A 59,059-nucleotide genomic window follows, 5' to 3' on the forward strand; every position below is an offset into this window, starting at 1 on the left:
CTATTTGAAGTCCAAGAAAAAGAGGAGCTGAGTGCAAGGAGGTTAAGGCAATTCTTGCTGCTGTTAGCTGACATGCACTCACCGTGAAGCCTTTTTCCCTACTTTAGCATAAAAGAATTAAAATTTTCCACTCACTACACAAAGTATTATTAATGTGAAAAATTAACCAGGTGCTGTTTATTATTTTAATCAACAAAAGCTCTACAAGTGTTGGATTTACCAGTTTTTGCACAAGAGAACTTTACTAAATAAAGACAAGGTGCCCAAAGGGACCCACTCTACAGCTAAGGGAAAAGAATGTCATACAGAGGGCATGCTGAAGAAAGAATAAGCTAGAGAAACACAACTGGACTCTCCTTTATAATACAAAAAGAATACAGAAGGGAGAAAAAAGGGAACACATTTTTAACTAAAAGAATTGACAATTTTATTTTCACATTTCACAATACAAATGAAAATTGCTTTTTTTGTCCCACCACTCCCCTCCAAAACTACTCTCTCTTTGATAGGAAGGGGGAGCAGGTCTTCCTTGTCATCCTGTTAGAAAACATGCCGAGTCACAGCACCATGATCTCCTGGTGAAGTAATATAAAACTGATATAAAGAGGTTCCCCAATCTCCTTATCTGTCTGGTCTAGTCATTCCTGGCCGGGTGGGCACCATCATGGGACGGGCGGGAGGTCTCATCATTGGTGGCCCAGGCATCATTGGCATGTGGCCTCCCATAGGCGGCCTCATTCCAGGAGCTGCAGGTAAAACAAAGAAAAGGAAAAAAGACAGTCAAAAATACTACTTAGGAGAGCTTGATGGGACTTCAATTAAAGACAAAAAAGTAGCCCCCCCCTGCAAAATGCTGGAAAAAAGACATACTTGACAGAAGAAATGCAACAAATTCATCACATTTGTAAATTACTTAGACATTCTCAAACAAAAAACAAAAAGGTCAACACAAGAACCATATGGGAATCATGATCTAATGATAGTAAGGGGGAAACTATTAATAGACTGCTTTCCAGAAATCACCAGGGACTAGTTCCCTAAACTGACCTTATTTCTCACTCAGGGAAATTCACAACTAAGTCACATGTTAGTCAGCTCTTTTAATCAGTTCTATCCACCATATAACCAGGAGCTATTTCATGAATGTACACAGGCACAGAGGACAATCTTACCACTAAGCGTTTGTTCGGAGTTGTAGGAAAGGTGAGCAGGAGGCCCATGCTGAGAACCTGTTAGTAACCATACTTAGCTCAAGTCAAGAAAAATAATAGGCAATAATGTGATTTATAACAATTAGCACACACACACAAATCTGATTTTTCTAATACATTTCAGAAACTATTAATGAGTTTTTTTTAAGTGTCCCATCAATATACCAGCCAAATAAATGAGTCAGGGAAGGGAGGGCAAGCAGACAGGTGAGGGTTGGGGAGGAATACAGGCAGCTTCACAGAAGTAGTAATGTTCTACTTCCTCAGCTGGGTGGTGGGTTCATGGTATTAATTGTATTACTATGCCTTATAATTTTCATGTTATGTATCTTCTTTTTAAATATCAAATTTTACCTAATTATTTATTTTCAACTAAAACATTTTGATTAAAGGCTTGCAATAAATGCTTCAAGAGAAAACTATATTTAAAGTTGAATATAGCCTTATCACAAAAAGTAAAACACAAGGATATGCAAAAACACAAAATCCAACAGGTACAGAATTAAATTTCAACAGAAACAGAAAATACTAAAACTTCTAAATATCTTATTAAAAAATCCCTCCATAACATAACCTGTATTCAGCATTTCTTAGAAGAAACTGATCTAGACCAAAGACTGAAAATGAGGCCCCTGAAAACTTTTTCTTTGGTCTCCATAATGCCTTAAATCTTAATTAGTTGTCAACATTGGCAGTTAATATGTCTTGTTACTAATAAGTAATTCTAGATATCTTTTTTCATCTTTGTATTGTGCAAATGTTCAAACATACACAAGCATAGAAAAAAGAATATAATGAACATCCATGTACCCATCAACCAACTTAAACAATTATCCACCCGAGGGCAACCTTGTTTTATCTTATCCTCATCCATTCTTATCCTTGCCTACCCCCCAGCTACTCAATTATTTTAATGCAAATCCCATAATTTTATTATTTTATCCTGGCTAAAAACAACAACAACAACAACAAAATACTTGGGCAAATTGGCAACATTAAGCCTGTATTCTCAACGTCAACCACTGAGTTCTAGAAGACTTCTTTGCATGTGACAAGCATTCCCCAATTCACATCCCTAACCCCTCTAGGAATGTGAATCTGTGATCCCAATTTAAGAATGCAAAAGACATCTGAATCACTTAGATTGTGATTGTGAATCACTTAAATTCACAAGTCAGTAAGGCAGGAATTCTCTTTATCTAAACTCTCCCACCCCTAAATGATACCCACAGCAAGCATACTGAATGTTTCTGGCCAGGAAGCTAGCTACTCTAATGCCTTTGCACACTGTCTTACCAGTTGAGTTGTAGGCTTCTTATGTCAGTTGTAGTTACTCTAATTACATAATTTAATTATTCTGCAAACTGATGAAATACGAATGCAGAAAAAGAACTATTTCTATAAAAACTAAGCTGATAATAAGACTCAGGCAAATCATCCCCCAAAAGTACTCACAAATTTGGTAAGCGAAACGATCATAAAAAATAGAAACTAAATTGCCTCACAAGGTCTCTAACCACTTCAAAGAAAATGAAACTGAAGTTGGTAAAGGACGCATTATGAGTATGGCTTTCTGGTTTATGCAAGAAATATATGGTGTTCCTGTCAGTAGACTCATTCTCAAAGCAAAGGCCCTGACCATGTATCAGAAAACTCTGCAAATTAATGTACATTTATGTTTATGTTAAAATAAAATGCTTGAGGCATAAGTTTTTTCCCCTTCCTGAATAAAAGACTAATAACTACCAGGCCTAAGGCCTTTTTCATAAATACTAATTAACCTAGTTAACCTGCAAGATTAAATCAGCAATAGGCGGTAGCTCTGCTCCAAATCAAAACCAAGAAAAGCAGCAGCACAAATATATATCCACCCTTCTCCGCATTATAAATGGCCAAAAGTCAGGAGGGGGTGACAGGAGGGACAGAGAAGGAAAAAAGAGGCAGTCTTATCCTGCTTTCAGTTGCACAAGGTCTTTGGATACCATCCAATTACACTGATAAACCAAGTATTTCTTTTTATCATTATAGATTCACCAAATGTAATTTGTTGCAATACATTTAGACAGCTAATTAAGAATTCTATTTAAACGGAAAGCTAAAACACAATGGAGCATCCAAGAAGGAAAGAGATTCAAACTTACCAGGTCCCACTGGCATCATCCCAGGAGGAGGAGGGCCCATCATTGGCATCATGGGAGGGCCCCCCATGTGGGGTGCTGGCATCATCCCAGGGCGAGGAGGACCCGCTGAAATAAAGAATGGGGCCTGAGGCTGAGATATGCTTGTATATTAACATTTTCTCTTCTCAGTGAAATAGGGCCTCATGATCTGGCCCAAATTCTGTAATAGTTCTGTAACTTCTTATGGTTTCTTTTATAACAGCAGATTCACAAAAATCAGTGGGCTACAAAACTTTAGTTACATTGTGACTAAAAAACAAGAACAAGCCTGCCTAGACAGAAGTGTAAAATAAAGATAAGTTTCCCAGGTTAAAAAGATTCCAGCAGTTTAAATTTTTAAAAGAAGGGTATTATACCCCTGATGAACTTAAGCCACAAGTACCTAATTTCAGATCTTTTTTTCCAATCAAAACTATGTTTAAGAGAGTCTTTGGAAATACGAAAATGTTTCCGCACAGATATTCCTGAACAATAACAATCTGGAACAACTTAGATGTCCAACAATAAGCAAATGGTGAGACTAATTATGTACATTCATACCACTGACTATTCTACCATTAAAAATAATGGAGTTGAGTGCCAGCCAGTCAGGATAGAGTAGGAGAGCAAGCCAGTGAGCCTGATCAGGTCCCAGGGTGGCAGGATTCCAAGAAGGGTTTGGTGGGTCACTAGTGGTCTACCTGCATTAGTGTACAACTATTATAAACAGCCTACTTCTCTGTGTTTATATCCATGATAATTTACAGGACTGAGTTTAGGTCTCTGAGTTCAATTTAATCTGAACCCTTCCAGGAGGGCCAAAGAACTTATGGCCTAGTTGCTCAATGTCCTCCTGTCTGTCATGCAGAAACAACAAACCTTCCGAGAGAGTAGAGTCCTTTGATCCACTCCTCTTTTAACTATGCAGTTTTTGTCTTTCACAGGTATATATATTGGTTTTAGATGAGTTACAAGGTTGGGAGAGAGACTGAGGAGTTTATCAGCTACATCAATCCTCCAGTGTTGTATTCATAGCAGTAAACAACTCAGCAGCAATACCTCTTTATACATCAGCTCATCTAATCACAGGTACATTCTGAGCTTTCCATTGACTCTATCTCAGACCCATTTGAGATGCCACAAATATAATACCCTAATAATAAGGTAATCAGAAGGTAACTCTAAAGATATTTCAGAAATTATACCACTGAAGCTGTTTTCTATTACTGCCTATGTATTCACTTAATGAACATTTGAAAGCCAACTGTGAGATAATCCAACAAAATCAAGGATAATCTGCCTAGTTACACCCCTTAAGATAAAAACTTTATAAACTTACGGAGACTGGGGGGAGGTGGAATCATTGCCCCTGCAGGAGGAGGAGCAGAGAATGGAGTAGGAGGTATCTTTCCTTGTTGGAATGCAGCGGCTTTGGAGAGTGAGGAAAAAAACAACAGAGTGAATGAGAATTCAGCAACCCATTTATTTACTAAAATAACCACTTTCTTTTAAATTTTTAACAGTCCCATTATTTCACTCTAAAAAGTATTCATCTAAGATTACTACATCATGGTCTCCACTGTTTTTAAATCAACTGTAGGTACTCACAAGCTAAAACTGCAATTAATTGGTTTACTGATCTGGGTTTTTTAACCTGTTTTTATTTCATCAGCATTCCTACAGATGAATTAACTATGAGAGACTAGTTAACTCTGAGTGAAAACCTCTCACCTATAAATGTCTTACCAAAGAGCAGCAGTCATCTTTAATCTGTACATGTAGTTTACACTCAATTCAAGCTGCTCATAGTTTTGTTTGAAAAATGTGTGATAACTGCCCAGAGGCCAGGCTTTGTAAAATTTCAATCCTTCCTATATATGCTTTCCTCCATCAAAACAATACACCATTTTGGTTTACCTGTTTTGAAATTAATGCACTGAGGTAAGAGATGTAAAAGAAACAAAGATTTCAAAGCAAGAGCCTGCTCCGAAGGAGATTATGATCTTGAAAAATGCCCAATAAAATTAGCTTTTAATTTTTCTTTCAGAAAATATGAGGCACAAATGAAAACAAAAGAAATTGAAGATTGTTTATATTTGGTTTGGGAAAGGAGTCATACATAAATACTAAAATACACATTCATAAAGTCTACTCCTGAATTTGTTAGCCCTTCCCAATTCAGTGCAGCCTGCAGCCCAGACACTCCCCTGTTCCACTCCAACCCCACAAGTGCAAAGGAGATCAAATTACTCAAGTAGATCACTGGTAATTCATGAGAACCAGATCCAAAAAATGACCCCGAGGAGAGATTTATGAACAGCTATCATATTCCTCCAAACAGAGCCTGTGCTCTCTAAGGGATCACATCCCCCAGCAAAAGCCTTTTCCAATCAAAAGTCACCTCCCACACGTTGTGTAGGACAGCTTGTAAAGGCTGAAGAGGGAGTGGCTAAGTAGCGGACTCAACATCAACATAATCCTGAACATGATGAGGTATGCCCCCAAGGGCTTGCTTCTTATCCTCTAAAAGTCCTCCATCAAAAACATTTACTCATCTTTAATTATTCGGCTGAGCACAAAAAATAACAAACATAATGCTAACCTTTAATGCAAGAAACTTCCAACATCTTTTCAAATAGAGGAGAAAATGATTACATTATATTTTTTCCCAAAGGAAATGAGACAATGTCTGAGATTTGCTCCTTAATAATCCAGGAGGGGAAAGGGAGGAGATTGCCTCAACAAGGGGCAATTCTGTCCCCTTGGGAACACCGGGCAATGTGTGAAGATATTTTTAGTCACAACTGGGCATTGCTATTGGCATCTAGCAGGTATAGGCCAGGGTTGCTGAACAGTCTACAATGCACAGGACGGCCCCCAACAAAGAATTATCAGGCCCCAAATATCAATAGTGCTAAGTTTGAGAACTTTAGTATAAATGAAACAAGACTGCCACAGCAGAGTGATGCGGGTGTGGCAGCCATGGGAGGTTTATTCTCTAAAGTTCTCCTTCTATTGTGCTTAAAATTTTCCATGATAGTTTTGCTTTTTTTTAAAAAAAATAAAATCACACCACAATCAAAGTCCACATTTGCCTGCCAGTTCTGGGTACAATGAACGATCAGGAAAGGCCATGTTTCAAATACACCAGGATGAGCTAACATAAAAATGCAGTATCTCTTTCTGTCAGTGTCTTGGACACAACTATCCTAAACAACAAAAATGTTCTTAATTAAACAAGAAGAGTATGGCATGTATGGCAGGGGTCCAAAACATACCCAAACTATTCTGTCACATCAGTTACTTCCTTTGTGACCAGTTATCTTTGCCAGGACAACGAAGAATAAAAGCGTCTCAAACTCTTCAAAGAGAGCTACAAACTCACCCCCACCTTTTCCTATTACAACCAGAAAACAGATCTAAAAACCATGGCTCACTACAAAGGAGGTTCTGCATAAATGTGCTACAAAATCTGGTCCACATCAATAGTGAAATATTAGGCAACTCATTCTTCTCTGCCCAAATTCCCAGTCTAATCAATACCTGATTGCTCTAACCTTAAAAATTAATATTAATGTTTTCCTATATCCCTGGGAAACCAATGACCTTCCACTTCTTTGATTCAGCACATCAGAATGCTCCTATTTATCATTCAGAATGAGTTGCTTCTGTGAAAAACAACAGAGAGACAGGGACGAGAAAGAATGGGACCATTCTACCACATCAGAACAAGAGACTGAAACGCACTTGTTTTGTCAATCAGGCTCTGAGCCTGCTCTTCCATCCATTTCTGATAGTAGTCTTTCACATTCTCTTTGTGTTTCCTACCACTGCAGTGTGTCTTTCTCACAGATGGCTGTAAAACAAAAGGTTGTATCAGTCAGAGAAACAAATATCCAAAACCAGAAATTTTTTAAAGCCTTACCTTTTAATAGGTAGCCTGGCTACCTCTAGCAGCCTTAGCTGGTGCCAAAGCGTCACTTAAAAACATTATCCAGTAATGTACTGTGGTAATTTACCTACTGTATTTATTATCTAAACCAGGGGTCAGAAAACTATGGCCCATGGGTCAGCCACCTGATTTTGTGGAAAAAAAGTACCGGAACACAGCGGTGTTCATTTGTTTACGTATAGTCTATGTCTTGTCTCTACAACAGCAGAGTTGAGCAGTTGCAACAAAGACTGTTTGGTCCACAAACCCAAAATAATTACAAGCCAGCATTTGAAGAAAAAGTTTACAATCCACTGATCTAGAAAACAATATCATATAATGCCCTTCCTTAGGCTATTCCACAGCAAAATAACATAGCTTATATACATTTAAATAACACTGTTTATGGGAGTATATTCTTTTAAAGGACCATGGGTCTAGAAAACAGACTCCATGTGAATCACACACAGACCTTTGTCTCTAGCCCACTAATCCTTTTGTTCTTTCTTTAACAGTTTTATTGAGGTAAAAATGACATAAGATAAACTCCACGCACTTAACCTTTTGTTTTTTTAAGTTAACATTTATTTAACTCTTACTACATGTCAGACACCATGCTATGTACTTTACAAGGAGTGCCTCAATCTCTATAGACATCACACGTGCATGGTACAGTGGAATACTAATCAGAAAGAACGAATCACTGATACATGCGATACGGACAAATCTCAAAAACGCGCTGAGCAAAAGAAATCAGATACACACAGAGTGTATAAGGATCCATTCATATGAAGTTTAAAACCAGTAATAATGATCTTTAGTCATAAACACCAGATCAGTCAGTGCCAGGGGTGCAGGGGACTGATTGCAAAAAAACACAGGGAACTTTCTGGAGTGATGGAAATGTTCTATATCTTGATGCATACATCAAGTTGTAATCATTTGACAAGTCATCAAACTGTACACTTAAAATGTGTGCATTTAATTGAATATAAATTATAATTCAATACAATTGATTTTAAAAATCACAAGGTTGGACTTCCCTGGTGGTGCAGTGGTTAAGAATCCACCTGCCAATGAAGGGGACATGGGTTCCATCCCTGGCCCAGAAGATCCCACATGCCGCGGAGCAACTAAGCTGGTGCGTTACAACTACTGAGCCTGCATTCTAGAGCCCACGAGCCACAACTACTGAGCCCGCAAGCTGCAACTACTGAAGCCCATGCGCCTAGAGCTCATGCTCTGCAACAAGAGAACCCACTGCAACAAGAAGCCTGTGTACTACAACAAAGAGTAGCCCCTGCTCACCACAACTAGAGAACAAAAGCCTGCACACAGCAACGAAGACCCAATGCAGCCAAAAATAAAATAAAATAATTAATTAATAAAAAAATAAAAATCACAAGGTTATTGGGACTTTCCTGGTGGTCCAGTGGCTAAGACTCCACACTCCCAATGCAGGCAGCCTGGGTTTGATCCCTGGTCAGGGAAGTAGATCCCACATGCCGCAACTAAGAGTTTGCATGCCACAACTAAAGATCCCACATGCCACAACCAAGACCCGACCCAGCCAAATAAATAATTTTTTTTAATCACTAGTATGTATAAAATAGATAACATGAGAACCTGCTCTATAGCCACTCTACTTCACTTCGCTGTACAGTAGAAACTAACACAACATCGTAAAACAACTATACCTCAATAAAAAAAAAAGTTAAAAAAATTTTTAAAAATAAAATGTTTGGTTCTACTGGAAAAAAAAAAGAAATTAAAAAAAAATCATCCACTGCATGCAACTCAATTGTCAGGAAGGACATTTGAATTTTTAAAAAATTTATTTATCTATTTTTGGCTGCGTTGGGTCTTTGTTGCTGTGCGCAGGCTTTCTCTAGTTGCAGTGAGCGGGGGCTACTCTTCGTTGCGGTGCGTGGGCTTCTCATTGCGGTGGCTTCTCCTGTTGTGGAGCACGGGCTCTACGCACATGGGTTCAGTAGTTGTGGCTCGCTGGCTCTAGAGCACAGGATCACTATTTGTGATGCACGGGCTTAGTTCTTCCGTGGCATGTGGGATCTGCTGGACCAGGGCTCGAAGCTGTGTCCCCTGCATTGGCAGGTGGATTCTTAACCACTGCACCACCAGGGAAGCCCCAGGACATTTGAATTTTCACAGAAGAAAAATAAGAAAATAAACCCTTTACCTACTTAAAAAAAAATCACAAGGTTATTATCTTCTGTTTATGCTTAAAGACTTGTCTCAAAACACATAGATGGTAAGAAAACTAAGGCCTGGAATCCAGATCTCATTCAGATGCTCCTCACAGCTGCCTTCCTCCCTCCTAACTCTCTTCATGTGACTGCTTCAGCAGCAGCATATACAACCAACGTCGTGTGAGCAAAACTCTCTTTTTTATGGTCTGTATCTCAAAATACTGTTCCCTGTCTCCCAACCACTGCTTACACTAATACCACAATGATGCCTTAAGCCTAATAACAAAATCATGCCTAAGAACCAGCAAAAGCTCAAAAGTGAGAGCACTGAATGTTTTATACATTCATACTGAACGTTTTATACATTTCAAAGTCCACCACAGGGACTGCTTCAATCACTATGGAAACTTCCTATTTTCACAAGGTATCATGTTAGAACAGCAGTATTACAAGGATTCCTGACATTTCTCATAAAGAGATATTTATTATAAGGAGAGACTTTTCCATTCTCTGAATTCTAGCATTACCAAGATGAGTGAGCATATGACAATATAGCACTGGAAAAGGGTAGAAAGGCATAGCCCCCCATACTAACAACTTCAAAAAATTATGACTAGGGGTTTGACCTAGAGAGGGGGTTAGGGACACAAAACCAAACCAAAACAAAAAGACGGGGGATCTATAGGCAAGCTACTACCACTACCAATTTACTGGAGGAGTCTCCTCCAGGACAATCTATAATAATATTTAGAACTATTATTTCTTCAAGAGGTACCACCCTACTTACATGTTCCACAAATCTATTAATGCTGAACTACATCTAACCATGTGTTAGAAAGAATTCCAAATAAAGTGACAACAGAGAAATTATTGGCTAGATTCCTGCAGCTACTATTCAAGATGACATCATGATCGAGTTCTAATTTAATCACGTCTCTGCAGAGGCAGCAAAGTAGAGAGCTGCAATTCTGAAGGTATGGCTCACAGACACCACTCAAAGTGCAACACAGACCAGTGAATTTTAACGTTAAAAGAGCGTATGACATGGTTTCAGATTCCACACTGCAACTAGCCATGTGCTGAGTTTTGGTGCAATAATATAAAGTAATAAAGAATATCCATGGGCTTTCCCTGGTGGCGCAGTGGTTGAGAGTCCGCCTGCTGATGCAGGGGACATGGGTTCGTGCCCCGGTCCGGGAAGATCCCACATGCCGCAGAGTGGCTAGGCCCGTGAGCCATGGCCGCTGAGCCTGCGCGTCCGGAGCCTGTGCTCCGCAACGGGAGAGGCCACAACAGTGAGAGGCCCACGTACCGCAAAAAAAAAAAAGAAAGAAAATCCATGATTGTCTAAAAATGCTATTAAAGTACTCCCATATCCATGTGAGGCTGGATTCATCATATACTTCAACCAAAACATAGTGCAACAGATTTAAAGTAGAAGATGAGAATCTGCCAGCTTCCATTAAGTCAGATGTTACACAGGATTCCAAAAATGTTAAAATGCCATTCTTTGTACTGCATTTTTTTGTTTTGGAAAATAGCTATTTTTCACTTTTAAAGTGTTATTTGTATTACAAGTAAAAAGTCTGTTATCATTACCTTTAAATGCATTAATAAGCATTTTTAATTTTAAGTTTTAACTTCAAATACAACAAATTTTAATGGATATAACCCACCTTTTTTATTCTTTTTGAGTAATCCAGTAATTTTTTTTTTCTTTATTATTATTATTTTTTTTTTTGCGGTATGCGGGCCTCTCACTGTTGTGGCCTCTCCCGTTGCGGAGCACAGGCTCCGGATGCGCAGGCCCAGCGGCCATGGCTCACGGGCCCAGCCGCTCCGCGGCATATGGGATCCTCCCAGATCGGGGCACGAACCCGTATCCCCTGCATCGGCAGGCGGACTCTCAACCACCGCGCCACCGGGGAGGCCCCAGTAATTTTTAAGAGTGTAAAGGGATGATGAAACAAAAAAAAGTTTGAGAGCTGCTGGCATAGAAGCTCTGGAGTTAGACTGCCTAGACTCATCTTCCAGCTCTATACAACTTACTGGTTTTGTAACATCCAGTCAGTTATTTACCCACACTGCCTCAGTTTCCCCCTTTGTAAAATGGGAGATAACACCAACCTCATAGGATTAACATGAGCATTAAACAAAATGATACATGGAAAGCATTTGGAACGCTGCCTGACATACAATAAATATTCAATCTTAGTCGCTGTTATTATTTGTTAAGCAGTTTTTAATCAAATCAAAGTATTTGGTTTAAAATTTAGGCATTTCTTTCCAATTTAATCAGTCAAACATTTAAGAGCCTTGACACAACGAAATATTTGAACTTCAGAACGTTTTCCTAGAATTTTTACTTGTCATATGAATTTTTTTCATCTTTAAACTTGCTAAAGCTTTATTATTTCGGGTCTCCATTAAAAACACTGACTGATGGAAGACTAATAACTTTGAATTATGAAGACAGTTACAGGAAGAGTGGAAAAACAAACACCCCAAAGTATTTTCTCCAAGCATTAGCCCTTAAACCTTAGCAAGATGAAATGCACAAATTACAAAATTTTTTAGAAATCTAATTTAGGGAGTTCCCTGGTGGCCTAGCAGTTAGGATTCCGGGCTTTCACTGCTGTGGCCTGGGTTCAACCCCTGGTCAGTGAACTGAGATCCCACAAGCCGCACGGTGCAGCCAAAAAAAAAAAAGCCTAATTTATTACATATAAGGCTTTCCTTAGGTTTCCTTTTATTAAAAAAATAACTTACTTGAGCTATAATTCACAGATAATACAAGTTACAAATTTTAAGTGTACAATTCAGTGGGTGTTCGGTATATTCACAGAGTTGGGCAACCATCACTACAATCAATTTTTTAAAATTATAGTTGATTTACAATATTATATTAGTTTCAGGTGTAAAAGACAGTGATTCAATATTTTTGTAGATTATGCTCCGTTTAAAGTTACAAAATAATGGTTATATTTCCCCTGTGCTGTACAATTAGCTATTTATACACAGTAGTTTATACCTCTTAATCCCATACCTCTATCTTGGCCCTCTCCACTTCCCTTTCCTCACTGGTAACCACTAGTTTGTTCTCTAAATCAATGAGTCTGTTTCTGTTTTGTTATATACATTCGTTTGTTTTATTTTTTTAGATTCCACATACACGTGATAACAAATAGTATTTGTCTCTGACTGACTTATTTCACTAAGCATAATACTGTCTAGGTCCATCCATGTTGTTGCAAATGGCAGACATATACGGTTTTTTGAAGCTGAAAAGAAACACTACTTACAGAGTCATGGGTGAGGTATGTATCGCAGTAGTCACAATAAAACCTGGAAAGAGAAGGAAAGTAGAGAAAGAGAAAATGACAACCCGTTAATAGATGCCCATCCACCGAGGCGCTGTTTATTGAAGGTAAAATAGAAAATAAAATAAAGTAAAAGACCTATTCACGATACGAAGACATCAAACAGAGCGTCCTGACACAAGCCAAGCTTTTGGGTTGCCTTACGGAGAGTCGACCTCCACACTCGTAAAGAGGTATCTAGAAATCAGGGTCTCCCTTCCTCCCCCAGACCCTCTCGCTCCCCCAGAGGCTCGCGGAGCCAGAACCCGTTCTGTGCTCTCCCGCAGGGCCACAATCAGTGATCGAGACCGCGAACATCCCCAGATTTAGGCCCCCACTCACTTAGGCATGTCGCTCGGCAGGCCGTTGGCAACTCCGTTCCGCGCCGCCCGGAAGTGACGCGCACAGTGAGCGCCGACGCGGCGGAAGCGATGAGTCAAATGCGACTGCAGAAGCCCCACCCGGTCATCCAATCCGCCAGCTGCGCTGCGTCTGCTGTACGGCTTTGTCGGCGGAGCGAGAGGCGGGGCTTGTCCTGCTCCTCCCTTCACCTAGAGGAGGGTGGGAAGGGGGAGTATCCAGTATCCCTGCGAGAGTCAATGCACGCTGTTGTGGCCGCGGTTTTCGATGCTCCCGGAAGCATGTTATTCATCCTTTCTTTCGACAGTTATCTAATGAGTGTCTGGTATGTGCCAGGCACTGCTATAAATGCTAAGAAGCCAGCAGTGAACAAAACAGACAAAAATCCTTGCTTTCTTGGACTTGACATTCGAGTTGGGGAAGGCAAATACAGTAATAAAGTCAGTATGTAGTGGGTTAGATGGAGCCAAGTGCTATGGGGAGGGAGGGAATGAAGCATGGAAGAAGGGAGTTCAACTTTAAATAAAACTGAAAGCTTGCTGAGAAAGTGATGACTGAGAAATGATAGGTTTCTTAAAGCAAGAAAGCCAGGCGCAAGCCATTTTACATAGTGTCTCTGTTTTTGAGTCTCATTAACCACTGGAGGTGGCAGAATCCCCAGTTTCAAGTCTCGTGGCTGCGTCCTAGCTGTGCTGCATGTGCAAGTTATTTAATATTTCTGACTCCATTTACTCATATGAAAAATATGAATAATAGTTCTTACTTGTAGGCTTTGAGGAAGAATTAGATGTGAAAATGCTTGTAAAGCTTTCAGTGCAATGTCTGTACACACTAAGCCCTCCACAAATGGTAGTTATGGTTCCACAGGAGGAAACTGTTAGAAGAAACTTGTCCAGGGAGTTCCCTGGTGGCCTAGGGGTTAGGATTCCAGGTGAGAAATGGAGTATTTCCTACCATATCAGTAAACAAAGGATGTCACACTCATCAGCAATTGCAGCCCCCACTGTTGTGAGCTGGTGAGCCCTGAGGGAACTGAGGAAGGAAAAAGTACCTTCCATCTAGCAGCCATCAGATTGCGGCCACTCCCTACGGTGAGCCCTGAGGAAACTCAGGATGTGAAAACACAGGACACTGGCCCCCAGATAGCTGATGTGCATAGCAGAGGAAAGATTTCACTGAGCCCAGACTCTTGCATCTTCCCATACACAGAAAAGCGCTAAATTCCTTTACTTGGGATATCTGATTTTCTTTAATTAACAATAATCTTTTGATGTTCAGACTACCTGCCCTTTGTCGCAAAACTGCTATATAACCTGGCTCCCTGCCTTGCCTCCTCCGAACAGTTCTCTCAGGGTTACTTGAAATGCTGCCTCCCGGGCTTGAAGTCCTAAAAATTCCTGCTGAATAAAACATAACTCTCAACTTTTAGGTTGTGAATATTTTTTAAGTTGACACAGGCTTTCACTGTCGTGGCCCGGGTTCAATCCCCGGTCAGGGAACTAAGATCCAGCAAGCTGCGGGGCAAGGCCAAAAAAAAAAAAAAAGGTAACTTGTCCATAGGGATAACCCATTCTGGCAACAAGGCCAAATTTCCGTCCTGGTGTATCAGACTCCAAAATGGCCTGACCCCTCTTTCAGAAAAGGGAAACAGTGTTGGGAACTGGGGAGGAGGAGCTTTTGCTTCTTTTGTTCCATATTCTCCCATGGTGGAGTTGCAACCAACTGCACCAACTGCACCAACTGTGGTGGTGCTTTATTGGAATATTTACTATGTCCTAGTGAGACAGGAGATAGATGGGCCCCAGGCTGAACAGTGTGGACAGAAACTCCATAATAGCAGAAACTCCATAAAAGCAGGATGATGGAGGAAGCTGGGCCCTGCCCAGATAAGAGATAAAAGACCACTTCTCAAAGTCGAGGAGACCTCCCTGACTACACATGCACAGAAAGGCTCCTTGGAGATCAAAAAGGGAGGGGGTGCCACCTCATCGTAAATGATGCCAACTACCCATAGGCCTCTTCACTAGAATCCATCTTGACTAAGAGGTGCACATGCACACAGGGGAGGACCCTGAGATATACCAAATGCGGACTCAGAACCAGGCAAAGCAAGATGATTGGACAAAGGAAACCCGGAAGAAATGCCCCATAAAAGTGATTCAAACTGCCACGAGTGTGTGGCTTTCTCTCTCTGAGCCCGCCCGAGTGTCTATCCACACATACTGTACTCTTTTTCCTTGTAATAAACCCTTTACTTGCTTCACTACTTTCAATCTCTATGTGGAAATTCGTATCTTCATACCTGATGGGTCAGGGCCTTGTCACTAGCCACTGGTCCACGGTGGTCTAGTGGCTAGGATTCAGCGCTCTCACTGCTGCTGCCCAACCTCAAGCTCTGGCCGGGAACCGAAATCCTGCTTCAAGCCACTGTAGGCCAAGGCCACCCTAGATCACTAGGTGCTTTTGTCAACTGAAAAAAAAAGGCACAGGGACTTCCCTGGTGGCACAGTGGTTAAGAATCCGCCTGCCAATGCAGGGGACACAGTTTGAGCCCTGGTCTGGGAAGATCCCACAAGCCGCGGAGCAACGAAGCCTGTGCGCCACAACTACAGAACCTGCACCCTAGAGCCCGTGAGCCACAACTACTGAGCCTGTGTGCCACAACTACTGAAGCCTGTGCACCTAGAGCCCATGCTCCACAACAAGAGAAGCCACCACAATGAGAAGCCTGCGCAATGCAACAAAGAGTAGCCCCCTCATGCTGCAACTAGAGAAAGCCTGCACACAGCAGTGAAGACCCAACACAACCAAAAATATAAATAAATTAATAAAAACACAGATGAAATCAAATTTAATATTAAAAAAAAGCACAACCTAAAAATTGAGAGTTGGGACTTCCCTGGTGGTCCAGTGTGTAAGACTCCAAGCTCCCAATGAAGGAGGCCCAGGTTCGATCTCTGGTTCGAGAACTAGATCCGCATGCATGCTGTGACTGAGTTCACATGCTGCAACTAAGAAGTCCACAGGCCACAACTAAGACCCAGTGCAACTAAAATAAATTAATTAATTAATTTTAAAAAATAATAAAATAAAGGGACTTCCCTGGTGGTCCAGTGGTTAAGAATCCGACTTCCAATGCAGGGGACGCAGTTTTGATCCCTGGTCAGGGAACTAAGATCCCACATGTCGTGGGGCAGCTAAGCCCACGTGCCGCAACTAGAGAGAAGCCTGTGCATCACAATGAAGAACCCACGTGCCGCAATGAAGACCTAGCACAGCCAAAAACATATAAGTAAAAATACAAAAATAAAAAATAAAAAAAAAAAATTTTTTTAAGTTGAGAGTTATGTTTTATTTGGCAGACAAAACTGAAGACGTTAAGCCCAGAAGACAACCTCTCAGAGAGCTCTGGAGGACTGCCCCAAAGAAGTAAGGGAGGATCCAGAATATATGAGTGTTGCAAGAAAAACATCAAAAGATTACTGTTAGGGCTTCCCTGGTGGCGCAGTGGTTGAGAGTCCGCCTGCCAATGCAGGGGACACGGGTTCGTGCCCCGGTCCGGGAAGATCCCACATGCTGCGGAGCGGCTGGGCCCGTGAGCCATGGCCGCTGAGCCTGCGCGTCCGGAGCCTGTGCTCCGCAACGGGAGAGGCCACAACAGTGAGAGGCCCGCATACCACAAAAAAAAAAAAAAAAAAAAAAAGATTATTGTTAATTAAAGAAAACTAGACATCTCAAGTTAATGAATTTAACATTTTTCTATGTATGGGAAGAGGCAAGAGTCTGGGCTCATTGAAGCCATTCTTTTGAAATACACCTTAACTATCTAGGGCCAGTAACCTGCTCTTCTCCCTCCTGAATCCCCTCAGGGTGCACAGCTGGGGCTAGCTGCAGTGGCTGCTGGCTTGATGCCACAACATCCTTTGTTTACGGATATGGCAAGCAACCTTTTTCATTCATACTTTAAATTAGTTACTTTATTTAATCTATTCAATCACACTGTTATTCATATTTCAGATGAGGAAACTGAGCTTTAACAAGGTTAAGTGTACCACAAAAATTACTTCCTGGTCTTAAAAGAAAAGTTAACTGCACAATGAAGTTATCAGGCTTTTACCACCTTAACACAGTCCTTAAACTTATCATTATTAATGTGGGACAATCAGCTATTATGTGTCTCCTGCTGGGAGGCTAATACTAAGTAGACACCATCAACTATGATGTATTCTTTTTTTAAAATTAATTAATTAATTAATTTTGGCTGTGTTGGGTCTTCGTTTCTGTGTGAGGGCTTTCTCTAGGTGCTGCGAGCGGGGCCACGCTTCATCACGGTGCGTGGGCCTCTCACTGTCGCGGCCTCACTTGTTGCGGAGCACAAGCTCCAGACGCGCAGCCTCAGTAGTTGTGGCTCACGGACGTAGTTGCTCCCCGGCATGTGGGATCCTCCCAGACCAGGCCACAAACCCGTGTCCCCTGCATAGGCAGGCAGACTTTCAACCACTGCGCCACCAGGGAAGCCCTAACTTGGATCCAATGAAGTATGTAGGATAGGCAAGAGGATCAAGCTAAAGGGAAACAAAAGATGCTGAAGAGATTCAGAAGCTGGGACATTCTATAGAACAGCTGGCCTCTTTCCTTTAAGTCAAAAAAAGTGTCATTCTACATTAAAATATTTTTAAGAGACATAACAACTAGATGTAGTGTATGGTCCAGGGTTAGATCTTAGTTTGGACAGACCAGCTATAAAGAACACTTTGGGGAAACTGTCTGGGCCTTAATGTTGCAGTGCTACAAACCCACTTTGCGCAGACAGCCTGAGTTTATTCTTCTTAAGGGGAAGGATTCATGAATTATGTTTTGATTTTTTCCCTACTTTCTCTCTGTCCTGATCCTGGGCCAGCTTTGCCCTTAAGTCCATTCCTCACCTTCCCCTGCTCCTTTCAGTATGGCAGTGGGGGCTGATCCATAAAGGAAAGCTGCATGTCCTGGGCTCCAGACTGAGTTGCTGGGCTCCGTTAATTGGAGGCACTTCTGGAGATTGGTGGGATCAAGGAAGAAGCCACACAAGAGGGAAGAGATATGGGAACATATGTATATGTATAACTGATTCACTTTGTTATAAAGCAGAAACTAACACACAATTGTAAAGCAATTATACTCCAATAAAGATGTAAAAAAAAAAAAGGAAGAAGCCAGAGTATCCCCACCCCCACCCCATCCCCAAACCAGAGCTTCCATCCCTATGCCCACCCCATCCTACCCACACTTCACCCTCCAACCTCAGGCTGTCTCCTCCTATCTATCTGGCTCCAGCTTCTAGCAGATGATCCCAGCCCCTGGGCTCTGGTAACACCACCTCCTTCTTCTGCCTCTGCAGTGTAAGGGTGACAGTAGCTTCTTGCTATTGCTCATCTCTGGGCTACTTCACTGTTCTTTGTTTCATTTTTAATCCCTGCCAACACCTACGTAAAACAATTCTATGAATTAAATTCCCTGTTTTAAATATTTAGAGTGGGGACTTCCCTGGTGGCGCAGTGGATAAGACTCTGCACTCCCAATGCAGGGGGCCTGGGTTCGATCCCTGGTCAGGGAATTAGATCCCACGTGCATGCCACAACTAAGAAGCCTGCAAGCCGCAAATAAGACCTAGCACAACCAAAAAACAAAAAACCTTAGAGTGATCTCTTTTCCAGGACTCAGAGGATGACCTTACCTCCTAGTTCCAAGGGGTATCTCCCCCCAAGTCTTGCCTATAGGCTCTATTATCTTGTAAAGCAGAGCTTTTCACACTTTTCCTGAGTGTCACAGGCAACTGAGAGAGCTCATCTGTTACTCTCATTCCCCTAGATCTAGGGTGAAAATCCCAAGCAAGCCTTGAAATGCCCTTGAACTCTTGTATGATATCTTTTTTTTTTTTTTTTTTTTTTTTAGATACTTGCCATGTATTTCTTCTTAGGTCTTTTTTTAAAATTAATTAATTTATTTTTATATATTTTTTAAAATTTTTGGCTGTGTTGGGTCTTCGTTTCTATGAGAGGGCTTTCTCTAGTTGCGGCAAGTGGGGGCCACTCTTCATCACGGTGCGCGGGCCTCTCACTATCGCAGCCTCTCTTGTTGCGGAGCACAGGCTCCAGACGTGCAGGCTCAGTAGTGGCTCACGGGCCTAGTTACTCCACAGCATGCGGGATCTTTCCCAGACCAGGGCTCAAACCTGTGCCCCCTGCATTGGCAGGTGGATTCTAACCACTGTGCCATCAGGGAAGCCCTGCATTTATAAGTCTGAAAAATACTGTGTAATTGCCCTCCATTGTAGCTGTATTTACCTGATAATTAATGAGTTTAATGACTTGAAATTATTTGATTTTGTTTAAACTAATTATCATATTTGGTTCATTCAAGTCCTTTTGGAGTTCACTTGTAAACCAAGCTTATTGCTTAGTAATGAAGTTAGAGTTGATGCTATAATAAGTATAATTTTAGGTTGTTTGTTTGGGATGCTCAGTGTAGGGGTAGCAGGAGGGCAATTTCTAGATCAAACAGGAGGAACGTGATAGCTACTAGGAAAAATTTTATGGAAAAATAGATGTGCTGATTCTATGGAATCAAATCCACATTCATTGGGGTTTGGTTTTTCTGTATAAATATTTATTTGAGGGCATGTACAACCTGATAAGTTAAAAAGTCATTGTATTATAATTTTAATTTCTCTTATGAATAAAGTGTAGCATTTTTTCATGTTTAGGAGCCTTAAAGAGTCTGCAGAACCTTCTATGCATAGACTACCTTTTCATGTCCTTTGCCTAATTTGTGTATTATATTGTTAGCCTCATCCTTTTCTTTTGATTTGTAGAGAACTTCATATATAAGGAAATTAACATTGCCTGTAATATGAGTCACAAATATGTTTCCATTTGTTATTTGTCTTTGGCTTTAATTGGGGTGATTTTTATCATGAAAAATTTTAGTTTGTATGTTAGTCAAATGTTAATCTGGGGGCTTCCCTGGTGGCACAGTGGTTAAGAATCTGCCTGCCAATGCAGGGGACACGGGTTCGATCCCTGGTCCAGGAAGATCCCACATGCCTTGGAGCAACAAAGCCATGCACCACACTACTGAGCCTGTGTTCTAGAGCCCGTGAGCCACAACTACTGAGCCCTCATGCCACAACTACTGAAGCCCGTGCACCTAGAGCCTGTGCTCCACAACAAAAGAAGACACTGCAATGAGAAACCCATGAACCACAACGAAGAGTAACCACCACTCACCACAGCTAGAGAAAGCCCGCAAGCAGCAACGAAGACCCAACATAGCCAAAAATAAATAAATAAATTTATTTTAAAAAAATGTTAATCTGTTCTTTTACGGTTTCTGGGTTTTACGTGAAGGCTTTTCTCTGAGTTGTTGTGGGTTTTTTTGGGTTTTTTTTTTTGCGGTACGTGGGTCTCTCACTGTTGTGGCCTCTCCCGTTGCAGAGCACAGGCTCCGGACACACAGGCTCAGCAGCCATGGCTCACGGGCCCAGCCGCTCCACAGCATGTGGGATCTTCCCGGACTGGGGCACGAACCCATGTCCCCTGCATCAGCAAGCGGACTCCCAGCCACTGCGCCACCAGGGAAGCCCTCTCTGAGTGTCTTTAAAATTCTCTCATATTTTTCATGTTTATATTTTTTATCTATTTGGAATTTGTTTTAAAGTGTATAATAGGGATCTAACCTAATTTTTCTTTTCATAACAGTAACCCAGTTACCCCTCCCAGCACCAGTTAATGAATAATCCATCACTGTCCCTTCTAATTTGAAATGTTACTTTTATCGTTTTCTCTATAAACTCTACCTCATTTCTGAGCTTTTGGTTTGTTCCATTGGTTTGTCTATTAATGTGCTTCTACCAACTGTTTTACTTGCTGTAGCTCATATCTTATCTATGGTTATTTTAATATAAAATATTTTTCAATCACCCAGTTAAATTACATACTTAACCTTATCCTTTCCTAAAAAGAATCTTCCAGCAGTGATAAAGGTGTTACATTTCTCATGTGGTTGGGTACATCCTCTGATACACTGTTGTATATCCCAGTATGGTAAAGTTGCCAGCTAAATACACAATGCCCAGTTAAATTTGAATTTCAGATAAAAAATTAATAATTTTTAGTAGAAGTATGTCCCATGCAATTTTTTTCTATTTCTGGAAATCCAACTATAGGATACTTGATTTTAAAAAATTATTTTAGGGACTTCCCTGGCAGTCCAATGGTTAAGACTCTGTGCTTCCACTACAGGGGGCATGGTTTCGATCCCTGGTCCAGGGAACTAAGATCCCACATGCCATGTGGCACAGCCAAAAAAAAAAAATTATTTTAGTTAAATATGACAAAGCCAACTTACATTAGTGTAGGAAGATAGGGATTACAGAGGCCTAGAGAGCTGAGACCTCTAAGGGTAGATTATCTTCAGGTCTGGTTGACCCAGGGTCTCAAATAATTTTACTCAGTCTCTTTCTCTCTACATCTCTCATCTCTGTATGTCTGCTTTTCTTGGTACATTGGCCTCATCCTCTCACATCGCAGCACGGCTTCCTCCATGCAAACAAGTGAGATAACCTCAAATATCTCCAAAATTCCATTCTTCTAGCACCATAATGCCAAAAGCCAGGCAGGGGTCTGAATGGCCAGGCTTGGGTGAAGAGTCCTTCTTGGGTTGGGATGGGTGGGAATCAACAGTGTCACTTAAACTTCAGGGAGTAAGCGGGGAAGACCCAAGTGTTGGGGGAGTACTGTTTTTTTCTTTTTTTTTTAATTAACTAATTTATTATTTTTTTTTGGCTGCACCATGCGGCTTGCAGGATCTTAGTTCCCAGACCAGGGATCAAACCCATGCCCCCTGAAGTGGAAGTGTGGAATCCTAACCACTGGACTGCCAGGGAATTCCTGGGGGAGTACTGTTTTCAAAGTAGGAGTACGGGAAACCATTCTGGGCCAAAAACGGTATGCACAGCTGTCACTGTTAGTCATATCTAGCCCAGGTTGCAAAGCCCAACTCAAAGAAAATTCCAATTTGAGGTGGTAATTTCCATTTTCACTACCAGAGGACTAGAGTCCTTAGTGCCTTAGCATCCTACACCTCCCCTCACGTCTTTTCCATAGCTTTCCCCAATGCTAAGGAACAGTAGGTAATATTCAGTTATTCAATATTTATTCAACAAACATTTACTGAACACCCACTTGGTGTTCAGGTCAATGTTGGCCACTGTCAATGGGGAAATAAATAACACACTGTGCCCACCATCAAGTTTCGTGTAGGAGATAAGGTTTCAACAAATAATTATAGCATTATATGGTATATGAATATTCATGAAGAAGTAGTATTGTGTAGTGATAATGAACACAGCTTCCAGATCCAAAGTGCCTATTGCTTTGACCTTGGGGAAGTTGCTTAACCTCTCTGTGTCTTCACTTCCTCATCTGTAAAATGGGGACAGTAATAGTGCCTACTTCATAGATTTGTGGCTGTGAGGAGTGAATGAGATAGTTTTCTTAAAGCACTTAGTACATGGTAAGCACACAGTAATTGATGGGTAGGTAGTGTGGGCACTGTCAGTAATAAGAATTGGTACTAAAAACCCAGATCTCTTGAATTCCACATCCAGAAATCCTTCCGGGACACTTCAGAACCACACAAGAGGTGAGCTGTGGAATTAGAGGCATTTTCCCTCTCGCTTCCAATTAGAGATTTATATTTTGCAGCCATCAATGGCTGCTGAGTCTTCTATTAGGCACACTTCAGAATCCATAATTCTTAGTTCCAGTCCCAGACCTCAGGGCCCTGAAATTCAGGGGAAAGACTGAAACCTGGAGGTGGACTTGCCTCTGCTCTCCAAGCTGTACTTCCATAGATGTCTCACTGGGGAGGATCTATCATGGTGACCTCACCCCCTAACTTCTTTTTTTTTTTTTTTTTTTTTTTTTTGCGATACACGGGCCTCTCACTGTTGTGGCCTCTCCCGTTGCAGAGCACAGGCTCCGGACGCGCAGGCTCAGTGGCCATGGCTCATGGGCCCAGCCGCTCCGCGGCATGTGGGATCTTCCTGGACCGGGGCACGAGCCCATGTCCCTCGCATCGGCAGGCGGACTCTCAACCACTGCGCCACCAAGGAAGCCCTCCCTAACTTCTTTTTGAACTAAGACCTCACTACAGTGAAGTGGACTCAGAAAGCTAAAACTTGATCCTTATTATTTTTTTTTCTTTTGGACAGGAAAGTAGGATTTATTGGTGGGCACAAGTAAGGACAGGACAGAGCCAAGGCTCTCATGAGTGCAGGGGCCGCCAGTTATCCAGAGGAGCACGATTAGGGATATATGTGACCCCACAGCCATCTGGGATGAGCTGTTTTCTGCCACCATGTTTTCAAATTCATCCATTTTAAACTTAGTAAATCTCCACTTCTTGGAGATATGAATATTCTGGCAGCCAGGGAACTTGAACTTGGCCCTGCTGAGGGCCTCAATCACATGCTCCTTGTTCAGGAGCTTGGTGCAGATGGACATTATGACTTGCCAATGTGGACCCTGGCCACTATGCCCTAAGGCTTTCCAAAGGCACCGCACATACCCGTCTGGAGCCTAGACTGGGGACAGCATGCCAGTCATGAATGTCCACTGGAAAGGGCTGTCTCCAAGGTCCCTTAGGGCAACCCATACAGGCAACAGGCTGCATGCACTACCAAGGAGGCTGCTGTTTGCAGCCATTGCACGCTGGGCCCCCATGGGGAAAAGAGCACAGTCTGCTTAATTGGCTGCAATAAAACTTGATCTTTTGTTTGGAAACAACAGCAGAACATAGGACCCCAGTTGTGGAAGTTCACGCCAGGCCCCCCAGCAGGGTGTTAACACAGCTGTGGCTGGGAACTCATGGCTGTGGCTGGTGAGAGGAAGGGGAGTTCCTGAGGACCTCACCCAACATTTAGCCTATTCTACCCTGCAAGTGAAATCAACTGGGAGGTGATGGAGCTCCTGATTTCCAAGGCCAATGACTGGAGATGAGGCTTTCACCACCTAACCTGGGCAAGTGAAAACAGCACTAGGACCATAATGAGGGTGCCCACCTGGCACCTACAGGATGTCGGCAGACCCCATCCATTTTTGCCTGGCGAGTGAGGAGGAATAATTATTTATTAGTTCTGTTGTGATTGTCTTGCCTTCCTCACAGAAAGCAGAGGGTACAGTGTTGGGAATAGAGAAGCCCAAAGTCCTAGGGCCTGAGGAGCAAGTTCTTGTTTTGAACCTCTTCGTTAATTGAAGGCTGTTGGCCCAACAGGCCATGGTATCAGGAGGAAGCTGGGTCAGCCACTAATCACCAAGGCAGAAGAACAGATTTGTCGGGGTGGTTTTGAGTAGCTCCTTATTAAAAAAGGGTTATTATACTCCAATAAAAATGTTAAAAACAAATAAAAATTTAAAAAATAAAAAAGAGTTATTACTCACTCTTAGAATGTCTTCTCTTAGACAAATATGATATTTTCCCTGTGAGCCCATTTTATTAGCAGAGGAAGCTTTCAGTCTGACTCTAGGGGGGCCAAACTGGAAAGCTGGAAACAGAAACATAAGTGGCCTCTTTGTGGCTTAATACTCCAGCAGGACCTGAGGTCGTGGCTCAGAATGAGACGCACACACACAAACACACGCACACACACCCCATTCTGCTGTCCCCGGCATGTTGTTTTTAGTGACGTGGCTTTTACTGCAGAAAGGGGCAGCTAACATTTACTAAAGCACCTAGTCTCTGTCACCAATAAACAGTGTGCTTTCATTATATTATCTGATGGGATTTGATTTTGAGGATTTTTTGGTAATAAGGAAACCGATACCCAAAGAGGCGATGTGATCTGAACAAAATACCTACTTAATACTGCCAAAGACAGGAGTTGAATCCCAATAGAGTCCAGTACTTACACTCTTTCCGTTGAACACACTGCCTGTAGACCTGAGACCTTCAAAATCTCTACCTGAGTGTAAGCCCCTCCCAGTAACTCCCTTACTGCAATGGATGAACCTGATTTATTCAAATATGTACTTCAAAGCACCAAGTACTACAAACCCCCAGCTGGAAGGCCTTCCACATAAAAGGAGAGGCTCCATTAAAAGGTGAACCTTATTGTGTATAATTTATACTTCAGTAAACCTGGCTTTTAAAAAGGTGTTGGGGGACTTCCCTGGTGGCGCAGTGGTTAAGAATCCACTTGCCAGGGCTTCCCTGGTGGCGCAGTGGTTGAGAGTCTGCCTGCCGATGCAGGGGACACGGGTTCGTGCCCTGGTCCAGGAAGATCCCACATGCCGCGGAGCGGCTGGGCCCGTGAGCCATGGCCGCTGAGCCTGCGCGTCCAGAGCCTGTGCTCTGCAACGGGAGAGGCCACGACAGTGAGAGGCCCGCGTACCGCAAAAAAAAAAAAAAATTAAGTACAATTTTTTTTGCTGTTTTACTTATTTATGTATTTATTTTTATTCAGACAGTCACAAAAATTACCATCATCTTCATCAGTTCACTCAGTCCCATGTAATTAATTTTTTTTTCATCTTGATCTTTTTTTTTTTTTTTTTTTTTTTTTTTGCGGTACGCGGGCCTCTCGTTGTTGTGGCCTCTCCCGTTGCGGAGCACAGTTCCGGACTGCAGGCTCAGCGGCCATGGCTCACGGGCCCAGCCGCTCCGCGGCACGTGGGATCTCCCTGGACCGGGGCACGAACCCATGTCCCGTGCATCGGCAGGCGGACCCTCAACCACTGTGCCACCAGGGAAGCCCCATCTTGATCTTTCGTTAGCACTTTTATGAATTCATCAGTTTTCCATTAGAGTTCTGAAAATGCTTATTCATTTACTTCAGCAGTATAGTTACCAGAAACCTGTACTTGTCAGTCTTTTCCATGAATTCCTTGAAGATGAAACTCTTTTATAGGAAGATTTTTGCAAAAGCATCAGAGTACACCCAGAGCTGTCTGTAAATGACAAAGACTTGTAAATGACAAAAGACTTAGAAATGACCACGGTTTAAGATTTGATGAAAGTTCATAATAATGCAATTGACAAGGAAATTTAGTTATTTCTGAGATATACATTTTAAAATAATAACTACAATTATGACATAACATTATACCAGAACATACAAGATTTTTAGGAATTTCATGTAATGTCTGAGACATTTATATTAACATATTTCCATACAAATAACCCAAAGAAAGTTTAGTTGTTTTTTTTGAATTTTTGAATTTTATTTTATTTACATTTTTATACAGCAGGTTCTTTTTTTTTTTTTTTTTTTCGGTACGCAGGCCTCTCACCGTTGTGGCCTCTCCCGTTCCGAAGCACAGGCTCCAGACGCGCAGGCTCAGCAGCCATGGCTCACGGGCCCAGCCTCTCCGCGGCATGTGGGATCCTCCCGAACCGGGGCACGAACCCGTGTCCCCTGCATCGGCAGGCGGACTCTCAACCACTGCGCCAACCAGGGAAGCCCCAGCAGGTTCTTATTAGTCATGAATTTTATACACATCAGTGTGTACATGTCAATTCCAATCGCCCAATTCATCACACAACCATCCCCACCCCCTCATGGCTTTTCCCCCTTGGTGTCCATACGTTTGCTCTCTACATCTGTGTCTCAACTTCTGCCCTGCAAACCCGTTCATCTGTACCATTTTTCTAGGTTCCACATACATGTGTTAATATATGGTATTTGTTTTTCTCTTTCTGACTTACTTCACTCTGTATGACAGTCTCTAGATCCATCCATATCTCAACAAATGACCCAATTTCATTCCTTTTTATGGCTGAGTAATATTCCATTGTATATATGTATCACATCTTCTTTATCCATTCATCTGTCGATGGGCATTTAGGTTGCTTCCATGATCTGGCTATTGTAAATAGTGCTGCAATGAACATTGGCATGTGTCTTTTTGAATTATGGTTTTCTCTGGGTATATGCCCAGTAGTGGGATTGCTGCATCATATGGTAATTCTATTTTTAGTTTTTTAAGGAACCTCCATACTGTTCTCCATAGTGGCTGTATCAATTTACATTCCCACCAACAGTGCAAGAGGGTTCCCTTCTCTCCACATCCTCTCCAGAATTTGTTGTTTGTAGATTTTCTGATGATGCCCATTCTAACCAGTGTGAGGTGATACCTCATTGTAGTTTTTTTTTGATTTATAACAAATTTAATCAGTTATACATATACATATGTTCCCATATCCCCTCCCTTTTGCGTCTCCCTCCCACCCTCCCTATCCCACCCCTCCAGGCGGTCACAAAGCACCGAGCTGATCTCCCTGTGCTATGCGGCTGCTTCCCACTAGCTATCTACCTTACGTTTGGTAGTGTATATATGTCCATGACGCTCTTTCACTTTGTCACAGCTTACCCTTCCCCCTCCCCATATCCTCAAGTCCATTCTCTAGTAGGTCTGTGTCTTTATTCCTGTCTTACCCCTATGTTCTTCATGACATTTTTTTCCTTAAATTCCATATATATGATTTGCATTTCTCTAATAATTAGTGATGTCAAGCAGCTTTTCATGTGCTTCTTGGCCATCTGTATGTCCTCTTGGGAGAAATGTCTATTTAGGTCTTCTACCCATTTTTGGATTGGGTTGTTTGTTTTTTTAATATTGAGCTGTATGAGCTGTTTATATATTTTGGAGATTAATCCTTTGTCCGTTGATACGTTTGCAAATATTTTCTTCCATTCTGAGGGCTGTCTTTTCATCTTGTTTATGGTTTCCTTTGCTGTGCAAAAGCTTTTAAGTTTCATTAGGTCCCATTTGTTTATTTTTGTTTTTATTTCCATTACTCTAGGAGGTGGATCAAAAAAGATCTTGCTGTGATTTATTGTCAAAGAGTGTTCTTCGTACGTTTTCCTCTAAGAGTTTTATAGTGTCCGGTCTTACATTTATCCATGAGTCTATTCTTTTTTATTATTTTTACTTTTAAAAATTATTATTTTAATTGATATGTAATTGACATATAACATTATGTTAGTTTCAGGAATACACCATAAAGACTCCGGGACTTCCCTGGTGGTCCAGTGGTTAAGACTCTGTGCTTCCAGTGTGGGAGACGTGGGTTTGATCCCTGGTCAGGGAGCTAGGGTCCCACATGCCATGTGGTGTGGCCAAAAAAAAAAAAAAAAAAGAAGCACGTAATGACTCCATATTTGTAGATATTGTGAAATGATCACCACAGTAAGTCTAATTAACATCCATCACCATACATACTTACAAATTTTTTTCTTGCTAAGAGAACTTTCAAGATTTACTCTCTTAGCAACTTTCAATATACAAGCCAGTATTATTAACTGTAGTTGGTTTGCAAACTTGGGAGTTCCTCTGGTGAAATCCAAAACTGGTCCCCATACACAGAGGGCAAGGAGAGAGAGCTTTTGGACACTTGATGAAGAAAAACAGTAGTTCATGTTTGATGAGATCTGGATGAGACTGCTTGTCTTGAAGAATCTCCTGGAGAGGTGAGGGGGGGTGGCCGCAGCTCACCCTGGGGACATAGGCAGTGGTGGCAGACATACTAGAGAACATTCACCCACATGAACACTGTTGATATTGGCAGATGACATATTGGTTCCATAAATTTATTCTGGCATCAGTAAATAACTATGTAAATAACTGGGGAAGAAGAAGGAGATTTTCCTTATAGCACATCTATCTTTTTAAATATTTATTTATTTATTTATTTATCTATCTATTTATTTATTTATTTATTTAGGCTGCACCGGGTCTTAAAATGGATACTATCTGGACACTTACCAAATTTTGAATATGGATTGTATAAATTTCCTATGGCTGTGGAAACAAATGACCACATGTTTGGTGCATTAGAATAACACACATTTGTTCTCTTACAGCTCTGGAGGTCAGAAGTCCAAAATCAGTTTTCACTGGGCTGAAATCACGGTGTTGGGAGGGTCATAGTGCCCCTGGAGTGGTAGAGCACACAATGTCTCCAACTTAGTTTTGAGTAAATCAGAAATATATATATATATATAATGGGATGAAGTATCAACAATTAGGAAATCTGGATAAAAGGTGTACAGGAGCTCCTAGTACTATTTTTTTTTTTTTGGCCACCCCACAGCTTGCAGGAATCTTAGTTCCCCACCCAGGGATTGAACCTAGGCTACTGCAGTGAGAGTGCCAAGTCCTAACCACTGGACCATCAGGGAATTCCTGCTCCTTGTACTACTTTTGCAAGTCATTAGGTTTGATTATGCTAAAATTTAAAGGTACCAAAAAAATAACTATTAGGGATAATAGAGGCAGGGATATTGATGCCAAAATCTTGGCTCTCTCTGTTTTTTTTTTAATATTTTAATTTATTTATTAGCTGTGTCGGGTCTTAGTTGCAGCACTCCGAGTATTTCACTGCAGTGCAAGGGCTTGTCTCTAGTTGTGGCGCTCGGGCTCCAGAGAACGCGGGCTCAGTAGTTGCGGCGCTCTGGCTTAGTTGCCCCAAGGCATGTGGGATCTTAGTTCCCTGACCAGAAACCGAACCTGTGTCCCCTGCATTGGAAGGCAGATTCTTAACCCCTGGACCACCAGGGAAGTCCCCAAAATCTTGGCTGTTTGTGCACTGATGCCAAAAAGAAATATGGAGACAGAGTTTTGGAGGAACAAGAAAAAAGTAGCTTTATTCTTTGCCAGACAGAGAGAACACAGCAGGCTTCTGCCTCAAAAACTGTGCCCCTCTCCCTGGGGAATAGAGGGAGGCTTATAACCCAGGGCTTGTGGTCTGGGGTAGGTGATAAGGCTCAAAGTAATGAAGTCTTGCTTTTTTTTTCTTTTCTTCTGTAAATTCATGGCCAAAGCTGGCATCAGGTGGCTCACCAATGGGGTCTGGTGTCCCTGAAGTTATCGGACTGTGACCTTTTTTCTGACATGACGAGTGCTACAAGGGAGTGTAGGGGGAGAAGATGCCAGGTATAGAGTGTAATTCATATGGAGTCAGAGAGTAATTAGCTTTGTGAAGGACAAGTCTAGCTACAAGTGTTTGTTAGTAGTAACAGCTAAAGAATAACCAAGATTGCTTAACTCTTTCAGGCCTGTTTATGCTGTTTCCAAGCCTGTTTATTGTTTCCTTATTTTCCTTGTTTATCAGAAAAGTCTCATTTCTATTTTTGCTGCAACAATATAAGAAAAAGTTTCATACCAGTTCTAAGGTCAGTAGGATAGATTCCTAACCAGAGGCAGGAAAATGAGTTAGGTAATAATACTTCTTCGCATTTGGATGATGCTTCTTTTCCAAATTATGTGATAACTATTGTCTTATTTGATCTTTGCAATAACCCTGTGGGGTTGGAAGAGCAGATATTTTTATTCTCATTGGACAAATGAAAAAACTGAGTTATTTAAGGGACTCACCTAATATCCCACACAAGCTTAGTAGCAGAGTTAAAGATTAGAAATTCTCTCCAGGGACTTCCCTGGTGGTCCGCTGGTTAAGACTCTGTGCTTCCAGTGCAGGGCACACGGGTTTGATCCCTGGTCAGGGAACTAGATCCCGCATGCCGCAACTAAAGACTCGGCACAACCAAATAAATAAGTAAATAAATAAATATTTTTTAAAAAGAAAGAAAGAAAGAAATTCTCTGCAGATCCTTCTGTGCTAGTTGTAAGAAGGTGGTTAAGATTGGTTGAAGTCAGACAGACCTGCACAAAAATCTTGGCTACAACTCACCTAGCTGTTTTACTCAGTGTAGGTAGGTTATGCAGTAGTGACAAATAAACCCCTGAAACGTCAGCAGCTTAGCACAACCAAGGTTTATTTGTTATTGCAATTACAGTGTAATGTACACCAGTCCGCTCCCTTGAGACACTCTCCTCCAAGCAGTTACTCAGGGGTCTGGGCTCTGTCCTTGAGAGGGAGGAGGGGGTGGGGTGAGTCCTTGGCTTCTAGCTGTGCAAATAAGAAAGAGAGAATGAAAGTTTGGGTGGACTGTTTTAAACCTGGAAATGGAGTATATCACATCTACACTCTGTTGACCAGAACTCAATCACATGGTCCCATCTAAATACATAGAGATCTGGAAAATGCAGTCTTTCTGTGTGGTCAAAAGGAAAATAAAACAGGTCAGTGAACATCCAGCTCTGGCTCTGCCATACTAACTATTTCAACTTGAGCAGTTTATTTAAAATCCTCGGTTTTCTCATTCATCAAATGGAGACAATAATACCACACAGGGCTGTTGTAGTAATTGAAGCACATAATGTACATGATGTGTAGCAAAGTGCCTGGCACTTAGTAAACCGTAAACGCTTATTCTTAATGTCAGTTAACTTCCCATGTCTCTTATGGCACTAGTTCTATCAGTTCCCTGGCTAGTGGTGGGGACTATTCATTCCAAACCTTTCCATGTGCTGCCCATTTGTTCATTGCTCTCTGCCCACAATGTAATGTAGATTTGTTTCATCAGAAAGAAAGATCAAGGTCTTGGAGCAGGGCCCAGGAGGCAGCATGTAACGTGAAGAGCAATGGGTTACAAAGTGTCATTTTGCAAAATATACCTCAACGCAGAGGTATATTGAGATATATATATATATATATACATATTGAGGCAGTGAAGGCACCCCTGAGCCCCCTAGGGTTGCAGAGATGGCCCCCTCTCATAACAACAGGTGTTGGCGCACTTACAACAAAGCTGGCTAAGAGGTCTATTCTCTACTCCGGAATTTAGAGGAAGATGAAGGAGTGGTGTCCAGGGGAGGTCAGATGTAACAGCTGTCCAGAGCTCACAACTTTCCCCATACTCTAGGCCACAGTACTTTGAGGTGGCCCAACTAAGGCCTGTCCAAAGAGGCCCAGCGGGGGACATTCTGGGCCTCCTGGTGACCTGAAAGACAGAACAGTGCGAGCTATGAACAGGAGTAGGGTGGACTCCTCCAAAGAGGCATGCATGATCATTTCTTTTCTGCTCGATAGAAACATCCCTTTCAGTCTGGAAGTGGACACCTGCTGCCAGAATTTGGGACCTGCCGCTTGCATAGACCTTACTCCACTTCCTACATACAATCAAACCATGATTTGTCCCACCAGCACAGAGGGTGGTTTAATCTTCCAGTTTGTGGCCAGAGTTGAGAAGTTTAGCAAATTTGGTAAGCAATGTAATTCATGATGGTGTAGCAAAATTATTCTTCTTTTAGATTAGTAGATGTCCAAATTCTCTTGGTTTTTACAAACTAGCAGATTTGGAACGCAGTAAAGTTAAAACTCAAGACTCCAGATCAAAGAAAAAAATTTTTATGTTTATTTATTTATTGGCTGCATTGAGTCTTAGCTGTGGCACATGGGCACTTCGTTGCAGTGTGCAGGCTTCTCTCTAGTTGTAGCACAAAGGCTCAGTTGTGGCGCACAGACTTAGTTGCCCCAAGGCATGTGGTATCTTAGTTCCCTGAACAGAGATTGAACCTGTGTCCCCTGTATTGCAAGGAAGATTTTAAACCTCTGGGCCACCAGGGAACTTCCTCCAGTTCAAAATTTGAATCCACTTGAAACAGATTGCAACTTTTACTGAAGCCTTCCCTCAAACTTGCAACTTTTGCTCACTCTTGTGAGATGCCCTCCCAGCATTTCTGGTGGTGATTTGTAGACCTTGGACTTCTATGTGGCTCAGGTCATCATGAGTGGGTTCAGAGCTCCTCTCTTCTCCATGCAAGACCAAAGTCCAATCAGCCTTCCCTCTGCCCAGGATCAATGTTAGGCTCTGCTTAATTGTGCTATTTGCTGACTAACTCCCGGACTCTGGACCTTACCTGTCTCATCTTACAGTCCCGTTCCATTTCCCTGTTACATTAGTCATTTCTGTGACTTGAATCCTTTCTGCTGGTACCTGCCAGATCCTGGGAAGTCCTGTTTTCTTACCACTTATCATCACTGGCCCCGGAATTTCTGTAATAGGGGTTCTTAGGAGAGACAGTCTCTCTGGAAGGTGGTTAGGCAAGTCTCCCTTCTTGTTCAATTCCAGGGGCATCCCTTACTCTACATTTTATGTAAATGATACCCCTTGGAAGTATGAAACTCGGGGACTCTGATTTTTGGAAATTGTTATGAAGTTGCATTTCCCTAGCACTCTTTCTAGTTAAATTGTGTGTTTATTTGGAGAGGTTGATGGGTCGGGAGGCTAAAGTTCTCCCCAAGTCGCCTCTTGTTGCTGCCACTACCACCCATGATCGGACAGGAAAATAAATGTGGGAAGAAAATTTGAAATCAAAGGTTGTGGAAGTTTGCAGTTACCATCAGCACCTTCAGAAGGGTCAAGAAGTGACCCAGCAGAAGTGAGACTAAAATGAAAACTAGAAAAGGTAAGAAGGGAATTCCCTAGCAGTCCAGTGGTTAGGACTTGGAGCTCTCACTGACTAGGGCCCAAGTTCAATCCCTGGTCGGGGAACTAAGAACCCGCAAGCCACTTGGCACGGTCAAAAAACAAAAAAACAGGGCTTCCCTGGTGGCGCAGTGATTGGGAGTCCGCCTGCCAATGCAGGGGACATGGGTTCGAGCCCTGGCCCTGGCAGATCCCACATGCTGTGGAGCAACTGAGCCCGTGCGCCACAACTGCTGAAGCCCGCGTGCCATGCTCCGCAATAAGAGAAGCCACTGCAATGAGAAGCCCGCGCGCCGCAACGAATACCCAACGCAGCCAAAAATAAAAATTAAAAATTAAAAAAAAAGAAAAAGGTAAGAAGAAAAGAATTTTCCAGAAGCAAACCTAACTCTAATGGCTCTTAATCCCTCTCTATTGGTTAGGATGACGGCTCATGAAACCCTGTTGGTTAAAAGGCTTTTCTGGAAGAAGGTGTCATGGGGCCGTAAGTTAGGTGACACAGCTGAACTTCTAAATTCCCCAACTTCCAGTTACTGAACCCTGAGGGAATTGCTTCCCTTTCCCAGGGAGTCTCCTGGTCTGGAGAAGAGGACTCAGCCCACCTCACAAGTTGTTGTGAAGCTCAAGGCTGAGGTAAAATAATGATGTGGGAGTGTAGTGAGGGGTTTGGTCTCAGTTTACCTAAAAGCTTCTAGGCTTCTTGGAATTTCCTATAGAAATTTTAAGGAACCTGAAGATCGTTTCAAATGCAACTTGCTTTTGTAAACTCCCCTTCTTCTTCCCAGATATATCTGTGTCCAGAGTGGCCTTCAAGTCCCCTTTTATAATGCTAATGACCCTGGGGAAAAAACACCACTGACACATTTCCAGGTAACACTTTAATTGTCCATAAATGCTTCAGCTCAGTGGGGGAATGAGATGAGGGATGGTTCCCTGTGAAGGAAGGGAGGACCAATTGGAGGTTCAGAGATCTGATAGCAGATGAGGTACAAAGCAAAAGTAGTTTGCTTCCCAATTTTGCAGAGGGAAAAACCAGGCAGAGCAGGACGATCTTTCAACAGTTTTGTTATATGTGACAATAACTATCCAAAGGGGTGGAATCATTTGTTTTTCTCTCTGCGATATGTCTATATTTGTAAATGTGTATGTATAAATTATATTTAATCCAGTCCCTTAACTGACACACCACAAATGGCTAGATTGGAGTTGGAATCTGAGGTTTGCCTGGGGGATTTTAGTGCTTTGTCAGCCCCTAGTTCACCCATGAGAAATACTGAATAAAATATGAAAGGACAAGGAAAATATTGAACGTTCTCAGGAGAAAAGCTCAGAATGTCCTTTTCTACTGAGGAGGAAGCTTGGACATTTTTTAAAATTTATTTATTTATTATTTATTTTTGGCTGTGTTGGGTCTTCGTTGCTGCACATGGGCTTTCTCTAGTTGCAACAAGCGGGGGCTACTCTTTTTTGCGGTGTGCGGGCTTCTCATTGCGGTGGCTTCTCTTGTTGCGGAGCACAGGCTCTAGGCATGAGGGCTCCAGTGGTTGTGGCATGCAGCCTCAGTAGTTGTGGCACATAGGCTTAGTTGCTCCACTGCATGTGGGATCTTCCCGGACCAGGGCTTGAACCGTGTCCCCTGAATTGGCAGGTGGATTCTTAGCCACTGTGCCACCAGGGAAGTCCCCAATGACACTTTTTTTTTTCGGTACGTGGGCCTCTCACTGTTGTGGCCTCTCCCACTGCGGAGCACAGGCTCTGGATGCCCAGGCTCAGTGGCCATGGCTCATGGGCCCAGCCGCTCCACGGCATGTGGGATCTTACCACACTGGGGCACGAACCCGCGTCCCCTGTATCGGCAGGCGGACTCTCAACCACTGCGCCACCAGGGAAGCCCCCCCATGACACTTTTTAATCAAACTTAAAAAATTTAAAGTATAACTGTATATAGCAAAGTGTGAAAATCTTAAGCTTGATGACCTGCCTATACCCCAGTGTAACTCCAGATCAAGTTATATACAGGACATTTCCAGCACCCTAGAAGGCTTTCTCATGCTTCCACCTACAGTCAATAGCCATTGTCCCTTCCTCTCCATCTTCCCAGATAATCAACGTTCCAACTTCTATCAGCAGAGATTAGTTTTGCCAATCTTATACGTGGAATCATACACAACATGCTTTCCTGCATTATGTCTGTGCAATTAATCCATGTTGTTTCATATAGCAGGAGTTCATATCTGTATTTAGTATTCCACTGTGTGGATAGATCACAATTTATCCTTCCTACTGTTTGTTGGCATTGGAGTGTTTCCAGTTTTTGGCAATTATGAATAGCACTTCTCTGGACATCCTTATATACTGCTGTTGGTGGACATAAGCACTCAGTTCTCTTAGGTATACACCTAGGAAAGAAGTTGTTGGATCAGAGGGTAGGCATGGATTTGGCTTTACTAGAGCTGGTAAGTTTTCCAAAGTAGCTGTACCATTTATTCCCACCAGAAATGTATGAATGTTCTACTTGCTCCATGATCTTGCGCACATTTGATAATGTGATTCTTTAAAAATTTTTGCCATTCTAATGAATACACACCTTGTTTGTGAATTTTAATTTGCAAAAAGCATCTTAAAAGGTACATAGGTTTATTGGAAATTTTGGATATGTCCTGTGAAGTGCTTGTTCAAGTCTCTTGCCCAATTAACTATTGGGGTGTCTGTCTTTTACTTAGTTATTTGTAGAAGGGTTCTTAAAATACATTTTGGATTTGAGTCCTTTATTGGATGCATGTATTGTGAATATATTCTGCCAGTCTATGGCTTACTTTTTCACTCTCTTAATGGTGTCTTTTGGTGAACTGCATTTCTTTTTTTTAAATTTTATTTAATTTTTACACAGCATGTTCTTATTAGTTATCTATTTTACACATATTAGTGTATATATGTCAATCCAAATCTCCTAATTCATCACACCACCACCACCACCCCACCGCCACTCTCTCTGCTTGGTGTCCATATGTTTGTTCTCTACACCTGTGTCTCTATCTCTGTTTCTGCCCTGCAAACCGGTTCATCTGTACCATTTTTCTAGATTCCACATACATGCGTTAATATACGGTATTTGTTTTTCTTTTTCTGACTTACTTCACTCTGTATGACAGTCTCTAGATCCATCCACATCTCAACAAATGACCCAATTTCGTTCCTTTTTATGGCTGAGTAATATTCCGTTGCATATATGTACCACATTTTCTTTATCCATTTGTCTGTTGAGAGGCATTTAGGTTGCTTCCATGACCTGGCTATTGTAAATAGTGCTGCAATGAACATTGGCGTGTGTCTTTTTGAATTATGGTTTTCTCTGGGTATATGCCCAGTAGTGGGATTGCTGTGTCATATGGTAATTCTATTTTTAGTTTTTTAAGGAACCTCCATACTGATCTCCATAGTGGCTGTATCAATTTACATTCCCATGAACAGTGCAAGAGGGTTCCCTTTCTCCACACCCTCTCCAGCATTTGTTGTTTGTAGATTTTCTGATGATGCCCATTCTAACCGGTGTGAGGTGATACCTCATTGTAGTTTTGATTTGCATTTCTCTAATAATTAGTGATGTCGAGCAGCTTTTCATGTGCTTCTTGGCCATCTGTATGTCTTCTTTGGAGAAATGTCTATTTAGGTCTTCTGCCCATTTTTTTTTTTTCTGCCCATTTTTGGATTGGGTTGTTTGTTTTTTTAATATTGAGGCTGCATGAGCTGTTTATATATTTTGGAGATTAATCCTTTGTCCGTTGATTCATTTGCAAATATTTTCTCCCATTCTGAGGGTTGTCTTTTCATCTTGTTTGTAGTTTCCTTTGCTGTGCAAAAGCTTTTAAGTTTCATTATGTCCCATTTGTTTATTTTTGCTTTTATTTCCATTACTCTAGGAGGTGGATCAAAAAAGCTCTTGCTGTGATTTATGTCAAAGAGTGTTCTTCCTATGTTTTCCTCTAAGAGTTTTATAGTGTCTGGTCTTACATTTAGGTCTCTAATCCATTTTGAGTTTATTTTTGTGTATGGTGTTAGGGAGTGTTCTAATTTCATTCTTTTACATGTAGCTGTCCAGTTTTCCCAGCACCACTTATTGAAGGGACTGTCTTTTCTTCATTGTATATCCTCTCCTCCTTTGTCATAGATTAGTTGACCATAGGTGTGTGGGTTTACCTCTGGGTTTTCTATCCAGTTCCATTTATCTATATTTCTGTTTTTCTGCCAGTACCATATTGTCTTGATTACTGTAGCTTTGTAGTATAGTCTGAAGTCAGGGAGTCTGATTCCTCCAGCTCCGTTTTTTTCCCTCAAGACTGCTTTGGCTATTCAGGGTCTTTTGTGTCTCTATACAAATTTTAAGATTTTTTTGTTCTAGTTCTGTAAAAAATGCCACTGGTAATTTGATAGGTATTGCACTGAATCTGTAGATTGCTTTGGGTAGTATAGTCATCTTCACAATATTGATTCTTCCGATCCAAGAACATGGTATATCTCACCAACTGTTTGTGTCATCTTTGATTACTTTCATCAGTGTCTTATAGTTTTCTGCATACAGGTCTTTTGTCTCCTTAGGTAGGTTTATTCCTAGGTATTTTATTCTTTTTGTTGCAATGGTGAATGGGATTGTTTCCTTAATTTCTCTTTCTGATCTTTCATTGTTAGTGTCTAGGAATGCAAGCTATTTCTGTGCATTGATTTTGTATCCTGCAGCTTTACCAAATTCATTGATTAGTTCTAGTAGCTTTCTGGTGGCATCTTTAGGATTCTCTATGTATAGCAACATGTCATCTGCAAACAGTGACAGTTTTACTTCTTCTTTTCCAATTTGTATTCCTTTTATTTCTTTTACTTCTCTGATTGCCGTGGCTAGGACTTCCAAAACTATGTTGAATAATAGTGGCGAGAGTGGACATCCTTGTCTTGTTCCTGATCTTAGAGGAAATGCTTTCAGTTTTTCACCATTGAGAATGAAGTTTGCTGTGGGTTTGTTGTATATGGTCTTTATTATGTTGAGGTAGGTTCCCTCTATGCCCATTTTCTGGAGAGTTTTTATAATAACTGGGTGTTGAATTTTGTCAAAAGCTTTTTCTGCATCTATTGAGATGATCATATGGTTTTTCTTCTTCAAGTTGTTAATATAGTGTATCACATTGATTGATTTGCATATATTGAAAAATCCTTGCATCCTTGGGATAAATCCCACTTGATCATGGGGTATGATCCTTTTAATGTGTTGTTGGATTCTGTTTGCTAGTATTTTATTGAGGATTTTTGCATCTATATTCATCAGTGATATTGGTCTGTAATTTTCTTTTTTTGTAGTATCTTTGTCTGCTTTTGGTATCAGGGTGATGGTGGCCTCATAGAATGAGTTTGGGAGCGTTCCTTCCTCTGCAATTTTTTGGAAGAGTCTGAGAAGGATAGGTGTTAGCTCTCCTCTAAATGTTTGATAGAATTCACCTGTGGAGCCATCTGGTCCTGGACTTTTGTTTGCTGGGAGATTTTTAATCACAGTTTCAATTTTATTACTTGTGATTGGTCTGTTCATGTTTTCTATTTCTTCCTGGTTCAGTCTTGGAAGGTTATATCTTTCTAAGAATTTGTCCGTTTCTTCTAGGTTGTCCATTTTATTGCCATAGAGTTGCTTGTAGTAGTCTCTTAGGATGCTTTGTATTTCTGCAGTGTCCATGGTAACTTCTCCTTTTTCATTTCTAATTTTATTGATTTGATTCCTCTCCCACTTTTTCTTAATGAGTTTGGCTAAAGGTTTATCAATTTTGTTTATCTTCTCAAAGAACCAGCTTTTAGTTTTATTGATCTTTGCTATTGTTTTCTTTGTTTCTATTTCAGTTGTTTCTGCTCTGATCTTTATGATTTCTTTCCTTTTGCTAACTTTGGGTTTTGTTTGTTCTTCTTTCTCTAGTTCCCTTAGGTATAAGGTTAGATTGTTTATTTGAGATTTTTCCTGTTTCTTGAAGTAGGCTTGTATTGCTATAAACTTCCCTCTTAGAACTTCTTTTGCATCCCATAGTTTTTGGATCATCATGTTCTCATTGCCATTTGTCTCTAGGTATTCTTTGATTTCCTGTTTGGTTTCTTCATTGATCTCTTGGTTATTTAGTAACATATTCTTTAGCCTCCATGTGTTTGTGTTTTTTAGGTTTTTTTCCCCTGTAATTGATTGCTCATTTCATAGCATTGTGGTCAGAAAAGATGCTTGATATGATTTCAGTTTTCTCAAATTTACCAAGGCTTAATTTGTGATGCAAGGTGTGATCTATCCTGGAGAATGTTCCATGAGCACTTGAGAAGAAAGTGTAATCTGCTGTTTTTGGATGGAATGTCCTATAAATACCAATTAAATCTATCTGGTCTATTGTGTCATTTAAAGATTCTGTTTCCTTATTTATTTTCGTTTTGGATGATCTGTCCTTTGGTGTAAGTGAGGTGTTAAAGTCCCCCACTAGTATTGTGTTACTGTCGATTTCCTCTTTTATAGCTGTTAGCAGTTGCCTTATGTATTGAGGTGCTCCTATTTTGGGTGCATATATATTTATAATCGTTATATCTTCTTCTTGGATTGATGCCTTGATCATTATGTAGTGTCCTTCCTTGTGTCTTGTAACATTCTTTATTTTAAAGTCTATTTTATCTGATATGAGTATTGCTACTCCAGCTTTCTTTTGATTTCCATTTGCATGGAATATCTTTTTCCATCCCCTCACTTTCAGTCTGTATGTGTCCCTAGGTCTGAAGTGGGTCTTGTTTTTGTATCCATTCAGCGAGACTGTGTCTTTTGGTTGAAGCATTTAATCCATTCATGTTTAAGTTAATTCTTTATATGTATGTTCCTATTTCCATTTTCTTAATTGTTTTGATTTGTTTTTGTAGGTCCTTTTCTTCTCTTGTGTTTCCCAGTTAGAGAGGTTCCTTTGGCATTTGTTGTAGGGCTGGTTTGGTGGTGGTGAATTCTCTTAGCTTTTGCTTGTCTGTAAAGCTTTGTATTTCTCCATCGAATCTGAATGAGATCCTTGCCAGGTAGTGTAATCTTCATTATAGGTTCTTCCCTTTCATCACTTTAAATATATTGTTCCACACCCTTCTGGCTTGTAGAGTTTCTGCTGAGAAATCGGCTGTTAACCTTATGCGAGTTCCCTTGTATGTTATTTGTCATTTTTCCCTCGCTGCTTTCAATAATTTTTCTTTGTCTTTAATTTTTGCCAATTTGATTACTATGTGTCTCAGTGGGTTTCCCATTGGGTTTACCCTGTATGGGACTCTCTGTGCTTCCTGGACTTGGGTGGCTATTTCTTTCCCATGTTAAGGAAGTTTTCGACTATAATCTCTTCAAATATTTTCTCGGGTCCTTTCTCTTTCTCTTCTCCTTCTGGGACCCCTATAATGTGAATGTTATTGTGTTTAAAGTTGTCCCAAACATGAAAACAGCATGTGTTTAATGCTGTCTTCCTTTCATTTCATTCTTTTTTCTTTATTCTGTTCTGCAGCAGTGAATTCCACCATTCTGTGTTCCAGGTCAGTTATCCGTTCTTCTGCCTCAGTTATTCTGCTATTGATTCCTTCTAGTGTATTTTTCATTTCAGTTATTGTATTGTTCATCTCTGTTTGTTTGTTCTTTAATTCTTCTAGGTCTTTGTTAAACATTTCTTGCATCTTCTTGATCTTTGCCTCCATTCTTTTTCCGAGGTCCTGGATCTTCTTCCTTATCATTATTCTGAATTGTTTTTCTGGAAGGTTGCTTATCTCCACTTCATTTAGTTGTTTTTCTGGGGTTTTATCTTGTTCCTTCATCTGGTACAAAGTCTTCTGCCTTTTCATTTTGTCTATCTTTCTGTGAATGTGGTTTTCCTTCCACAGGCTGCAGAATTGTAGTTCTTCTTGCTTCTGTCTGCCCTCTGGTCGGTGAACTGCATTTCTTAATTTTAATGTAGTCCAATTTATCACTTGTTTATTTTATGCTTGATACTTTTTAGTGTCCTATGTAAGAAATTTTTGCCGACTCTCACTTTTTAAAAAACAGGAAATTATTCTTCAAAAGTCCATTGTAAAAAAATGAGTACATATAGATTATCTAAAAGGAGGAAAATAAGGAATTCCCTGGCGGCCCAGTGGTTAAGACTCTGTGTTTTCACTGCCCTGGGCCCAAGTTCAGTCCCTGGTTGAGGAACTAAGATCCTTCAAGCCGAGTGGCACTGTCAAAAACAAATAAATACGGCTTCCCTGGTGGCGCAGTGGTTAAGAATCCACCTGCCAATGCAGGGGACACAGGTTCGAGCTCTGGTCCGGGAAGATCCTGCTTGCCGCAGAGCAACTAAGCCCTTGTGCCACAACTACTGAGCCTGCACTCTAGAGCCTGTGAGCCACAACTACTAAGCCCCCATGCTACAACTACTGAAGCTCACATGCCTAGAGCCCATGCTCCACAACAAGAGAAGCCATCGCTGTGAGAAGCCCGCACTGCAAGAAAGAGTAGCCCCTACTCACTGTAACTACAGAAAGCCTCACGCAACAATGAAGACCCAATGCAGCCAAAAATAAATAATAAATTAATTTTAAAAATAAAAATAAAAATAAATAAATAAATAAATAAAATAAAAGGAGAAAAATGATCACTTATGATGCTCCCATCCTGAGATGTAACCTCTATTAACATTTTGGTACCTATTTTAGCACTTATAAATGTTTACATATATAGTTTTTTTCAAAAAAGTGGGATGATACTGTACTCATTTTTTAGTTAGACTTTTTTTTTTTTTTTTTTTTTTTTTTTTTTGCGGTATGCGGGCCTCTCACTGTTGTGGCCTCCCCCGTTGCGGAGCACAGGCTCCGGACGCGCAGGCTCCGGACGCGCAGGCTCAGCGGCCATGGCTCACGGGCCCAGCCGCTCCGCGGCATATGGGATCCTCCCAGACCGGGGCACGAACCCGTATCCCCTGCATCGGCAGGCGGACTCTCAACCACTTGCGCCACCAGGGAGGCCCAAGTTAGACTTTTTAAACTTATATTTTATATAAATATCAATTTCTTTTGAATGAGACTCATTTGAGAAATCTACCATAGTGTTAGAATTTTAGGCTCAGGTGTGCTCCTAGCTCCAGGCCATAGCAAAGTCACTCCCAGTCTCTCCACCCTGGAATTCTGAATGTCTGAGGATTCACCCATAACAGAGACGGTTGCTATGTGTCTTTTCCTTCTCTAGTGTTTTGACTGACTCACTTGTCATCCAAATGACCTCTTAGGCCAGAGTAAACAAAAACCCTTGGGGAACTGTGTGGTAAGGTAATCATGTCCTTGAAGCAGAATGAGTGTAGTGGCTAGACATCACAGCTTTGCTTAAAATCATCTGTAGTTGTGTGACCCTAAGGGACTTCCCTGGAGCTAAGAAATGAAACTTCGCTTTTTATCAGAAGAAAGATGGTTTAAAGAGTTAAGGACTCTCAGGGGAAAGTCACTGCTATTTTTAACTCTCAAAAAGTCGGGAGGATGAACTGAAAATTTTAAAAAGGCACCATAAGAGGTAAAAACAAAAAGCATTGCAAAGATCTTTTACTAAGACAGTAGAGCAGAGGAAATACTATCAGTTGAGTTACTTTCAGAAATATCTTCTTGAATTGCTGGGTGACAGTTAAAGGTCTGATTTGGAAAGTAAGGGTCAGAAATCTGAATTTTGGTTGGCTCTTATGTGTTTGCCACATCACTGTGGACCCATCATCTCTCTGAGCCTGTCTGCAGGAAATGATAGTATCTCATAAGCTTGTTGAGATGATTAGGAGAGATAAGTGGCCTGCAGCAAGTAAAGACTTTGGCCAGTATTAGCACGTGGTAAGCACTCAGTTTTTTCCTTTTGCAATTAAAAAAATCGAGATAAAATTCACATTCCATAAAGTTCACCATTTGAAAGTGTAAGGTTTTTCATGTATTCACAAGATTGTGCAACCATTAGCACTATCTAATTCCAGAACTTTTTCATCACTCCCAAAGGAACCCTGTACACATTAGCACTCACTCTCCATTACCCCTTTCTCCTAACCCATCGCAATTACTAATCTATTTGTTTTTTATTTTTTATTTTTGGCCACGTCACACGGCATGTGGGATCTTAGTTCCCTGACCAGGGATTGAACCCATGCCCCCTGGAGTCTTAACCACTGGACTGCCAGGGAATTCCCTAATCTACTTTAAGTCCTTATGGATTTGCCTATCCTGGACATTCCATATAAATGAAATCTGCAATGTGTGATCTTTTGTGACTGGGTTCTTTCATTCAGTAATATCAAATACTTGATATTATTGTTATTGTCATTATTCCTATGACTCAAATAGCATGAGAATCAAATGACGTAATGGATATGGAAACTTTTAATGAAGAAGAAATTGCTCTGGAAACACAAAGACGGATTTATCCATTGGGGTATTCACTCTTCTGTGGGAATGGTGAGGTGCCCATAGGAACTTGCTAGAAGGAAAATAAACTTGTAGAATTCAGAAACATGATAGGACTGAAAACATCCTCTATTATTAAAAAATAAATTATCCATTCAAAAAATGTTCAGCAGACTTTTCTCCTAAAGCTTTTTGCTTGCTTGGGTAAGCAAAGCCTCCTACCGGTAGCCCAACTCATCAGTTTCCCCAATCCTTTGAGCCAAGCTATGCCTGAATGTAGAACATGGAGGCAGGGCTTGGGAGGATCTTAAGAGGCAGCTGTCAGCCATCGCTCACAAGCCCAGCTATTAAAATGGCCTTTGACCTACCCAAAAGGATTGGTGGAGGCCACCAACAGATTTGGAGGCAGATATTCTGTTTGATTTCTATCTAGTCTTAACATCGCTCTTGTGTAGTACGGGAGGAGCTTGGAGTCATTTTTTATTTCATTTGTGTGGATTATGACTCATTCAGGAATTTGCCCGTTCAAATGGTCCTGCTGAAATGCAGATAATTTAGCAACAATCAAAACTCTTGGGATTATTAGCTCAGACTCTAAATGACTCTTCACTCATAGAACTAATTATTCTTCTTTGCATTGCCTTCCAGAAAATTTCTTGAAGACTTGAGGCCTCAGAAGAGTCTTTTCAGAGTTTACTATTTAATTTATCCTCCTCATTCCAAGTGACAGCTAACTTGGCCTAGTGTTACCACTGTGTGGTGATGGTGGATGGTCTCTAGGTCTGGGCAGGGCTCTCTGGATTTTGCCACGTGGTCTGGTGGGAAATTTAAGCATTTCCTCTCAATAGCAAAAGAAGCTTAGGAAAGAGCGTTGAACTGCTTTTTTCACTGACCTCTGTGATGCTAGAGGATTTACCTTCCTGCTTGGTCCCGTCTCCCTTTTACTTAAAAAAAAGTTTGACGTGTTTCAACAGGCAGCAGGGAGACTTCCCTGGTGGTACAGTGGTTAAGAATCCACCTGCCAATGCAGGGGAGACGGGTTCGATCCCTGGTCCAGGACGATCCCACATGCCGCAGAGCAACTAAGCCCATGCGCCACAACTACTGAGCCTGCGCTCTAGAGCCCGCGAGCCACAACTGCTGAGCCTGCGTGCCACAACTACTGAAGCCTGTGTGCCTAGAGCCCGTGCTCTGCAACAAGACAAGCAACCACAATGAGAAGCCCGCGCGCCGCAACAAAATGTAGCCCCCGCTCACTGCAACTAGAGAAAGCCTGTGCGCATCAACAAAGACCCAACGCAGCCAAGAAAAAGAAAAAAAAAAGAGGCAGTAGGGTTTGGTTGTTAAGAGATGAGACTTGGAAACCAGACTGCCTTCAAATCCCAGGATCACCATATTGTCATCAAATATGTGGCGTTGGGCAAGTTTCTAATCTCTGTAAGTTAGTTTTCTCAGTTGTAAAATGGGGGTAATCATTGTAATTACCTTATAGGGTTGTTGAAATGATTAAGTTAGTTAATACAGGTAAAGAACCTAATAGTACAAATGACATAGTAAGCACAATGTAAATGTTTTCCACTTATATACATATATGTATAAAGAATAATATAACAGGATTTCCCTGGTGGTGCAGTGGGTGGGAATCCGCCTGCCAATGCCGGGGACATGGGTTCGAGCCCCTATCTGGGAAGACTCCACATGCCGCGGAGCAACTAAGCCCGTGCACCACAACTACTGATCCTACGCTCTAGAGCCCGCAAGCCACAACTACTGAGCCCACATGCCACAACTACTGAAGCCCGCATGCCTAGAGCCTGTGCTCTGCAACAAGAGAAGCCAACGCAATGAGAAGCCCGCGCACCGCAATGAACAGTGTGCCCCACTTGCCACAACTAGAGATAGCCCATGTGCAGCAATGAAGACCCAATGCAGCCAAAAATAAAATAAATAAATAAATGTATGTTTTTTAAAAAGTTAAAAAAAAGAATATAACAAACATCCAAGTCCTTACACACATCCTAACACTATGCCATATTTGTTTTTTATATTTTTAAAGAAGTCAAATATTACAGAAACAATTACACACACACACCCAGATATCCCTCCCTTATTATATTCCCTTCTTTTTCTTTCTTGAGATAACCATTATCCTGAATTTACTATTTATTATTTTTAAAGTTGATATATATAAATCCATAGAAAGGATATCCTATTGTTTCACATGTTTGTAAAGCTTATAAAAATGGTATCATATTGTATGAATCTTTCTGCCTCTACTTTTTCCATTCAGCCTTGTGGTTTTGAGATTTACCCATGTTGCTTCATATGGATAGTTCAGTCAGTTTAATTGCTGTAGGTGTTTGACTTCATGACTATATCACAATTGATCTATCCATTTTCCTGTTAATGGACACTGAGATTGCTTCCAAGTTTTTGCTCTCAGAAGCATTGTTGCAATCAACATTCTTGTGTCTCCTTGCCACACATGTGAGAATTTTCTAGGGCACATACTTAGAAATGAACTTGCTGGAATGTAGGGAAAACCACCTCTTCAACTTCCCTAGACATAGCAAGTCGTGGCTATGCCAAGTGGTTGTCCCAAATTTCACTTTTCTGGGAGAGAATGAGAAGTCCTCTGCTTCCACACCCTCAGCAATACTCACGAAGCTTGTCAGTTTCTTCATCCATAAGAGAGAAAACCGTATCTATGATAATGCATCCAAAAGGTCTTCTATAGGGAATTCCCTGGCCATCCAGTGTTTAGGACTCTGTGCTTTCACTGCCATGGTCCCAGGTTCAATCCCTGGTTGGGGAACCAAGATCCAGCAAGCTGTGCGGTAAAACAAAACAAAAAACAAACAAAAAAACCAAAACGTCTTCTATAAATGAAGAAATATCTTGTGAGATGTTATTGCTAACCCACTACGTGTTAGCCACCATGCCAAGTGCTTTATTTACCTTGTCTTATTTAGGTCTCCTACTTACTATAGGAGGGAGATGCTAGTGTACAAGATTTAGAAGGAGTAATTAATTTGAATTTGTCTGATGTCTCATATCTGGTAGGTGACAGGCTGGGATTTGAACTCAAGTCTGTCAGACTTCAGGGCGCCTATGATTGCCCAATGCTGAGCTGCATGCATAATCTTTAGGAATAACATTAAATCAACTCTTGGTTGTGGTGTTGAGTTTCTGGTAGAATACCTTCTTTTTTTTTTTTTTTTTTTTAAGCATTTATTTATTTATTTTGGCTGCGCTGGCTCTTAGTTGTGGCATGCATGCAGGATCTAGCTCCCAGACCAGGGATCGAACCTGGGCCCCCTGCATTGGGAGCACAGAGTCTTAACCCCTGGACCACCAGGAAAGTCCCTAGAATGCCTTCTGAGGGTGAGCAATCTGGAGATATAATATGTCTGGATACTGGGGTTTTTTTGTTTGTTTGTTTAATTTTAAGTGGTATGTATTATGAATCATAGAAGATTTTCATGTAAATTTTTTGTTTTTTGGCCGCGCCGTGCAGCATGTGGGATCTTAGTTCCCCAACCAGGGGTTGAACCCTCACCCCCTGCACTGGAAGCACGGAGTGTTAACCACTGGACCACCAGGGAAGTCCCTCATGTAAAATTTTAATGTATAAAATCATGTAAAGTTTTCATGTAAATTGAGAGGAAAAATGTCACCCACATTCCAATGATTAAACTTTATATACTATTGTCACTGTTAACCCTGTAATTGTTTCTGAGTATTTTGTTTTAAGGAGAGTTTGTAGTCACCTTAGAGCTTGAAGTCATGGCAACACCACAGATGAGAATTTACCCATAATGAGCCATGTCTAAATGCCAGACATTTATGCTAAGTGCTGTACATATGTTAATTCCTGTCTTTTTTTTCAATAGAAATGCAATTCGAATGCCATAAAATTCACCCTTTTAAAGTATACAATTATTTCTTTTTAGATGAGGAATTAAGAATTGAAATATCTTTTTGTGTCTATGAAGATCACAAAGGCCCAATGCCAGTTTCGTGTCTGGAACTATGTTAACAGTAGGAGTGGGTAGGCAGGTATAACTAAAACAATTTGGCTGTTTAGTTGATAATATTGAATCTCCATTTATCACATGGCACTGTTATAACTTAATTAACAATCTCATGTTAGACATTTAGATGGTTTCAATTTTTCATTATTATGAACAATGGCAAAATAAACATTTTTATAACATAGTTCTTGGCTTACTCATTATTTCCTTTAGATACATGACTAGAAGTGGAAAATACGAATCAAATCATTTAGAAGGATTTTTTTACACATTGCTGACAGTTCCAGAAAGGTTATATGGATTTACATTCTCAACCATCCAGTGTTTTTGTTTGTTCGTTGGTTTCTTCACCAGTTCATAATTGCTTTTCTTGAGACAGATGTAATTCAAATATACCAGTGAAAATATAGAGTTAATTTGTTAACTTATAATCAAGTTAAACTATTGAGCAAACCATTAACAAACAACTCACTGTGTTTGTTTAAAGTAATGGTCTTCAATCTTTAGTGCATAAGAATCACCTGGGGATTCCTGGGCTCCATCCCAGACACAGTGACTTAAATTCCAGAGGTCTGGAGCCCAGGAACCAGCACTGTTAACAAGAGCACCCTTCCTTCAAGTGCCTCTGATGTAGGTACTCTAGGTAATTAGACTCAAAGACTGGTTTGGGACTTCCCTGGTGATCTAGCGGTTAAGAATTTGCCTTCCAATGCAGGGGGTGCAGGTTTGATCCCTGGTCAGGGAGCTAAGATCCCACTATTCCTTGTGACCAAAAAACCAAAACACAAAACAGAAGCAATGTTGTAACAAATTCAATAAAGACTTTTAAAATGGTCCACATCAAAAAAAACAAAAAAAACCACTGGTTTAAGAATACACACAGGTGTAAGCTGAGGGTTTGCTGATTATGGACCTTATTACCTTTTGGTCGTGGGAAGTCTGGTAAGAAATGGAAAATTCACCCGCTCTCTCTTATCTTGGCCGCATTCATATCATTCCCTCAGCTTCTCTCTCTCTCTCTCTCTCTCTCTCTCTCTCTCTCACACACACACACACATACACACACACATTTCTGTAGACAAAACAAACAGTTTGGTTTTGGAGATGCCTTTATTGCAGGCTGCCATGATCAGTTACAGACAAATATTTGATTTATAGAGATTCTTCCTTCTTTAGGGCTTTCAGTTTTGTTTTGTGTTGTTCTCTTTTGCAAGCAACCACCTCTGACTTTCCTAATCAGCTGAGCATCTGAAAGTCACTTGTCTGAAGAAACTGAGATGGTCTTTAAAGTGGTCTCGGAGGTTCTGTGATGGGAGGAGGTAGACCGAAGGCGAATGAGGCAGTTGAATTTTATTGGACCTCTGAGGCAGAGGGGGCCCTGGAATTGTTATCACCTGGAGTCCTTCTCAACCCTTCTAAATTTGAACTAGGTTTTCCAGCATTTACCTTTCCAGGAATTGCTCCCCTATGCCTAGCTTCAGGAAACAGCTTTTATTTTTCCCCTTGAAAGTCTATTTTTGACACAAAGTCTTCTTTCTCATGGAACCATTCAGCTTTTACACGTGTGGTGGCATGGTGAGGGCTTCAGACATGTGGTCCTCACAGGCAGGTCTGCCTTTGAGAAACGTGTGCAGAGGGGAGGACCTCACTGAGCACTTTCCAATAGTATAGCCTAGTTTGCCTGTTGAACTTCATATGAGCGGTATTATGCAGTCCGTATTCCTTTGTGTCTGGCTTCTTTTGCTCAATATATTATTTTTAAGACTCGTCCATGTTGTTGTATGTATCAATACTTCCTTCCTTTTGGTTGCTGAGTAGTATTCCATTGAATGGCTGCATCACAATTTGTTTACTCAGTTTCCTGTTGATGAACATTTAGGTTGTTTTTATTTGAATACTACAAATAAAGCTGCTATGAACATTCATGTACAAGTATTTGTATGGATGTATGTGTTCATTTCTTTTGGGTAAGTCACACAGGAGTGGAATGGTTGGTTTTATGGCAAGTATATGCTTAACTTTTTAAGAAATGGGGCAGTTAAAAAAAAAACTCTTTTTTAGTTGTCAAGTCCATATCTTATGTCAGTAATTCCAGCTTCCTGTTCCTGTGGTCTAGTTGGAAAGAATACTGTTTTGAGAGTCAGAAGTCTGGGGCTTGGCCTGAGCAGCATAGTTCTGGTCTTGGATATTGAAAAAGGGGTCATTTAGCTTCTCAGAGCTTCAGTTCCCTAATCTTTAAGTTGGGGTTAATAATTTTTCTTTCTTTTTGTTTTTTTTGGCCTCACGGTGCAGCTTGTGGGAGTTTAGTTCTCTGACCAGGGATAGAACCCGGGCCCACAGCAATGAGAGCACAGAGTCCTAATTCCGTGGGAGCCAGGGAATTTCCAATAATTTCTATAACAATAAAAAATTGGGCCGGGCGCGGTGGCATGCGCCTGTAGTCCCAGCTACTCCGGAGGCTGAGGCAGGAGGATCGCTTGAGCCCAGGAGTTCTGGGCTGTAGTGCGCTATGCCGATCGGGTGTCCGCACAGCGGGAGACCACCAGGTTGCCTAAGGAGGGGTGAACTGGCCCAGGTCGGAAACGGAGCAGGTCAAATCTCCCGTGCTGATCAGTAGTGGGATGGCGCCTGTGAATTGCCACTGCACTCCAGCCTGGGCAACATAGCGAGACTCCGTCTCGAAAAAAAAAAATTGGAAGTAGTCTCAGAGTCCATTAACTGGAGACTGGTCAAGTAAAATACATTCCTAAATTAGAAAACTATGTAGCCAGGGGGGTGGGGGAGGGATGGATTGGAGTTTGGGATTAGCAGATGCAAACTGGTCTATATAGAATGGATAAACAACAAAGTCCTACTGTATAGCACAGGGAACTACATTCAATATCCTGTGATAAACCATAATGGAAAAGAATATTAAAAAAGAATGTATATATGTGTGAGTCACTTTGCTGCACAGCTGTAATTTATGCAACATTGTAATTCAACTATACTTTAATAAAAAATAAATTAAGAAAAGAATACTATGTAGCCCTTAAAAATGATGATGTAGGGCTTCCCTGGTGGTGCAGTGGTTGAGAGTCCACCTGCCAATGCAGGGGACACGGGTTCATGCCCCGGTCCTGGAAGATCCCACATGCCGCGGAGCGGCTGGGCCCGTGAGCCATGGCCGCTGAGCCTGCATGTCCGGAGCCTGTGCTCTGCAGCAGGAGAGGCCACAACAGTGAGAGGCCCACGTACCGCAAAAAAAAAAAAATGATGATGTAAAATTATATTAATTGATGTGGAAAGCTCTTTTCAACATACTCTGAATGAAAAAAAGCAGGTTACAGAAGCAGGTACAGTATGATACCACTTAGGCGAATTATACAAATGTAGAGATATATGAAATGCATATTTACTAAAATATTAATAGTGATTATCTATGGGTAGTGGGACTTAGGGTGTATTTTTTACTTCTTTATAATTTTCTATATTGCTTAATTTTACTTGCAAGAAGCATGTATGAGTCCTTGCAAAATAATAAAGCTATTAAAAATATAAACTAATACATTGTGTTTTTCCTGAGAATGAGATGAATGGATATGTTGAAAAACTATAAGGTGTTATTACATAAATGTAAGATATTAGTATTAATATTAGTATTTATCAAATTATCAAAGTAAGAGAAGTAAGAGGAAGCAATGACAGTTCCATAGAAACACAATCAAGTTGAACATGGGGAAGAGGTAAACTCCTTAGAACTGAAAGAAATCTGGAGTAATGAGGAGGGCACAGGTTTCTTTCTGAGCTTTGGGCTTAAATCCTGGCTTTCTCAATATCTGTGTCTCCTTGGACACATTATTTAAACCCTCACTCTCCATTTCCTTATCTTCAAAATGGCAGTAATAATAATATTGATCTCATGTTGTTGTGAGGACTAAATGTGTCAAAGTTTTTAACAGTGTTGGATATTTGGCACATTGTAAGGGTTCATTATATATTTGTTCCCCTTTTCCTCCTTTTCCTTCTTACCTCTACTTAGGATGCAGGCAGCAAGATGCTTTACACATTGTGACCCAGTTGGAGAAAGACTGAAAAGAGTGATTATAATGAATAAGAGGAGTTGTGAGTGTTTTTTTCTACCTGAGGGAGAGGTAAGGAGTTGGTGTGTTCTTAGAAGATATTTTGGCTCAGGTAAACTAAAGGGACCAAGAAAAGAAGAAGAAAAAAAGAAGAAAAGAATGGACTATTTCTGGACGTATCTAGGTCAAGGGACCGAGGGACATGAGATAAAGACAGGTTTTCTTTTCCATTGTCCCATTCACCACAGTAGGAAAAAAGAGACCCAGGGCATCAGATGCTCTGTCCAGAAGAAAAAATAGTACAATAGTACAACAGGTTGGTACCTTCGGTTTTTGTATTTCTTGAGTAGAATAATGGGGTAGAGGAACTGGAAAAACCCCAAAGATGAGGGATCTGGTCCTTTCCCATCATGCTCTGGATGGATGTTGAAAGTAGAGGTACTCCTCACTGCAGGAGGCTGCTCTTCAACCGTACCCATTCATTTCCCAGAGAGAATGCTCCCTCCAGTACACACAGAAATGCAAATCAAAACTGCAGTGAGGTATCACTCCACACCCATTAGATGGCTACTATCAAAAAACAGAAAATAGGGACTTCCCTGGCCTTCCAGGGTTTAAGACTCCATGCTCCCAATGCAGGGGCATGGGTTTGATCCCTGGTTGGGGAACCAAGATCCCGCATGGTGCATGGCACGGCCAAAAAAACCCCCCAAAACAAAACAAACAAACAAAAAAACAGAAAATAAACAGTGTTAGCAAGAATGTGGAGAAATTGGAACACCTGTGCACAGTTGGTGGAATTGAAATAGTTCAAGTACTATGGAAAAGAGTATGGAGCATCTTTAAAATGTTAAGAATAGAACTACCATATGATCCAGAGATCTCACTTCTGGGTATATACCCAAAAGAACTGAAAGGAGGGTCTTGAAGAGATATTTGCACATTCATGTTCACTGCAGCACTATTCACAGTAGCCAAGAGGTAGAAGCAACCCAAATGTCCATCAGTGGATGAATGGATAAGTAAAAAGTGATATATACATAAAATGAAATATCATTCAGCCTTACAAAGGAAGGAAAGCCTGACATGTGCTACAGCATGAGTGAAACTTGAGGACATTATACTAAGTGAAATAAGCCAATCACAAATACTGTATGATTACTACAGGACTCACATTCATAGAAAGAGAAAGGAGAACGATGGTTGCCAGGAACTGGGTGGGGAGGGTAAAGCGGAATGGTTGTTTAATAGGTACAGAGTTGCAGTTTTGCAAGATGAAACAGCTCTGGAGATTGGTTGCACAATAATGTGGAAATGCTTAGCTACTGAACTGTACACTTAAAAATGATTAAGATGGTAAATTTTGTTATGTCTTTTATTAATTACACATATTAATTAAAACAACAAATGCCTAAGTGACTTTGTTATAATGTGTCCCTTCACCAGCCTGTTCCTCAAACCATGTGGAGAATCACCCATGGCCTGGGGAAGGTAGGCTTGAAGTCATCTCTGAGCATCCCAGCCCACCCTCCACTCTTCCCTCCTCCCAAGTCCTACCACGTCTTTGTCTACTGCTCATTTGGCACTTGAACATATGCTGCTTTGCACTGTTGGCTATTTTTATGTAGTTATTTACAGAAATGTATGTCTTTGTCTCTCCCATTGTCCTGTAATACCTTAACATGTAACATTTACAATCACTTATGCCCATCTCATTTAAACTTCCAATCTTAGGAAATAAGCACAACATGGAAGTTTTGGCTTGTGGTTAGGTTTATGTAATTGTACCTGTAGGTTCAATTCCAAGTATTTTTTTCTTTCTTATGTTTGATTTATTCTTTACTCTACTTTGGTGATTTTTTGCAGCGGTCTCTATACAGAGATGAAGAAACTGAGGTCTAAAAGTAAGTATCGATAGTTTGTCTACATTCACACAGCACAAGGATGAAGGTTCTCTTTCTGAGCTAATGTCCCTAACTCAGCCTTGCTCATAGTAAGCCAGCAGGCATTTACTTGCTCAACTGAATAGGTCATTTGACTGTTATCTGCTTCTTAGGTTTTGTAGCTTACAAGGTTTAAGGCAGCTGACATGGGGAGTGAGAATGTGAAGAAGTAAAATAAACTCATATTGGGGCTTCCCTGGTGGCGCAGTGGTTAGGAATCCTCCTGCCAATGCAGGGGACACGGGTTCGACCCTTGTCTGGGAAGATTCCACCTGCCGCCGAGCAACTAAGCCCGTATACCACAACTACCGAGCCTGCGCTCTAGAGCCCGTGATTCACAACTACTGAGCCCGTGTGCCACTACTGAAGCCCGTGCACCTAGAGCACGTGCTCTGCAACAAGCCACCATAATGAGAAGCCTGGGCACTGCAACAAAGAGTAGCCCCTGCTCGCTGCTACTAGAGAAAGCCCGCGTGCAGCAATGAAGATCCAATGCAGCCAAAAATAAATAAATAAAACACATAAATTAAAAACTCATATTGAACTATATTAGTGAAAAATAACAAAGTAAGGATTTTGCCCATCCCTGCCCACATTTTCTTTTTTTTTTTTTGGAACAGTTTTGCTACTGGTGGACATTGGTGCTATTCCCAGCTTTTTAACTTTTCATTATTATACATATTACAATACTTCTATGAAAAACTTATTTATAAACCTGGGATTTTGGGGCTAGAGTATATGAATATATTAAAGGTTCTTCATACCAATTCATCTAAATTCACATCTACTCACCTTTAGGAAAAATTATATCAATTTACATTCCCAGAAGCAGTGGTGTTTGAGACTACCTGTTTCCCCACACTCTTGCCAACAAAAGCTGTTATACATTTTTCAAAGCTTTGCCACTCTGATTAGGTAAACATCATACTTTATGGTTTTTTTTTTTTTTTTTTTTTCTTTTTGCGGTATGCGGGCCTCTCACCGCTGCGGCTTCTCCCGCTGCGGAGCACAGGCTCTGGACGCGCAGGCCCAGAGGCCATGGCTCACGGGCCCAGCCGCTCCGCGGCACATGGGATCCTCCCAGACCGGGGCACGAACCCGTATCTCCTGCATCGGCAGGCGGACTCTCAACCACTGCGCCACCAGGGAGGCCCTATGGTTGTTTTAATCCATTTCTTTATCTATGAGTGGCATACATCTTTCAATATGTTTAATGGCTATTCGTATTTCTTCTTTTGTGAATTATGTCCTCATTTTTCTTTTTCTTTTCTTTTTTCCTATAGGGGTTTCCATTATATTTAAGAGTTGGATGTCCATTTCTATCTAGAAATCAAATAATCACTTTATTTTCTTCTTTTTTTTTAAACGCCTTGATTCTTTCTTTGACTTCATCCAGGAGATAATGTATTTTAAAAATTTACTATTATTATTATAATTTTTTATTTTGGTTGCAATGGGTCTTGGTTGTGGCACGTGAACTCTTAGTTGCGGCATGCACGTGGGATCTACTTTCCTGACCAAGGATCAAACCCAGGCCCCCTGCATTGGTAGCGCAGAGTCTTATCCACGCGCTACCAGGGAAGTCCTGATAATGTATTTTGAATGGAGCCTGGAGAATCCCATGGAATCTAGGGAAGCTGAACAACCAGGACTCAGGATGACAGGAACTTCTTTCTCCCACGCCTTCAGGTCTCTTGTCTTTGCTTCTGCCTTATGGCTCTCTTACTGCAGGTGGGCATTATCTCTTTTTCATGGGTGCCCCACAAAGATCATCTCATTTCGTGTATTTCTGTCATTCACTTTTAAGTAAACAGCCTAGGCCTTGTCCACTGAAAAAAAATGCACAACGTGAGAGTTGTGAATTAAGTTTTATTTGGGGCAAAATGAAGACAATAGCCCGAGAGACAGCATTTCGGACAGCTCTGAGAAACTGCTCCAAAGAGGTAGGCGGAAGGTCAGTGTTATATATGATTTTAGTGAAGGGGGCGTGTGCAAACTCAAGCACACATTTTGGCAGAGGCTTGCTGCTAGTCACGAGGAGCAGATGTCACTGTTAATGATATTAGTGCTTTTCTAGATACTAGGAGATGCAAGAATTGGGCTCATAAAATCTCCTGAAAATATCTATCTGAAGATCTGTTCTGCCAGTTTTTTCCAGAGCACAGAGTGCCTCATTCCTGATCTCCACTCTGAACTCCTTTCAGGGGTTGTTGTAGGTCAGCAGCTGCAGTGGCTCATGATTTAATCCTTGTAGAGGTAGATGGCAAGTGCTAATTTGTAGTTGGCAGCCAATTCCACCAACCCACTGAGTTCCAATTCCAAATTCCTGAGAGAGAGAATCTGATTGGCTTATCCTGGGTCAGGTGTCTCCCTCTTGTCCAATCAATGAAGGCTAAGGGACATGGTTATGTGGGTCAGAGATGGCTGCTGAGGGCCAACTAGAGGGTTGTTAAAGGTCTGAAGAGAAAGGAGGTCATCATAGTTTGGATGAATACCCAAAAGTTTTCTACTACAAGTTGCTATTGTCATATAATGTATCCTAACATCAATTTGGACTCTGTTTATTCTCTGAATCAGTTATGCTGTGGCATAATCTTCGTACTAGCTGGCCTTGGCAAGTCTGAATCTTAAGGACTTGGAGATATGGAGGCAATCTAGGCTGCTCTGGTGAAATGAATCACTTTTCTCCTAGACTTTCAACTTGTGAATGACAGAATGCCTTAAATTCCTTAAGGAACCCTGAAATTGACCTGGTCTAGGGATCTGGGATTAGTCCAAATTTTTTACATAAGATCACCAGCTCAAGAAATTTGGAAAGAAGGTGGCAGGTCTTGGGCATATTCCAGGCAGTAGTATATTCGAGCATATTGCCTGACATGAGATGGTGCCTAGAAGCCCTTTTGGAATAGTGCTTGTCAGCTTTCCTTCCTTAGGGTGGTGCTCAGCAACTTGTCCTTTTGCCTCTCAACCAGCCCTTCTCCAGGCCCTGTCCCAACAAAACAAAACAAAGCTGCAGAGCCATCAGGGCAGGACCACAGGTGTTGCTATATAACCTTTCAGACTCAAGTGGAGATTCACATTTCTGAGACTCTCCTGACTGGGTATCACCTCGGTTTCCTCCATTTCATATCCCACCCCCACAAAAGAATTTTTCCATGGGGGAGTGGGGGTGGGCTGGTTCTTCATCTCTAATTGCCAGCCATCTTGGTCAGTGTATACAGTGGTTAGGGATGGGACAGTTTTTGTTTTTTTGGCTGCACTGTGCAACTTGCAGGATCCTAGTTCCCTCACCAGAGACCGGACCTATGCCCCCTGCAATGTAAGTGCAAAGTCCTAACCACTGGACCTCCAGGGAAGTCCCAAGGGATGGGACAGTTTTTTATTGGGCATGACTGTCCCAAGAATTGTAGATGATTAGCATTTCTGGTCCTCAGGGAATTAGTGACCAGGAATTAATACCACCCCCAATCTCATGAGAGTCAAAAATGTCCCCAGAAAGTTTCAGAATTCATTTGAGGAGTAGTTATACTCCTTTGAGATAACTCCCATCATGAACTGACATTCTGAGCCATTTGGGTCTCTTCTTTGCAAGAATCTTTTTGTATTATGTGGGCTGTTTAGGTGAGAGCTAAGACCCTAGTACTGCATGGGGTTGGCCAAGAGCTTTTAATTTCCTTTGGGTCAGCATTCTAATAGAATCATCAGATTCCAATAACATTTTTTTCTTTTAGACCCTTGGTCAACACAACTTTAATCCATGAATGTTGCAAGTTAAAACACTTCCAGAAAGTGTATAGTCTAGCATCAAATCAGATCTTGGATCTGCATTTCAAATTATTTTGTATGTAAGGCCACATTGAACTCAAAGTATAAAGGGAATTGTAGCAGGATATAGTGGATAGAGCACTAGACTGGGAGTTTCTGTGATTACTAGCTGTGTGATTTTGGGTTAATCAATTCTCCTCTCTTGGTTTCAATTCCTTCATCTGTAAAACGAGGAGGTTAGATTAGACAGTCTCAGTTCCTTTCAGCTCTAATGTTGGGATTTTTATAATCTTTCTGTGTTCCCATTCCATCATCCAAAAGATTGGGACAGTATGTGCTCACCTCTGAGGGAGACAATTTTTCTTAATAGTAGTGAAATATTCCAACATTATGGCCATCCAAAAATTAGGCCCTGGCAATGATCTAAGCTTCCACAGAGATCTTAGAGATCCAAGAACAGTTTCTTATAAAATGTTTATAACTAGTGTCTAATATGAGTTCGTAAGTATGCTGTTAAAGGTGTCTGTTTCCCATAAAATACGCCTGTTGGAGGAAAAAAATTATTGGAGAGAGAAAGGATGGTCCCTTATTAAGAAAAGAGAAAGGGCACATATTTCATATTTTAACGGAGGACCAGTAAGGGAAGTGAAGTAGAAGAGGGACCAGGTGAAGAAGTAATCCCTGCCTACTTGTGTCACTGTCTAACCCCACAGTCATCTCAAGTTTATGGCCAGAATACTAGTTACCATTTCTTAAGTACTTCTTATGGAGTAGGCAGGGTACTGAGCTTATATATTGTTACCTCATTTAATCCTCACAACAATCCTATCTGGGCAAGCACTATGATTACCAATAACTGGCAGAATGAGAATTTGAATCTCCAATATGTGTGACCCCAGAACCTAGGCTTTTAAAGCCATTGTTTTAGTCTTATTTAGTAGTGGGACAGAAGGAGGTAGAATGTTTTCCCTTTCCAAAATCTCATGGCACCCCGGATACTACTGGTCACTTATTCCAGTTGTCTGCTTGTTGAAATTGTTATGGAAAACATACTCCATTAGGAATGAAAGATGGGTTCTAGTTTTGCTGCTCTGTATTTTTGGACAAGGCATACAAACTTTCTGGATCTCACTTTCCTTATTTGTAAGACAGACAAAGAGCCACTTGAAGGCAGGAGAACGTTTCTTTTTCGTCTTTTCCCCGTGTGGATGTGTTAGGCAAATCGTGGTGAAA

The 59,059-nt window shown here is 41.2% G+C and overlaps 1 protein-coding gene and 1 non-coding gene across 2 annotated transcripts; both read right to left on the reverse strand.

Moving 5' to 3' along the window:
• Positions 1-402: 402 nt before the first annotated feature.
• Positions 403-13,295, reverse strand: SNRPC (small nuclear ribonucleoprotein polypeptide C). Its single transcript, XM_060110182.1, has 6 exons — positions 13,210-13,295; positions 12,811-12,853; positions 7,118-7,226; positions 4,710-4,799; positions 3,353-3,457; positions 403-746 (listed from the first exon to the last, which is right to left on the reverse strand). Exons 1-6 carry the CDS (start codon positions 13,215-13,217, stop codon positions 622-624), a joined length of 480 nt encoding a protein of 159 aa, XP_059966165.1. The 5' UTR covers positions 13,218-13,295; the 3' UTR covers positions 403-621.
• Positions 13,296-23,890: 10,595 nt separating this feature from the next.
• Positions 23,891-24,025, reverse strand: LOC132498057 (small nucleolar RNA SNORA70). Its single transcript, XR_009533680.1, has one exon. It is a non-coding gene; the product is annotated as a small nucleolar RNA SNORA70 (small nucleolar RNA).
• Between the last annotated feature and the right edge of the window lie 35,034 nt (positions 24,026-59,059).

Source organism: Mesoplodon densirostris, chromosome 10, assembly GCF_025265405.1.
Source record: "Mesoplodon densirostris isolate mMesDen1 chromosome 10, mMesDen1 primary haplotype, whole genome shotgun sequence".
Lineage (NCBI taxonomy): Eukaryota > Metazoa > Chordata > Mammalia > Artiodactyla > Ziphiidae > Mesoplodon > Mesoplodon densirostris.

Bases quoted from the DNA above. Each gene is read 5' to 3' on its own strand.
- SNRPC (XM_060110182.1), bottom strand. The intron at 7,227-12,810 runs GTAAGTAGTGTT...TTTGTTTTACAG, and splicing joins CATACCTCACCCATGACTCT to CCATCTGTGAGAAAGACACA. The intron at 4,800-7,117 runs GTGCGTTTCAGT...CACTCTCCAAAG, and splicing joins GAGCCTGATTGACAAAACAA to CCGCTGCATTCCAACAAGGA.